The sequence below is a fragment of the Gadus chalcogrammus genome, chromosome 1 (assembly GCF_026213295.1).
Source record: "Gadus chalcogrammus isolate NIFS_2021 chromosome 1, NIFS_Gcha_1.0, whole genome shotgun sequence".
Taxonomy (NCBI): domain Eukaryota; kingdom Metazoa; phylum Chordata; class Actinopteri; order Gadiformes; family Gadidae; genus Gadus; species Gadus chalcogrammus.
The window spans coordinates 7,591,403-7,663,491 of NC_079412.1; the positions used below are offsets into that span (position 1 = coordinate 7,591,403).

General features: G+C 41.7%; 1 protein-coding gene across 1 annotated transcript; it reads left to right on the forward strand.

Moving 5' to 3' along the window:
- Positions 1 to 13,378: 13,378 nt before the first annotated feature.
- Positions 13,379 to 55,149, forward strand: LOC130392071 (integrin alpha-3-like). Its single transcript, XM_056602497.1, has 26 exons — positions 13,379 to 13,917; positions 14,890 to 14,981; positions 15,070 to 15,206; positions 15,961 to 16,067; positions 16,230 to 16,322; positions 19,204 to 19,263; positions 19,335 to 19,479; positions 19,683 to 19,870; positions 25,200 to 25,288; positions 32,009 to 32,142; positions 33,516 to 33,593; positions 33,847 to 33,908; positions 35,928 to 36,073; positions 37,892 to 37,993; positions 38,427 to 38,524; positions 40,275 to 40,443; positions 44,840 to 44,908; positions 44,989 to 45,230; positions 45,263 to 45,337; positions 45,426 to 45,528; positions 45,599 to 45,775; positions 48,728 to 49,063; positions 49,671 to 49,784; positions 53,940 to 54,041; positions 54,549 to 54,671; positions 54,974 to 55,149. Exons 1-26 carry the CDS (start codon positions 13,791 to 13,793, stop codon positions 55,061 to 55,063), a joined length of 3,258 nt encoding a protein of 1,085 aa, XP_056458472.1. The 5' UTR covers positions 13,379 to 13,790; the 3' UTR covers positions 55,064 to 55,149.
- Positions 55,150 to 72,089: the final 16,940 nt, after the last annotated feature.

Here is a 72,089-nt window from a genome sequence, read left to right on the forward strand (position 1 = left end):
GTGGGGTTCAACAAGCTCGTAAGACCTTAGATGTTCAATGTACCAGGATGAAAGTATTTTACTTTCATCACATCATTGGAGTTGACAAGACCAGTCACAATATCATGGAATTCTGGGAGGCCACTGCACTGCCCAGCAGGTGAAGTCATGCCCTCCGCACGCTGTGTTCCATGCAGTGGAAAATGTTTAGACAGAGACACGCTGTCTAGATGTGGGTACTTATTTTGTATTGTACACTTTAGTAATGGATCCAATTTGGAGACCCTGATGACTTTCACCTTTTCAACGTACAGTTTTGTCTTGAAAAAGTTCTCATTATCCAGATGGTAGGACATCATTTGCTGGTGCTTTGAGGAAAGAGTGAGCAGCACATTTTTCCAATTGTGAGTGTCATGGATGACTTTTTTAAAGAAGCTATGCTTAGCTTCGAACCTCATCGTCCCCAACTCCGTTAAAGGCCCATAGCAGCGAATGAGATGAGGGTAGTGGTCTATGAAGCCTCAATCTGAAGTCCGGAAAGGTAGTTGTGAGCAACTTGCGATGATCCAGTAGTTTACAAGATAAATAACACAATGGTTCCTCTGAGAGTCTGTTACACACAACAATGTCAACAATTTCCTTAAAGGGAAACTTCACCCATTTCACATAAGATTTGTATTTTTAGAAACCCACACATATTTTTGAATGGTCTAGCATCATTTCCTTATTTTCTGGAGGGACTGGAGAAATCTGTATCAATCTCCAACACTTCCTGTTTTCAATGACGCAATATGACGATTTTTGCGTCATTGAAAACAGGAAGTGTAAGAGGGGATGATTCTCGTAAGACTACAACCACTAGTCCCAACCCCCTCTAGGGGGTGGGACCCACTGACGCTACAGACCTATTAGAGCAGTGCCAGTGGGTGGGACTTCACCAGCAGAAACTAACATCCACGGCGTCTGAAGCTAAGATAACAGAGGCTGTTGATAAAACTGAAGTACATTGGCGGAGGGTACTGGATCTCATATAGAAGATGGCTCCATGCAAAAGTTCACCATTTCGAAAGAAATACAAACGAGGACTTTGTATTTCTCGTTTGTATTTGTATATATATGAAAACAGTTCATATAAACTAAATGTAAATGTAAATATAACAGCGCCCTATAATAGGGCGCACCGGATTATAAGGCGCATAGAATAGAAGATACTGCAGTCAAATGTTTGACTGGGGTTGCGTTATGCATCGACTAGACCGAGCTGTGCTAAAGGGAATGTCAACAAAACAGTCAGATAAAGTCAAACTTTATTAAGCGTTCTGACAACTCCGGTCACTCCCATAGTAACGATGTTCAAACATTAATGTGCATATTAACAATATCTCATCAATATCTGATCAATATCAATATCTCTTAACAATAAGATCACTTTTTCAGTTTATTCCCCGTCTACGAATCCCACGAATTATTGTGTGTCCGAATTGAACAGTTGGGCGAGTACGGCATCCAACATGCCCGGATCCCTCTCGTCATTATCCGAGTCAGTGTCGCTGCTGTTGCCTGGCAGTTCAGTGATTATTCCTGCCTTCGTGAAAGCTTGGACCACAGTTGAGACTGTTATATCAGCCCAGGCATCCACGATCCATTGGCAGATAGTGGCGTAAGTCGCCTGGCGCTTTCTCCCCGTCTTGGTGACGTGTGTTCGCCTTCTTGGCCCTGTCCACACAAAGCCGATTTTTTGGGTGAAACCGCATAGGCCACACCAAACGCGTGTAACGTGCCTAACTTGACGCTTGATCATTGTGTGTCACAAAAATGGTTCAACGCGCCAACGCGCCTGTGGCTGAGCTGGATTTAGGAGTCCGAGGTAGGAAACCCAAACGCCGCCGTGTTTGGGTGCATGATAGAGTTTAGATCGGGTTAGATTAAATAATCTCGGATATAAATAACAATAATCGGGTTAAATAACTTCACATGGTGTGTCTGGTGTGTTTCCAGCATTCGTAGTGTTGATCAGCAGATAGTCCGCCAAGACGTTGAGGTTGCTTAGCAACCAGAGACGCTGTCCATGCAAGTGAATGGAGCGTTCCCTCTTCGTCATAACTATCAAACCAAACATCCTTCACATTCAACGAGCGAACATTATGAAAGTAAAATGCACATTTCTCGCTAAAAATGTTTACATAAACGCATTTAATGGCGTAACTATGTTACTATTTCCACCCAGAATAAAGAAAGATGTCGGCCGTATCGTATGCTTCTGTGCAAGCGTCACTACTCTCTGCCAGTGACGTCGGGTCAAGCTCCACGCTGATTTGTTCCATTAGTAGATGGAACAAGGTGTCCGATAGGCGGAGATGATCAGCGGGAGTGGCCGCCAGCGAAGCTGTGCATCGTGGTGCATGGTGGGAGTTGTTGTCTTCAATCCACAAGCGCCAAAAAGTCACTTTCTGCCTTTTCTCGGTCAAGACGGCACCAAATTAGAATTTTATTTTATTATTCGACTACATATAGGACCCAATTTCAATACATATGCATGCCTCCACCGGTGAAATGCTCCTTTAAGGTCCATTAAAATCTCCCATGCAGGCTCCTGTTCTGGTATCTTACATCCAATTATAAAAGGAAGTAGGCGCATTAGTGTCCAATTTTCATGTCCTTTACCACCAACAGTTCCTTTAACAAAGCTCGCTTTTTGTGGTTGTGGTTTGTTAACTTTGTCTGAGTCCTTGTATGGGATTTATAGACAGACAGACAGGCACACAGACAGACAGGCACACAGGCAGACAGACAGGGACACAGGCAGACAAGTAGAAAGACAGAGAGTCCGAGAGACAGGTTCAGGTCACTGAGGGACACACAGGGAGACGCTGTAGAATATGAATGAGAAAAAGGAGCGAGGAGTGGGGAGAGAGAGGAGTGCAGAGAGAGAGAGAGAAAGGAGGGGCGAGAGAGTGATAAAGAGAGAGAGACAGAATGGCAGAGATATATAAGTGTGTATTGACATGCTGACCATAAAGTAGCATTTCACGATTTCTTGTCTCGCCAAACGTGTCTCCAGCGATAGTCTCCTTCCTGTGGATTCATCTCCTTCCTTCTCTCTCATGTCCTTCTCTCTTCTTCTTCTCTTGTGTCCTTTTCTTTCCCGTGTCCTTCCCTCTCTTTTCTAAGGACGCCATTGGACCAGAGCACATATTTTGTCTCCATGTTCTCTCGTCCTGCTGTGTTCGTCCTGCTCCGCTGGGCTCCGGGGTGGGGGGTGTGGTGGGTGGTGCTGTGGGGGCTCTTGCCCCAGGACCGGGCGGTGTACCTGGACACCCAGGCACCGCTGGTCAAGCACGGGGCTCCAGGCAGTCTGTTCGGCCTCTCCGTGGCGCTCCACCAGCAGACGCTCCACAGGACCCGATCTCTGTGAGTACACCTTGTTTTGAACAACTGTTGCCATGGAGAGTGTGGCAGCGTGTGTGTGTGTGTGTGTGTGTGTGTGTGTGTGTGTGTGTTTTTGTCCGTGTGCGCGCATGCATGCATGTCTTTGTATGTACTCAAGATCATTTTTGTTTGTGCACATGCGACCGTGTGTGTGTGTGTGTGTGTGTGTGTGTTTTTGTGTGTGTGTGTGTGTGTGTGGATCAGATAATTTAATCAGTAAAGACCTAATCTCCTCTGTAGGAAGAGGGAGGGGGAGGAGGGAGGCGGAGGAGAAAGGAGAGAGAAGGGAAGGAGGGAGAGGGAGGAGAGAGTTACAGAGGGCAGAGGGAGGACGGAGAGAGGAGAGAGAGGGGAGGGGGGAGGGAGGGAATAAGAGGACGGAGGGAGGACGAAGAGAGGAGGGGGAGGGAGGAGGGAGTGAGGGAGGGGGAGGGAGGAGAAAGACAGGGGGGTAAAGGAGAGGGACATATAGAGGACAGAGAGAGGAGGGAGTGACGTCCTTTCCAGTTAGTCATTCATCAGAGGCTTTTATCCAAGGTGACCTGTAGGTAACGAGACTGTAGACAGTCCGGACCAATGATGATTCCAGGTGAACAGGGAGGATGTGTTGGTGGAGGTCTCATCAGCATTGGGTGGAGGTCTCAGTATGTGGAGGTCTCATTAGGTTGACCGTGTGATTGGTCCTGTTATCTCCAGGGTGTTGTTGGGTGGTGTCATCATCTTATCTCCAGGGTGTTGGGTGGTGGTACTAGGGGAAGGGGAGGCAACATAATCCCAGGTATTTTTGGTGTAGTAAAGTTGTTAATTAACACAGACGTTGGTTAATCAAGCTAACACACACATACACACACACATACCATACACACAAACGGAGGAGGCAAAACTACAAAAGAAAAAGGGCCATTGGATGCTGTCCAAATTGAAGAAATTAATATAACCAAAGGAAGACTCCAAAATACACGGCTGCAATAGCACCCCTGCTCCTAGTGTCTCTAACAGTGGGAAACTGCGTATCTGTTTTCAAATATTATATCTTACCCTTGCCCAATCTCCAGGTAGCTAATAAGAGCCTAAGTTGCAAATCAAACTAGAAAATGCATTTCCTGTAGAAAATGTGGTGAGTGCTGTAGCTCAAGGTGACGTTGAAAATATATTTTAGTAAAGCCACATACTGTAGTTTAAGACCTAAAGAAATGTTAAATGGCTTAAATTAAGTGAAGGGACTTGACCAGAGTCTAAATGGAGTAAACATGCAAACCATTTAAACAAATTAAAATGGTGGGAAACAAATAAAGTGAAGAGTTAAACAAATAGCTAACGTGATCTGGGGAATACATTTGAGGGAAAATAAAGAATAGCTGAGCTTCTGTGTGTGTGTGTGTGTGTGTGTGTGTGTGTGTGTGTGTGTGTGTGTGTGTGTGTGTGTTTGTGTGTAATGAATTAGAAAGGTATGTTATTGAACTTATTCCTTCAGATCTAATTAATCTAAAGCTCACAAAAGGATGAGGCTTATACCCTTTGACTCCTTTGAGTCTCAGCTTTTATATGGCATATCATTTGTGTGATAGCATGTGTTGCCACATCGGATTGGGAATTTCCAGCACAACTACACCTAATTATTAGGTAACCCTTCCTTTTACAGTCCCCTAATTACTAGGTATTTACCCGGTACATACATGGTAAATTATAGTGTATTACTGGGTAATTACCACTGGTAATAAGAAGGTAAATACAGAGGTAGTTACCCGGTAAATACAGGGTAAATCATAGTGTATTACTGGGTAATTACCACTGGTAATAAGAAGGTAAATACAGAGGAATTATCCGGTAAATTATAGTGTATTACTGTGTATTTACCACTGGTAATAAGAAGGTAAATACTGAGGAATTACCGCTGATGTACCAAGTAAAACCTCCACTATTACCCATCAACTCAACCAAGTAGCGTGTAGTTGTAACTGTTTTAGGTTCGTAATAACTCCGACATTGTGTTCTTCCTAGGAAATTAGGCAACCAATTCTTAGAAACACCTATTATCCAAGGTTTATGTTGGTAACAGCCCAAATTTAATGATGTACTATCTAGAAATTAGCATAGTACTTCCCAATAAAATACTTTTTCTTAGTTATTATTCATAGCTACACCCATTTAGAAAGGGTTTATTCGATTTACCACTATGGAATTACTTACCTGGTAACAACATCTGCAGGAATCTGTTTTCCTCTAGTGTCATGGTACATCTTCTTAAATACTGGGTACGAAGCAGTTTGTTTCCATGGTATTACCAGGTTCTTACCATATCAATTATAATAGATATATTCCATTATCCATGCAGTCAACACAAACATGTACCATGTACGTTCTGCGACATTACCAAGTAAAACACGACAATTTACCCAGTAAGTAAGCTGAAATTGTACTGTAAAAGGAAGCCTCGTTTGTTTCCATGGTATTACCAGGTTCTTACCATATAATTTATAATAGATACATTCCATTGTCCATGCAGTCAACACAAACTTGTACCATGTACGTTCTGCGACGTTACCAAGTAAAACACGACAATTTACCCAGTAATTAAGCTGAAACTGTACTGTAAAAGGAAGCCTCGTTTGTTTCCATGGTATTACCATGTTCTTACCATATAATTTGTAATACGTTATTCACTTTTCCATCTAGTCAACACAAACTTTTACCATGTACGTTCTGCGACGTTACCAAGTAAAACACGACAATTTACCCAGTAATTAAGCTGAAACTGTACTGTAAAAGGAAGCCTCGTTTGTTTCCATGGTATTACCATGTTCTTACCATATAATTTGTAATACGATATTCCCTTTTCCATCTAGTCAACACAAACTTTTACCATGTACGTTCTGCGACGTTACCAAGTAAAACACGACAATTTACCCAGTAATTAAGCTGAAACTGTACTGTAAAAGGAAGCCTCGCTTGTTTCCATGGTATTACCAGGTTCTTACCATATAATTTATAATAGATACATTCCATTGTCCATGCAGTCAACACAAACTTGTACCATGTACGTTCTGCGACGTTACCAAGTAAAACACGACAATTTACCCAGTAATTAAGCTGAAACTGTACTGTAAAAGGAAGCCTCATTTGTTTCCATGGTATTACCATGTTCTTACCATATAATTTGTAATACGTTATTCACTTTTCCATCTAGTCAACACAAACTTGTACCATGTACGTTCTGCGACGTTACCAAGTAAAACACGACAATTTACCCAGTAATTAAGCTGAAACTGTACTGTAAAAGGAAGCCTCGCTTGTTTCCATGGTATTACCAGGTTCTTACCACATAATTTGTAATCCATTATTCCCTTTTCCATGCAGTCAACACAAACTTGTACCATGTACGTTCTGCGACGTTACCAAGTAAAACACGACAATTTACCCAGTAATTAAGCTGAAACTGTACTGTAAAAGGAAGCCTCATTTGTTTCCATGGTATTACCATGTTCTTACCATATAATTTGTAATACGTTATTCACTTTTCCATCTAGTCAACACAAACTTGTACCATGTACGTTCTGCGACGTTACCAAGTAAAACACGACAATTTACCCAGTAATTAAGCTGAAACTGTACTGTAAAAGGAAGCCTCGCTTGTTTCCATGGTATTACCAGGTTCTTACCACATAATTTGTAATCCATTATTCCCTTTTCCATGCAGTCAACACAAACTTGTACCATGTACGTTCTGCGACGTTACCAAGTAAAACACGACAATTTACCCAGTAATTAAGCTGAAACTGTACTGTAAAAGGAAGCCTCGTTTGTTTCCATGGTATTACCATGTTCTTACCATATAATTTGTAATACATTATTCCCTTTTCCATCTAGTCAACACAAACTTTTACCATGTACGTTCTGCAACGTTACCAAGTAAAACACGACAATTTACCCAGTAATTAAGCTGAAACTGTACTGTAAAAGGAAGCCTTGTTTGTTTCCATAGTATTACCAGGTTCTTACCATATAATTTGTAATACCTTATTCCCTTTTCCATGCAGTCAACACAAACTTGTACCATGTACGTTCTGCAACGTTACCAAGTAAAACACGACAATTTACCCAGTAATTAAGCTGAAACTGTACTGTAAAAGGAAGCCTTGTTTGTTTCCATGGTATTACCAGGTTCTTACCATATAATTTGTAATCCATTATTCCCTTTTCCATGCAATCAACACAAACCATATATGTTCTGCAACATCGTTCACCAGTAGTTAAGCACTTTAATTGTTGTTATAAAACCCCAAACCACTGTTGATGAAAGGCATATTAAAATTAAACAAAATCAAAGGCTTATCTTTAAAACAATGCATATCTCACAAACAGGCACTGAACACTGAAGAAATCGGACAAAAAAAAGAGCCGTCCACATCAACTCAATTTAAATGTTACTGATGGTGTTTTCATAAAACACATGACATTGTTATGGCAAGTGACCACAAGGAAGACTGCTTCAACCTCTTCAATTTGAATAAGCGGTGAATGCCATGCAGCAATCTGCCTATGGGAGCATCTTTGTGGTCATTAGCAAACCAATGAGTCCACTCGATGAATGAGAGATGACTCTTTAGTGTCTTCTCTGTGAGGTATCCCTGCAGTCTCCACATCTGGGATTTGAAGGCTCACCAAGACCTGACCAGGTACCTCCAAATCTCCCCTTCCATACTGTAATAAAGAATCAGAAGACAAGAAAATAAACATTAGGACTGTCAATTAATGAACATTTCTAGAACATGTAGAACTCAAAGATTATTTTGTTTATCAGTTAAAAAAGGATGCTGGTCCTCTGGCCATTGTGTTTGGTCATATTGAAAAGAGAAAAAGGCATAGCCATAAATACAGTTAATAGGACGGGAGGGGACAGGCTTGTTAGCTCCGGTTAGCACTTTAGCATCGAGCTAGCGGAGCTTCTGTCATTCAAATAACTCGGACATGTTGTTTAAAACCTATAAAACCCAATTTATTAAAATATCCGGATTTAATCGGGCTCTCTCCCATAAGTACAGTTAATAGGACGGGAAGAGACAGGCTCTGTTAGCCCCGGTTAGCGCGATGCTAAAGAGCAGCTCTACCGGAGCATGACACCTCAACAGGTGCAAGTTAGCCTCCGGTTTGATATTCGCCAGATATTCGGTTTACCACCCAATCGGTTTCATCAACATAAGTGCAATACATTACGGGCTTAGTATGTTGAGGAAGGTGCATCGAGAAAATCTTCTCAAACACATGTTGTCGCCATTGATGTCTGTGCAACAACGTCATTTACGTTCTGGCTGCCTGCTACCTGTTTTAGGGACCGTCAACAAGTTACACTCACCGACTGGTGGCAGAGACGTTACCATGGAATTGTTTCTGGAAATAAATCATATAAAATAATATAAACATCACTAAAAAAAACATTTTGTCACCTGATTGTAGTAGTAGTTGCCAATGGTGGGCTGCTACTTACTGCAGGTAACTTTGCTAATATATTGCATTATTGTTAAACGGGATGCAATTAATAATTTCAAATATAGTTTAGTCGATTTTTGTCGAATATTAAACTATTAACTTCATTATGATTAACTATATTGCAATATATTTGTGTGATTAATTTCCTGAAACAATTCCATGGTAACGTCTCTGCCACCAGTCGGTGAGTGTAATTTGTTGACGGTCCCTAAAACAGGTAGCAGCCAGAACGTAAATGACGTCGTTACACAGACATTGATGGCGCCAACATGTGTTTGTGATTTTCCCGATACGGTGTCCTAAACCGTCCTCAACATACTAAGCCCGTAATGTATTGCACTTATGTTGATGAATCCGATTGGGTGGTAAACCGAATATCAAACCGGAGGCTAACTTGCACCTGTTGAGGTGGCATGCTCCTGTAGAGCTGCTCTTTAGCATCGCGCTAACCGGGGCTAACAGAGCCTGTCTCTTCCCGTCCTATTAACTGTACGGGAGAGAGTCCCGATTAAATCCGGATGATTTAATAAATTGGGTGTTACAGGTTTTAAACAACATGTCCGAGTTATTTGAATGACAGAAGCTCCGCTAGCTCGATGCTAAAGGGCTAACCGGAGCTAACAGCCTGTCCCCTCCCGTCCTATTAACTGTATTTATGGGTATGCCTTTTTCTCTTTTCAATATGACCAAACACAATGGCCAGAGGACCAGCATCCTTTTTTAACTAATAAACAAAATAATCTTTGAGTTCTACATGTTCTAGAAATGTTCATTAATTGACAGTCCTAATGTTTATTTTCTTGTCTTCTGATTCTTTATTACAGTATGGAAGGGGAGATTTGGAGGTACCTGGTCAGGTCTTGGTGAGCCTTCAAATCCCAGATGTGGAGACTGCAGGGATACCTCACAGAGAAGACACTAAAGAGTCATCTCTCATTCATCGAGTGGACTCATTGGTTTGCGAATGACCACAAAGATGCTCCCATAGGCAGATTGCTGCATGGCATTCACCACTTATTCAAATTGTAGAGTTTGAAGCAGTCTTCCTTGTGGTCACTTGCAATAACACTGTCATGTGTTTTATGAAAACACCATCAGTAACATTTAAATTGAGTTGATGTGGACGGCTCTTTTTTTGTCCGATTTCTTAAGTGTTCAGTGCCTGAGATATGCATTGTTTGAAAGCTAAGCCTTTGATTTTGTTTAATTTTAATATGCCTTTCATCAACACTGGTTTGGGATTTTATAACGACAATTAAAGTGCTTCACTACTGGTGAACGATGTTGCAGAACATATATGGTTTGTGTTGATTGCATGGAAAAGGGAATAATGTATTACAAATGATATGGTAAGAACCTGGTAATACCATGGAAACAAACGAGGCTTCCTTTTACAGTACAGTTTCAGCTAACTTACTGGGTAAATTGTCGTGTTTTACTTGGTAACGTCGCAGAACGTACATGGTACAAGTTTGTGTTGACTGCATGGAAAAGGGAATAATGTATTACAAATTACATGGTAAGAACCTGGTAATACCATGGAAACAAACAAGGCTTCCTTTTACAGTACAGTTTCAGCTTAATTACTGGGTAAATTGTCGTGTTTTACTTGGTAACGTTGCAGAACGTACATGGTAAAAGTTTGTGTTGACTAGATGGAAAAGGGAATAATGGATTACAAATTATGTGGTAAGAACCTGGTAATACCATGGAAACAAGCGAGGCTTCCTTTTACAGTACAGTTTCAGCTTAATTACTGGGTAAATTGTCGTGTTTTACTTGGTAACGTCGCAGAACGTACATGGTAAAAGTTTGTGTTGACTAGATGGAAAAGGGAATATCGTATTACAAATTATATGGTAAGAACATGGTAATACCATGGAAACAAACAAGGCTTCCTTTTACAGTACAGTTTCAGCTTAATTACTGGGTAAATTGTCGTGTTTTACTTGGTAACGTTGCAGAACGTACATGGTACAAGTTTGTGTTGACTGCATGGAAAAGGGAATAATGGATTACAAATTATGTGGTAAGAACCTGGTAATACCATGGAAACAAGCGAGGCTTCCTTTTACAGTACAGTTTCAGCTTAATTACTGGGTAAATTGTCGTGTTTTACTTGGTAATGTCGCAGAACGTACATGGTACAAGTTTGTGTTGACTGCATGGACAATGGAATGTATCTATTATAAATTTTATGGTAAGAACCTGGTAATACCATGGAAACAAACGAGGCTTCCTTTTACAGTACAATTTCAGCTTACTTACTGGGTAAATTGTCGTGTTTTACTTGGTAATGTCGCAGAACGTACATGGTACATGTTTGTGTTGACTGCATGGATAATGGAATATATCTATTATAAATGATATGGTAAGAACCTGGTAATACCATGGAAACAAACTGCTTCGTACCCAGTATTTAAGAAGATGTACCATGACACTAGAGGAAAACAGATTCCTGCAGATGTTGTTACCAGGTAAGTAATTCCATAGTGGTAAATCGAATAAACCCTTTCTAAATGGGTGTAGCTATGAATAATAACTAAGAAAAAGTATTTTGTTGGGAAGTACTATGCTAATTTCTAGATAGTACATCATTAAATTTGGGCTGTTACCAACATAAACCTTGGATAATAGGTGTTTCTAAGAATTGGTTGCCTAATTTCCTAGGAAGAACACAATGTCGGAGTTATTACGAACCTAAAACAGTTACAACTACACGCTACTTAGTTGAGTTGATGGGTAATAGTGGAGGTTTTACTTGGTACATCAGCTGTAATTCCTCTGTATTTACCTTCTTATTACCAGTGGTAAATACACAGTAATACACTATAATTTACCGGATAATTCCTCTGTATTTACCTTCTTATTACCAGTGGTAATTACCCAGTAATACACTATGATTTACCCTGTATTTACCGGGTAACTACCTCTGTATTTACCTTCTTATTACCAGTGGTAATTACCCAGTAATACACTATAATTTACCATGTATGTACCGGGTAAATACCTAGTAATTAGGGGACTGTAAAAGGAAGGGTTACCAATTATTAACTATGACGTTATGTGGGAAACAAGGAACCTCTCATCTATCTCTCTCTCTCACACACACACACACACACACACACACACACACACACACACACACACACACACACACACACACACACACACACACACACACACACACACACACACACACACACACACACACACGGTCTGTGTAAAGAACACATTGACAACAGCAGAAAATGGTTCTTCAATGAGATTACATTAATAAATGTAAAAGACGGTGATGGTGATAACAATTATCACCTGAATGCGACCTAATTTATTTTTTTACTACTTTTACGTTACACACACGCACGCTTTGTGTGCATGGACACAGAAAATGTATGATTGGTACATGAGCTAAAATAAAAAAAACTCAAAATAGTCATGCATAAAATGTTCTTACATTTATGAGGAACTTCAACTGGAAATAATCTTACAAGAATTTAAAGAACATAAACCAGGGAAATATGGACAATCAACGCCAGCTCAACTTATACATCCTGCATCAAATCTCCTTACAACTGGCGTGGAGGTTTGAGTGACAAGTCTGATGGCCGTCCCTCGCCCCATATTACTATTGGACAGGTGCCCATCTCTCACCCCTTAATGCTAACATTATTGGGTGAAATCAACCTTACGTCTATTGGTATTGATTGATGTTTGTTAAAATAATTGTACAAATCCTGCGTTTTTTTCAAAACCAGCCCAAATTGTATTTACTCTACACTGCTATGTATTATATGTACAATGCAGATTTTCCAGCCTAATGTGACCAAATCCGCCCAATCTGGCAACACTCTACTTACTGTGAGTCTGAACAAAATGTATCCGTGATTGGTTGAGAGCACTTCAATATCAATAAACCTTACCAATATAGCTAGGACCTAGCCTGGTCCTACCAGACCATCGTACTTCATTTCATTTGTACAGAAGGTCTGGAACTGCCCAATTGACAAACCTTCAATCACTTGAAGGCGGGTGTCTGTTGAAGTTTTAAAATGATTGGATCTGCCCAGTGGCACTCTAGATCTGCCATACCCAATCGCATAGTGTTTGGTCGTGACGTATGTCATGCGACCGCTTCACCACTTACGGAGCCAGCTGGAAAATCAAACTTTTCCCGAACCCGGTGGGGAGAAGCGCCACAACATCATGGCCACCAACAAAACTCAGCAAAGCTTGTTCTTGCTCCGGCTTTAATTGATCGATATTCGGGAGCGATCCCACAACAGACCGAATAGCCTCTCTCGTATCCTTCTCCATTGTCTTCCTGGTCTTCCTCTGACTACAACTGAAACTGGCGCGCGACCTCGACGTCATCATTCTCGGCCACTCCCTCTGTTCGCTGATTGGACCGCCAAAAATCTGGCTTCCAAGGAATCCATGCATATGAAGCAGACCCAGATCTAGTACTGAAGTGAAATGAAAATTGAGCGGAAGTAGGTAGGTGGGCGGTGCCAGGCTATCTAGGACCCCCATTGATTGGTCAAACCTGCTGTTCCCAATCCCCAAAGTCGTGATATTTCTAATTTCTTCTGACTTTATTTTGCAGCGAGTAACAAAGGGGAAATGTATCGAAGCAAAAGTATAAATTTTATTTAGGAAAAGTAGCGAGGTAAAGTGAAAGTTGCTAGAATGTAAATACTCAAGTAAAGTACAAATCACGAAAAACAACTAACGTACAGTAACAAAGTATTTTTACTTCATTACTATACACCACTGGTAGTGTAATCACCTTATCTCGAGGGTGTTGTGGTTTAACCATCTCACCTCCATGATGTTGGTAGGGGTCATTATCTTAACTCAAGGATGTTGGAAGGTGTCACTATCTTATCTCCAGGATGTTGGTTGGTGCCCCGAAGGAGAAGGCGGAGCCTTATGTGAGAGCCAATCACACAGGAGGGGTGTACAGCTGTCCAATCACTGCTGACCAATCAGATTGCTCAAGAATCACCCTGCTTGGCTCAGGTAACAAGTCTCCTTATGTCAGACGTTTGGGGAGTGTCTAGTGATGTAGGGGAATGTTTAATGGCGTAGGGGGGTGTTAAGTGGTGTAGGGGAGTGTCTAGTGATGTCGGGGAGTGTATATTGGTAAGACGGAGCAGTAAGTGTGTTAGTGGAGTGTCTCTGGGTGAAGATGGTGTGGTTAGTGTTAGTAGAGTGTCTCTTGGTGAAGATGGTGTGGTTAGTGTGTTAGTGGAGTGTCTCTTGGTGAAGATGGTGTGGTTAGTGTGTTAGTGGAGTGTCTCTTGGTGAAGATGGTGTGGTTAGTGTGTTAGTGGAGTGTCTCTTGGTGAAGAAGGTGTGGTAAGTGTGTTAGTGTAGTGTCTCTTGGTGAATATTGAGTGGTTAGCGTGGTGAAGATGGTGAAATAACAAACTGCTATAATAGATCTAGAAGTTTGTTCCAGATCTGTGGAGCTTAAGACTGAATGCTGCTTCTGCATGCTTGGTTGGTAACCATCGAAAAATGGATGACCTGGGAGCTCTAGTGAGCTCATAACACAAAAGCATACCAGAGATTGATTTGGATCCTAAAATTGTTTTATACTTAACGCAACAAATTTGTGATACTTTTTTCCTGCAGTAATTTTAGCACTGGAGTAATGCTTTCTTAGTCTAGCAATGTATGTGGGTTGTCTTGGTATACTTAAGTTGAATACAGTAATGTTTGCTACAGTAAAGTTTGGTAGTTGTAAGTTTTATACGTTAAACTTTGATACATTAAAGTTTGATTGAGTAAAGTTTGATACACTAACGTTTGTTAAATGTAAGTTTCATACAGAAGTTTTGTATTGTAAATAGTATGTAGTTCAGTTTGATATAGGGAATTTTGATACAGTAAAATATGGTAAATGTAAGTTTGAGAAAGTTAAGTTTGATAAAGTAAACTGTGATACAGTAAAGTTTGTTAAAGTAAATGGTTGCTGTACTCCACCAGATACTGAGCTGGATGAGGCTGAGGACCTGATAGAGGACATGTGGCTTGGTGTGTCAGTAGCCAGTCAGAAACAGCCAGCTGGACCAATCCTAGTGAGTCTATCCAATCAAGGACCATCTCATAAATTGTCAAATCATGGGTCACAATTATCAAACCAATAATTCCTGATTCTGCCCTCAGATATGTGGACACCGCTTTGTCAAACTTTATGGGGCCTATAAATTAAGACATATGATTGGCAAGTGTTATCTCCGCGGCAACGACCTCCAACAATACCATGACAGCATGCACTGGCAGATCCCAAACCAAGTCTGCAGGTAACCTTTGGTTTTGAATATGGTATTCAAGGTTTTCATCTGGCTTTAACATCTGGTTTTACATGTGGTATTTAAGGTTTAAAGATTATTTGTTATTTCAGGTTTTAATCTGGTTCTATATGTGGTATTTAAGGTTGAATCTGGTTTGAAACTGGTTTTAGATTTGGTATTTAATTTTAACCTGGTTCTACATGTGGTATTGAAGGTTTTCATCAGGTTTTAATCGGATTGAACATGTGCTAGTTAAGGTTTGAACCTGGTTTTATTCTGGTTCTACATGTGTTAATATTGTTTGAATCTGGTTCTACATGTTGTATTTAAGGTTTTAATCTTGTTTTAACTGATTTGACCTGTGGTATTTAAGGTTTTAATATTATTTCAAGATGATTATACATTTGGTATTTAATGGGGTAATCTGGTTCTAATCTGATTAAATGTGGTAGGCTATTTAAGGTCTTAATCTGGTTTTGATAACATTTGACATGTGGCATTTAGGGTTTTAGTCTGGTTTTAATCTTATTTACATTGAGTATTTATTGTATTAATCTGGGTTTATAGATGGCACTTTGGGTTAGTGAAGGCTTTTTGCATTTTTGCATTTGCTGGTTGCATCAGGGTACTGATGTAAATTCCCGGGTGCAGGAGCATTAGCTCCACTACTCAGTTTACATAATGGCAACATGATTTTTTTACGCGTCTATATCTGGGTTGAAATATGTCAAAAGGCAATGAGTTGAGATTTTTTGTGTTCCAGCCATCGCGGCGACGTCTCTGGAGAGGTGATGTGTAACATGGGGATATCAGCTGACATCAGTCAGACGGCAGTTCTGGTTGGAGCTCCAGGAAGCTATGTGTGGCAAGGTCTGTTAAGTTCTGTTTCATCTCTTCTCATTTGATCTGTGGTCTTTTCTCATTCTATCTGAATTCCTCTCCTAATGATATTTGCTCCACCCGTGTGTGTTGCATGTTGATGTGTGTGTCTGTCTGTATGTGTGTTTGTGTGTGTCTATGTGTGATTACCAGGTAATGTCCATGTATCCTGGGAGAATCCAGAGATTCTCTACAATCCTGAACAAAGCTCCTTTCCAAACATGGACAAACGACACACCTACATCGGTACTAAACCTATAACATACTATAACCAATGCACCAGCTGCTGTTTATTCCTAACACTGGAATCCCAGAATCATTCAAATAGATAGTCGCCATCTTTGATATCCCTAGTGATAATGGCTTATGGGTAAAATACGGAACGGTACTTAAGATACCTTCTGAAATTCATCTAAAATTAATTTTGTCATGACTTTAAATAGTTTGGCTGTTTAAGCTGAGGGAATACTCACCCTGTACAGCTTACGCAAAACGTTTTTTTTTATATACTTACCATGTTTTAAAAATAATTTATATAAATTTACTTTTAGAGTGATTTCTTCCTGTAAGGCATGGATTTAAGTTTCGAGAAGTCTTAAATGAATATTCTTAATTGCTATTTTCAGATACTCATAGTCTCCATTGCTCAGATCTTTGCACATTTTGGAGACACGTGACACATGATTAATGTAAGCAGTGTTAGTTAGCGGTACTTTTACTGTTCAACTTTAGTATGTACACAGCCAACCACAACGATAACTATCACTAACATTAGTTGTTGCAGTGATTGCTGGTCAAAAGAGAATGTAGTGCTAGTGACCACAGTAAAGTTGTCAAATATCCAATATTTAACGTCACATAACTTTACATAACGTTAACTTACCTAACCCTAACCTGCGGTATGGTAGAGGATGGGGAGCGGACAGTTTTTAGATCCTGGAGCGTTATTGGTCACGAAAACTGTGACCAAAATCCATGAAACTAACAAAAACGGAACTCCCCTTACCTGTTGAACCCCTTTTGAACAATGGATAAAATAAATGAATGAATCAATTTTGACCTCATTCAGAGCGTCACCACGGTCTTTATCTTTTAAAGATGCCATCGATAACCTATCCTCAACACCTATTGTCAACAAAGTCATGTGACTGTACCTAGGAGGCTCGTCACCCATTAGGGCCCCTGGATGGTCACGCCTCCTCCTCTTTGCTTTATTAGCCTCACCCAAGGCCTGCAGGTGTGTTTGTATGTTTGGGACTCCACACTCCACAATCCATCACTGTAATGATTGCCTTTTGTCCCAGAGGATTGTGTGTGTTTTTTACACTTTCTATCTTCCGTTACTGCGATAACAATTTGCTTGTGAGCGTGTTTTTCATCTGCATTAAAATAACAGTTAATCTCTTCTTTATGTAGCAGGTAGCCTTAATGGTTGAACCTGCTGCTAAGCAATTATGCTGTATCTTGCGGCTTCAGGCACGCTAAGTGCTCTTTGTGTAAGCATACTGTTTGTTTCATACAGGTAAGAAAGGTTTTAGGGCGTGATTACTGAGTATCTCTTCCTATATTAATTTCAACTGGGTTCACTTATTCTCCCTGTAAAACTGCTGTACGCCGTTGGTTTGGATTTGTGGGATACCCCCCCTCATGCGTTTGAGAGGGGGAGGAGGTTAGTTTAGATGTACCCTATTTAATTTGCTATTGCCATCTTCCCTTTTGCCTCTGTGCGCAGTTAGTGGAATGATTTGCTTTCCTCTCCCTGTGTAGGAAATATATTGGTATTGTGGGCATCAGATTGCTTCCCCGTATGCCATGCTATGCAGTGGGTGTTTTCTTATGAGTTAAATATACATTATTTATTTCACCTTTTTTTATTGTAAGTGATTGGGACCAGCTGTTAGCGGCTTTATTATTGGTTCCCCTTTTCCAGCTATCAGTAGCTGTTTGTTTTTTACCGTTCAATTCTGTGCTCTTTGTTAATACATCTTTCAAATATTCACATGCACGATTGGCTTCAGCCATAGCAACGTTGTTGTTATTTTTTTTAGAAGCCATGGCATGCCGGTTACAATAAATTCTCGGGTGTTGGTAAACATTGCCTGAGCATCTTTCACTATCGCGTGAGGGTCGTTCAATATCGCGTGAACGATGCTCTTGCACACGTTCATGCACATCACTGATGGTCTCTGGGATAGGTAGATGATGGCATAATTCAAGGTAAAGACTGTGGTGACATTCATCCCTCTGTCTCATAGATCCATAGTAATAGTAATCACTTACGTTTTTCTCTCATCTGCTTCCATTGATTACGGGGAACTCAGTGAAATGCTTAAACTGTCGGATCGAGCACTGGGCTGGTAGAAAACATAATGGTACGGTGCTTCTCGTTTGACGATGAGTATGTGGAAAATAACTATTTCTGAAAAAAGTACTCCTTCAAGTTAATGACTTGTAAGAAAGCCTCACACAACTTATTTTATTAGATGAAAAGTGAGGTATTGGGTTACATAGTAGCGTAACTATGGATTGACCCTGACGTCTTAATGATGGTTTTCATATGTAACTGTTTTAATTTAAAACCATCCCTGAATCTGTTTCTTTTTAGATGCAAAGTGAAAGACAAAAGGTGATAAAAGGTTAAGTGAGCAACATACTAGGGCCATGCGTAGACCCTAGTCCAAATGTAATTCCATCGTTTTAAAAACATAGGATAAGATTAAGACAAAGACTTAAAATGAACTCTTTGGAAAATTTAGTTCTCAAAATTGGAACATAGTCGCCCCTAAATGATAACATGCCCCTAAACTATAGTATGGCTAAACCCTTAAATCATAACAACACAGCCCTGTCCCTTAATGATATCATAGCCCTGCCCCTAAATTATGACATCATGGTTTGATAGTGGGCGGTGCCAAGCTATAACAGGGTTTGGTTTCCCTGGTTTTCCCCAGTTAAGTCTTAAGCGACTTAACTGTTAAATAGGAATGCAAAGCCCACCCTAGTTTTATGTAGACTGAATATTCACTGTGTGTGTAATGTTTTTATGTGTGTGTGTGTGTGTGTGTGTGTGTGTGTGTGTGTGTGTGTGTGTGTGTGTGTGTGTGTGTGTGTGTGTGTGTGTGTGTAGGATACTCTGTGGCGCTTGCCACACATTTACTGAGCAAAGAAGCTGTAACCATCGTAACAGGTAATACAGTTAATCCCCATTGATCAGACAGACAGACACAGAGAGGTAGACAGACATGTGTGTTTGTTCAGGGGCTCCTCGTGATGATTTCAGAGGGTCAGTGTTTCTGGCTGACAGGAGAAACCGCATCCTGGTTGTCAACCAATCGCTGCACGGGGAGCAGATGGGAAGTTACTACGGAAACGCTCTGGCTGTTACTGATCTCAATAATGATGGGTGATAACTACACGCATGCAAACTCACTCACATTACTATTAATTACTATATATATATATATATATATATATATATATATATATATATATATATATATATATATATGTATGTGTATATATATATATATATATATATACACATCAATCTTCTCTGTCCCCACCTCCCATTTCATCATCTCCTATCTCCTCACCTCTCCTCCCTAGATGGAGTGACCTCCTGGTGGGAGCTCCATTTTATTTCCAACCTGACCAGAAGCAGGGTGGAGCGGTGTACGTGTACATGAACCAGGGGGGTTGGCTAAGGCTCCGGCGGGTCCTGCACGGCCCCTGGGACTCAGCCTTCGGGATGTCTCTGGCCAGTGCTGGAGACCTCAACCAGGATGGCTACCAGGGTACTAGTATAAATATATTCATAGAGATGTACGTATGTTCCATTGGTCTCCAAGTGCAAGTCAAGCGCTTGTTCTAGCTTCAATCCAAACAATGTGTATTTTGCATCTGAAATGTGGTTGGCATTACATTACAAATGTCTGAGAAGCTTCATCATCTCATGGACACGGCCATTAACCGCTGCCCAGACGAAGCCTCGTACATCCACACAATGTGGAGTTTCAACAGGAATTTTCGACCTTGCAAAAATAATGGGCCCTGAGTTTGGAGTAGAGTGGATAATAACAAAAACTGGTTGCTACAGACAGGGAAAAATATATCATTTGATTCCAGACTTTTCGGAATAACAATATTTGGGTAAAAGCAACAACAAGAGTACTGTGTTGAAAACCATAAAACTGCCCATGGAATAAAACGCGTTGGGCTATCCTCCTTACTGGAAAACATATCCCACTTTAGGTCCATTATTACTCTAGTTATACCATGGTTATCAACCATGATTTGCTATAAGTTACTTTCATCAAGGCAACAGTGTTTTAGGGTAAATTATAACGTTGGTTAAATTATTTAGGAAAGAACAGCTGATACAGCAGTAATAAGTGTTACAAAGTGGTCTTAAGAGACTTGACTGTTAAATAGGACTGCGGAAAGTGGTTTTCCAGCGTCGACTTCCACCTGTGGTCCAACACGCAGTTGCACGGAGTGCAAAATAATTTGCCCCCACTGTCGTGTAACAATCCGGGAAACTGCTTTGCACGGTCTTTTGCACTTATCTTTGTTGGCAAATGAAACCGCTTCATCTTATTCTTGCCTTCGTTGTGGGTTTGCGATGAAGTACACGTCGCTTAATTACGTTACTCCATAACGTTCCCATGGCAACAGGGGGAAATGGCTGCTTTTTTTCGCGGAAATGGTCAATTTATGCGGTGAAAGTGCGGCATATTTGAAAAAAATGCAGCCCCCGCATGAATATGCGGATTTAGGCTGATTATGCGTTGAATTATACAATCGCATAATCACGTTTTTCTGGAGGGACTGTACAATACGTAACTATCATTTGTTAATGTATTGCGTATATCATTAAATAGAACCACAGTTACCGTATATCTAAGGTTGCCAACCGTCCCGTAAAATACGGAATCGTCCCTTATTTGGCAATTAAATGTTGCGTCCCGTATTGAACCAATACGGGACGCAATTTGTTCCGTATTTCCATAAATGTCCAATACACATGTCTGTCACACACACAAAGACTAAATCTAACAATAATGATCAAAACAAAACACAGGGAATACTACGGTCAGCAAAATTGTCGCGGAGGGATCTACGCAAGACCCGCTCCGGTCATCTGTGTGTCTGCGCATGCGTGTGGTGGTCACGGTTGCCTAGCGACAGACACCACACACCGGCGCTGCTCACAAAACCCGCGCCTTTTAAAAATGCCCACTACACCCGGTACTCCACCACGTCCTCAAAAGCGTAAACGCTTGCAGAAGTACGGACGTGAGTGGGAAGACGCACATCCTTGGCTGGACAGCGTCAATGGAGATGTTTACAAGGCAAGTTGTAAAATATGTCGACGAGTGTTTTCAGTGGCGCACGGTGGGCTGTCTGACATCAGACAGCATGCAACAGGAGAGCAACACTGCAGACACGAAAGATCGAGAAGACCCAAGCGTCAGTGTCACAGTTCTTCATACCCCAATCATCTCCTGAGGTTGATACGGTATGGGACATTATGTTGTGATTGATTTCCTATCTGGTTGTGCTTTTGCCAGAACATCGCAGTGCATGGGCAGAGCCTATTTTAGTAAACTGTTGTGGTTTGATTGATTGTTTAGGATGTTGAGTTTTAAAAGTCGAATGAACGACCATTTATTTAATATACAGAAGTATATAAATATTATGTATGGCCATTTAAAGAACAAATCATACTAATGGATTAACAGTTAATAAATAAAAAAAATGCATTTGTTAAAAGAAAACCTTTATTCTTTAATATACATACATTTCCTAGATTAAAAATGTTTGTAGAGCTTTCTGTGTATTCTGTGTCACAATTTTTATATTTTTGAGGAATGCAGTGTTCACTGATCATTACATCAATTATATTATTAGTGTGGTTTAACTGTTTGGATGACCTGACTTCTTTTCGAGTGACAAGACAGGCAGCAGACAAATGTTCAATTTAATCAACAATATGTCATCCCACTCTTCCTCTCTATATTACCGCAGCTGAGGTGACACAGGTGTACCACACAGTCAGACACAACCTCAGCTACAACAGTGTTGACTGTGCACATAAACTGAATCAAAAGATTCTCCTGGATTCAAAAATTGTAAAAAAAAAATTATAGGGAGAACAAAGGCAGAGGCAGTGGTTAAAGATGTCCTTGCTCCAAAGGCAGTGGCTGATGTTCTTAAGGCCCTAACATCAGATAAACCCCTCCCATTTTCCATTCAGACAGATGCATCAAATAAAGGCAACAGGAAGATGTTCCCCCTTGCTGTTCAATACTTCAGTCCAGAATGCGGGGTCACCAACAAAATGCTGGATTTCATTGAAAATGCAGATGAGTCCGCTGCTGGGATTGTAGCTCTCATTGAGCAGTCGCTTGACAAATTTGGCTTATCGTTGGATCATGTGACAGCATTTAGTGCACTGCAGACAACACAAATGTGAATTATGGAATTCAAGACTCTGTCTTCACCAACTGGAAGAAGTAATAAAAAGATCTGCTGCAAGGAAACTGCCATGCCAATATTTTGCACAAAGTGAAGCATGCTCTTGACCAGCTCACTGTAGATGTGGAAAATGTTGTGCTGAAGGTCTATGCCTTCTTTTCCACATCTGCCAAACGAAGAGAATCACTCAAAGAGTTTTGTAGGTTTTGTGATGTTGCGTTCCAGGAAATTCTGCGACATGTCACAACCAGGTGGCTCTCCCTTAATCCAGCCATCACCCGGCTAATGCAAACCTGGATTGCACTGAAATCGTACTTCATCAGCCTGGGGGGAGGAGTGTCCCAAACAACTTCGAGCATTGTTAAATTTCAGTGAGGACTCAACTGAGGAAGATGGAGACATTGTGGAGGTTTACCTTCTTTTCTGCAATAATATCCTCTCTCTCTTTGAGGAACTTGTAAAGAAGCTGGAGAGTGATGAAACCACCTGTGTTGAGTTATATTCCATCATGGAAAACTTCAAGCAAAAGCTCACACAGAGACGAGATTAACAGTTCTATGGCTACTTAACTAAATTGAAGCTGCAGCGTCTCCGTCCACTTGATGCTGACATGGCAAGGGCAGATTTTACTGTATTCCTCAACACAGCACTCTCATATGTTGAGAAATGGTTCAACTTTTCGGAAGACTACTGGTTGTTCTCACTGCAACCTCTCTCTCTGCACCATGGCACCATGACCTTTACTGACATTGAGAGGGTGACCACCAAGCTCAACGTCATCCATAAAGTCAACATGGATGAACTTTATGATGAATGCTCCACAGCAAAACCCATTCTGAAGAGGCTCAAAGAAGATGCTGAAGATGAATGGAAGTCCAAAGGTGTGGCTGCCAGGTTGGTGGCTCTCTTTCGAGTAGCTGACCTGCCAAACATGCTGTCTATCACCAGACACATCCTGAGCATCCCAGCATCCACTGGATGTGTGGAAAGGATCTTCTCCAGAATGGCCAACAAATGGAGTGACTGCAGGAATAGGTGCTCCACAGAGCTCATGAGAAGTGAGCTGCTGATCACTCTCAACTTTGAGCAGTCCTGTTCAGAGTTTTACAACAGCGCTTTGAAAGACAAAGAGTTACTCATTGCGTTAAGGAGTAACAAGAAGTACACCTGGAAAAAGAAGTAACAGTTTTGAGGGGAGGAGTAATGTTGAGGGAAGGAGTAATGTTTTGCACTTTCTTTTTTTACATAAGTTTATAAGTGTTTTTGTTGTTTATTTGTACTGTTTTTTTTTGTAAAAATGTTCAAAGAGAGTCCCTATAGTTATGCACTTAAAAAGTAACATGAAGTTCTCAGTTTATTTAGTTTATATTTTAAAAGTTCATTGCTGCACACGCCACCCAAAGAGATTTCATTCAAGATTTAATTGACTGCACTTTATAAGAGAATTTTATGTGATAATAAAGCATTTCAAGCTTTAAGTATGACTAATTCCTTTCTTGATCAACCCTTTACTAAAAACACCAGCACAAAATAAAACATACCACTGCTGCGGGCGCCCCGCCCCACAGGAGTCGGGCCCGTGGTGAGCGTCCCTTATTTTAATTTCTGAAAGTTGGCAACCCTACGTATATCATATGTGTACGTTTTCTTTGCCAACATTTATTTGAGGACTCAGTATTTCTGATGTTGTGGAAGAAAACACTATACCATGTGTGAAATAGGCCATATTATTTGGCCATAAACTGAGCCATTTGGAGTTGGAAATTCAGGTTGTCATGCATCTGTCTCATCGGAGACTGCAAACACGCTGTCAAAATATCAACTCGTCAGATTCAAATGTGCTCATGGATCATAAAGGGGATGGGAGATTAAGATATAACATTCAACAATTCGATTCAGGATTAAGATTTAAATATAATATTTAGCTGCCAATTTACCATTAATATTTAGGATTTAGATTAAAGTATAAGATTTTGATTATGATATAAAATGTAGATTTTGATTTAGGATGTACTAATTTGTACTAACTACTAACTAATTTGTACTAACTACATAAATATGCTACTTTACCACATTAAGTATCTAACTACAATGAGTGCAATTACATATTCAATTAAGTATCCAACTACATTAAGTATATTTACTAGTGCTGTCAGTTAAACGCGTTATTAACGGCGTTAACGCAAACCAATTTTAACGGCGTTAATTTTTTTATCGCGCGATTAACGCAAATTATTATTTATTTTTTTCTTTGGCTCAAAACAAAGAAGCAGTAGCCTGACTGCTATGTTCAAGGCAGTATGTTTGTATGTTCATCTTTTAATTGCACTATAGGCTTTATTTTGTATCGTCTTGTTTGATCAGTAAATGCCAATGTTGTTATCAATAAAAAAACATTTGCACAAGGCAAGCCGATGCACTTCTCCATGTTGATAAGAGCATTAAAATCTGGTTATTAGCCTACACATACTGTGTATGTGCATACATTTAGAATATGCTACATTTAGTATCTTACTACATTAAATATACTACCTTACTACATTAGTTATACTAGCATCTGAGAGTTAAGTAGTGAGTGTGTGTGTGTGTGTGTGTGTGTGTGTGTGTGTGTGTGTGTGTGTGTGTGTGTGTGTGTGTGTGTGTCAGACTTTGCTGTCGGAGCACCTTTTTTTCAAACAGGAAGTGTTTATATCTGGACAGGAAGTTCCACCGGTATCTCCCAAGAACCAAGCCAGGTAACACACACACACACACACACACACACACACACACACACACACACACACACACACACACACACACACACACACACACACACACACACACACACACACACACACACACACACACACACACACACACATATTACAATGACTTTTAGAGACCCAAAAATCCCCCCCTTATTTCCGAAAGGACCATAACAGTCTGGTAATCATATAATTTTCACTGGGACACTACCGGACTAGCGATCCTACCATCAGAACTGTGAAAATACCAGTGTGCTCATACTATCGTCTGTGGGACATTGCAAGTGTGATCATTCCATCTTCACCAGGTAAATGCCGGTCTCTGATCATAACATCTGAACCGGGACAATACCTTACTGTTAATCAATCCGGTAACACGCAATTTCGTTTTCATGCTCCCGACAATGAATTTATTAAATCGTCTGCCCAGAGCATGAAATGTAGTATAAATTGGTCCAAAGTGGAAACATAGTAGTTTTACAATGACGACTCTAAACATGTGACACGCCTACGTGTTTTTGGCCTATTTTTTTCAAAGGGCCTTTATCCAAGTCACGTGACCGTCAAGGTTCCTATTTTGGTTGCTATGGAAGATGCTATCGCTGAAAACTAAACATGGTGCATTTGATTATCAGTTGGAAATGCAATCTTAACATTGTTCTGCATTAAAATGCGTTTTGATAAGAGTTCTAGTTAGAAATTTGTATAGACAAAATATATACTACGGCAGCTCAGCTGCAATACACAACATCGTTATGGAAACAGGTGCGCTGTGGTTGGGAGCCGAGCTGTTGAATGGAGTAAAAAGTCGGCTGAATCATTTATCTTTAAATTAGTAAATTACAGAAGTGCACCATTAAGGTAATACATCAAATGTCTTTCCGGTTATTTCTTCAACAGAATAAAGCCGATTCTAGTCCCTCACAAAACCCAAATAACCATGAAAAACGCCATGAGTGGTTTAAATGACCAACAAACTATACAATAAATTCTACACTGAATGAAGATTATGACAATAAAAGGCACATTTCTAACTAGAACATTGTAACAGAAACAATGTTAATTGGACGCAGGCCTATGAAAAGAATAAGCCCAAATGTCACAATTAGAAACATTATTGTAAACCTACTGCGTTGTCCACTGTTGACCAACTTATTTATACAACATTCTGGTGTAAGACTGGGTTTAACGGACGTGGTTAGTTTCAGTTTTTAGGAGGTCTGCTGCAAAAATCTGAAATTTGATTCATGTTTTTACTTGTACTTAACTATAGGATTATACATTGGTATAAATGTTGAGAAACGCTCCCATTCAAAATGCATTGATTTATATTTTTTCTGTGTAGCACGAAAAAAAGTCGCACAATCGTGCTCTGGGACAGGATTCAATAGATTTACGTTATACTGGGTTGGTTAATAATACTATCTTCACCATGACAATAGTGGCCTGCTGTTATACCATTTGAACTTCGACAATGCCATTCTGTTTATTATACCATCGTGAATGGTACTTAAGAACAGGTGGGATTAATCAAGATTCATTACTTTGGTTGTGAGGGCCGCTGTAACCCAGTGTCTGTCCTCACGGGAAGGGGGGGTCTACATTACTACTAAGACTACATCACTTGTACTGAAACTTTGCTCATCTCTCTTTCAGTGTAGCAAAGCGGTCAATGACTTTCTCATTGAAATCACGCATGTTGAGGACTAGTTCCCTCTCCATGGAGAGCATGGCCAGTGCATTCAGATGTTCCTGGCCCATTGAATTTCGCAGGAATGTCTTCATTCTTTTCAAGTTGAGAAACATCTCTCAGCTTCAGCTCTTCAACAAACTCAGTCTCAGAGAATGTCTCCTGGAGGTTGTAGCTCATGATAACCTGGTACAGTGCCAGTGCACCACAGCAAGCCTTGAATTCAGGATTCTCATAGATCAGAGACAGTTCCGTCTTGAGCTTTGCCTTGTTCAGCGTGGGATATGCCTTCACAGTGGCATTCAAAGCATCAGCAGGAAATGAATGGCAGTACCTTTCAAACATATTACCTTGTACTAAGGTAGAACTCACAAGGTGGCCAGTTAAAGAGGCCCTCGCTTTAGTGTGAGCCAGGATGGTGTCGCAGACCTCTTCAGACAGCCTCTGCTTCGCCTCTTCTGTCAAAGCCGTCCTTGGTCTGTCGGTTACTGATGGCTCTTGCAGCTAGTCAGTCTCTGATTGCAAACAAACCAATAATGTGTTTGTTCGGCTGTGTACAGTACTGTAGTCTACGTGATGCACATGTTCACACTTTATCCAGTGCAAAGATGCCAGTATATCCACTTAAAATGGGCAGGGATGCATAATATTAGTGTTAAACACAGTTTTTTATCTATTGTGTTGGTAACTTCACTCATAAATCTATTAACAGTCAAGTATGCATTTAGACAAATACGATAAAATATCAATACAATATGGGCAACCTTTTATGTGTGGTTGTTCAAGACACAGTGAAGGCATGATGAGTATACCCACTTAAAATGGGCAGGGATGCATAATGTTAAAAACTTTTTTTTATCCATTGTGCCTCGCCTAACCAGGATGTCAAGCACAGAGTAAAGCAAGCTAGATTACACCACTGGCAATATATTATAAAAAAGAACATATTGTAGCGGGCCAGTGGGTGTGGGGTTTCCATGCCACCAAGTTGAATAGATAATACGACACAACACACAGAGAGCAGTTCAAAGGGATGGTTTATTTACAGGGTAAATCGGTATCACCAGAGGAGAAGGGTAATTTGAAGTCCGTAGTCCGTGTACGGGTCTCTCACTCTCTTACGCCGGGATTCCACCGCACGCGTTACGGCCGCGTTACGGCTGCGGCACGGAACGGCTATGACTCTGCCCTGCTTGCATTTCCACCGGGCGCGTTACGGTAGCGCAACGCTGCCTTGCGAGCCAGCCGTATTCACGCGAAATCACGAGATCACACAATATTCCTAAACCTAATGTACTCAACTTCCACTCCCAAAACGACTGCAATTAAATGCCACGCTTTGTCCTTCTGGCCATTGTCCTTTAAAAATTGTCCATAAAAAGGATGATTTGGTACATAAATGACTTCATGTTGCTGAACTTCGACAATGAGTCTCATGTCGTCCTTGTTGCCGACCCTCTGAGACCCTTTGATCGATTGACTGCTGACCTGGTGCCACCGGTCATGACGTAATAATGTTGATGTGAAGTTGTGATAGGCTACATGAGCTGAGTATTGCGTTTTATTTTGAAAATTGACCGGATGGTCTATGGCTTTTACTTTTTCACTTCCTGCCCTGCTCGATCTGCTCTGTTGAAATTGACGCGGTTCAGCAACGGCTTGCGGCAAAAATAGAAATGCTATGGAATGATAGCGCTGCGGCACGGCGAGCCGCTCCTGGGACGCTGCTGAGACGTTCCGCAGCCGCGCCCGGTGGAAATGGTCTCATTGATTAGAGTGGAACCTATCTGCTGCAGTGACCGCGGCCAAGACGTGCCGCAGCCGTAACGCTGCCGTAACGCGTCCGGTGGAATCAGGCCTCTAGCCGTACCGAGCTTCCAGGCGATCACACAGATCCTGCCTGCTCGCTAGCCCTAGCCCTAACTCTGGCTTGTGGTAGCCTGCTCCTCTTAACAGCAAGCACTCTAGCTTAATGGCCTTCAGGCCTGCCTCGTTACCTGGAGGAATTCCATATATGGCCTGGGGGTGGAGCCAGCTGGTTGCCAGGCCTACCACTCCACTCACTCCTCCCTGGCGTCTGCCACAATATATTATAAAAAAGAACACAAATACATTCTCCTTTCATACAAATGTTCTCATAACAAAGCTTTGCTATGAGAAGGATCAAATAATATGAATGTTATCTTATCTAATGGTCTGCACACTGCTTGTGAAGCTCTCGAGGGCCCTTTGATGAAGACTGCATCAATGTCCTTCTTCTGGAGCTTCTGGTACAGAATGACGACATGGGGCATGATGTTGTGAAGAAAACACAGAAAAAAAATAAAATCATCGTCCTGTAGCATCCTCACGTAGCCAGATGCCTCTCTCACGCTGAGCTGGTCAAATGGACCATGTGAACCCTTCTTGATGGCGTGAAAACATTCAAGGAAGTCGTCTCGGTTCTCGTACACAGTGTTGACGATCCTGCTGTTGAAATTCCAGTTTGTAGATGAAGCTCTTTGTTGGCAGTCTTCGTAAAACCATCTTGTTTAGAACGCTGCACCGTTTCGGTGACCGGGAAAATAATGACTCAGTATTGCAAATCGCTATCGTTCAAATCATCTGAACTTGTTGCTTTGTGCCTCTAGCCCTGCGTTCACACCAAAAGATGCAAAAAGTTGCCGCGCAGCACGATCCCATTCAAAGTGAATGTAGAGACGCGTTGCGGGTTTGCTCGAGTTGGAATACTTCAACTTTTCGGCAGCAAACGCGTGATGACAGCCAATCAGCGTTCAACAGCGTTGCCACTGAGTGACATGCCGTAACAGCCAATCAGTGTTACTCCCTTGGAGTGACCTAGAGTTCACTACCGTTACATTTATTTAGTAACTCGAAAAAATCCACAAATCAGCATTCTGTAGTGTAGTTGTGTTTACAGTTAAACTAAACTATGAGTATGCTAAAGGGCTAGAATAACAACCCCAAACAAAACCCAGTTGGGTGCCAGGCAGCACCAGCCTTCCAGGCTCCAAATGGTCTAATGAACCCATAAACGACGGGCATTCCGACATCTCTCCCTCTTCCACAACAGGTAAAGACATGCAATGCTCGTAATGTCAGCCATGGTTGTGAATGAATTCAGAAGCACCGCGGGCAAAACTTGCCGTGCCGCAAAACTTCCCGCGCTGCAAAACTGCGGCACGGCACGGCAGCCCTCCAGCCTATTCGTGAATAGATTTTGGCGCAATTCAGCCCCCTTAGCTAGTCACCACCACTCAGTGGAGCAATTTCCTCCTCTCTTGCATTAAATCCCATGTTATTCACCGGCCGCCAACAATGCCGGGGAAAGGAATGGGCGTCAGAAGGAGGCTGAGGGAGAAACGTCCTCAAGCAGTAATTTTCAATAGGCGATACGGGGTGCTAATGTCCCTTTACCCAAGGAAACAAACATTACACATTCAAAGGCATCAAACTAGTCATATTTAAGGGCACTAATTCATTACAGTAGTCTGGGCAATCTACATTTTTTATTCTCAACAATGTTAAGGAGGATCTTCCTCCCTCTCCTCACTGGAGAAGCCTCCACTGGTGTACATTCTGTGTATATTATGTGTATGCATTTTATATTATATGCATGTTGTGTATATTATGTGTATGTATTGTATATTATATGCATGTTGTGTATATAATGTGCATTATGTAGTCAGGAAGATTTATTTTAGGACCAATAAACAAAATATATTTTAAAAACATAGTATAGATTGAGAGGGTGCCCGTTAAGATAAAGAAAAAGATAAAGTAAGATAATCAAGATTAAATGAGGAACAGATCTTGGCTAAATTAAACTGATCTTAATTTAAAATGGACTCAATATCCAAGTGTTGTCCATTTATTCAGCGGCCACAAGGACAGAGTCTTGAGTTAAACTAAGCTAAGGGGCTATGGAAGAGTTCCTAAGATGAAATGCTGTTGCTTAGTTCCCCGGACACTTTTCAGTCTACAGTTCTAAGAGCAGAAAAGCAGAAGAAAGTGGATCACACGGCCCCGCCTAAGAAGATGGTTAGCTAACTAACCCAAGAAGCCCTCTCCCTCTCTGTCCCCCTACATCTGACTCCAAACCTCTGAATCACTATCTCCTAAAGCAGAAGCCCGCGTTTGTCTACGCCCAAATGAGGTGGGGGCCCGATGTGATCTAACAGTCTGAGTTTCCTTGCATTTTCTCCACAAATGTTCATTTGTTATACATCTCTGGGTACTGTTCCCATTTCGCACGCAGGGCGGTCCATGATGCCTGAGTTGATGCAACAGCCATCATAGGTTTACAATATGTTTGTGTTCTCCTTAGGATCACACGCCATAGTCAACATATGTTGGTCACATCATGGGGCCTACAGAGACACACGTTCTTTGTATTCCTCACAGTAGCTCCCTTACCTAATAATATATTGGGTAAAAACATCTAATTTGCCGAAATTGAGTGAAAGGTTGTACAATTAAGAAAAAACAACGGTGGGCCTCTTCAGAACTAATTTATATATTTTTTTAATTCAATAATGTAATACTTTTTTTACAAACCTTCATTTTTGGTGCCCCCCCAGGTACTTGGTGACCTACGCACTCTGCATACTCTGCGTATAGGGAGCGGCGGGTCTGATTGTGTGTATTTCTTGTGCATTGTGTGTATATTTTGGGTATTATGTGTAGATATTGGGTATTGAGTTTATATCTTGTGTATTGTGTGTATATTTTGTGTATTTGGTATCTATTTAATGCATTGTGTGTATATATTGGGTATGTGTGTATATCTTGTATATTGTATGTATATCTTGTGTATTTTGTGTCTATCTTGTGTATTGTATGCATATCTTTTGTATGGTGTGCATATATTGTGTATTGTATGCATATCTTGTCTATGGTGTGTATATATAGGGCATTGTGTGTATATTTTGTGCATTGTGTGTGTATATTTGGTATTGTGTGTATATCTTGTGTAATATGTGTATATACTGTGTATTGTGTGTATTTCTTGGTACCAGGTGATCCAGGGTAGTCAGGTGTCCCCAGGCTTCAGGACATTTGGTTTCTCTCTGTCGGGAGGTTTGGACGTGGACCACAACTTCTTCCCTGACCTGCTCGTCGGCTCCTTGGACGACACTGTTGCTTTATTAAGGTCCTTAATGTATATTATATTCCTCATATGTATCTGTTCATCTAGACTCTATGTTAAGGTGCCCAGACATTTTGGTCGGTTGGTCGATTGGTTGGTCCATATGATCTTTTCCTAACCGATTGTCATTGGTCGGGCAATCGCTGGTGTTCATTTCATATGGAGAAAAGTTTTCTTTAATCTATTATTGGACTACATTTAACAACAGAAAGTGAAACAAAAATATTCACCTATCAAGAATGCCTTCTTGAGTAGCAGCCTACATTTATCAGGCCATTCACATAAAGCAAGGTTACATGTTAACAACAAAGCTAGTATCAATCGGGTTCATTGGCAAGTAGAAACAAAACACTCGTTGTCCTTTGACCATTAGGGGCTGCTGTACCCTTCATCCATGACTTCTAATGGGTCATTTTGGTTCATCATTGGCTTAGGAACATCAGGTCATCCTCCCCTCTCTGCCTTGAGTAAGGTGTGATGGGTGCTAATGAGTGGAACAGCTTCTTCTGTTCTTTCCACTATTTAACCCTCCACCCCTTCCTTCACAGAGCAAAAGCTTGAAAAAGCTTTCACCAAACGATCTGACTGAACAATTGAGAATGAAACATGACTGTAGTTTTGTCTTCCTTTGTCACACGTTTACAGTGACAAAGTAACTTGGTGAAGGAAGTTGTGGTGGAGGGATGGGTCAAACATAGGAGGTTGTGTCCTGTGTTATTTTTTACTAACTGCTCTTATTCTTTTCAGTTTCTAACTATCTGGTTAGGGTTCAGCAGAAAACCCATTCTGGCTGAAGGATTTATAGAGGAAATACCCAATTCTAAACGTTAGGCTTTATTTTAATTTTATATTCTTCTTGCGGTAGTCTGTTTTTAGATGCTCTTTCGACTTGCTTGTGTAACACTTGAAAGGCCTAAAATGTCAACATGTCAGAATTGACCCCTTGGCATGCATTGCAGCATCCATTGGGATCCACTTTAATAAACACAGACCAAGACCTTAAAGTTTATCTTCCGATTTTGTTGTCTATCAGCCACGCGACTTTGCCCGATGTGGTGCGCCCCTAGGGGCTCATCTGGTGTAAGATCCGCTTCACATTGAAGCTCTGTCAGAAAACGTGTAGAGCTTTTATTTCCTGTGATAACTAATTGATTTGTCAATAAATAGGTTGCATATCAATTTGCCAAGATTGGCTACATGTTAATCTGACCTTTTGTTTATATAGACTCCATGCTGAGCTATAATCAACGTTTATCTAGAATCCCATTTTTCAACCAATGAAAGCTGACAAGACCACATTTTTTCTCTTCTGAGAATAGATGCCATACGATTGACGCGTACATGATGACAGATGATTGACATATTGTTGGTTTCAGGGCGCGGACGATCGTTCAACTGAACCAAACTCTCACAGTGACTCCCGAAGTCCTTGACCCCGCCTCCTGGGATGAGGGGTACCTTTCTGTCTGTCTGTCTGCCTGCTAATCCGTCTGATGACGACTTCTCTCCGTCGACCTGTCCGTCTGTCTGTCTGCCTGCCAATCCATCTGTTTGATCATTTATGTCTGTTTACCTGTCGGTCTGTTTGATTACTTGACCTGTCTGTCTGTACGTCTGATGGACGGTTGCCTGCCTTCCTTCTGTCTGCCTAACTTTCTGATGATCTGCCATCTGATGTACATTCTGTCTACCTGTCTGTTTTTCCAGATTACAGATCAAGGTGTGTTTTTCCATTGTAAGTCGAGGCATCATGAAAGTGAAAAATATCAGTAAGTAAAGTCATGTCATTATAGTCATATCCGGTAGCCATATTAGTATCATTTTTGCTAAACTTTATTTATTTTAAATATTTCTAACCTCCTTGAGCAACCCGCAATGTCTTGCGATATTGATGTACCCTCTGCCCCTTCCGACTGTTTTAACGGCCCCGCCGTTGAAAAAAAACAGGTAAGACGTTTTGTCTATACACTGTAGATATTGTGATAAAAGAAGTGACGAGACAATTTCTCACGTCGTCAACGCAATGGCATGGTTGTTTATTTTTATCATATGAAGTATGTTGAATTCAAACATCGTGCCGACCGGCATATCAACAAACCAGTCGCACGATCTTAAAGAGACAGCGTCCCTATAACACAAAACGAAAAAATGTCAATAACACAATATGGTGAATTATGTCTATAGAGTCCACCACAGGAGTACACTATGTTGCTAAAATGTAATTTAACTCTCCTCCTTGAGCCTCCGGAAATGTCTTTACACTTTGTGGCTCAAACTTAATATTACTCTTCTCCTTGAGCGTCCCGAAATATCTTGCGATATTGATATTCCCCCTGCCAACTGTTTTAGTTGTTATACCTATTTTTCTAGTGTTTTATCACTTGAAAAGTAGATGTTGAATCTCAATGACGTATTCTTCTGGTAAAAAACACCACATCTTAAACTCTCACGTCAGGTAGCGAGTGTACAATCCACAATCTTGAAAAAAACAACAACTGTTAAACATTTTTCAATGAACTAAGTTTCATTGCTCACTGAAGAAGATTGTTTGGACATGTTTCCTTGCCCACTTCAATCAATGATGTTGCCGACCGGCGCTACAAAGCCTGGTCCAAATAACCAATTGCATCTGGTGAAGGAACTTACCTTCAGATTGACCAAATCAGCAGCTGGGGTCAGTAGTTCACCTCCATGGTTATCTGGTAGTTCATATATAATATATATAGCCTATGGTGTAATACAGTTTTCAAAGTGTGAGAGAGTGAGCCCCCCCTCAGAGAAAAAAATTCAGCTGAGCCCCCCCCCCCCATTTTTTTTTTCTAAATACCTGTGTTTTGAAAGCTATTTTAATTATTTTACACATTTCAAACATCTCCGATCATAATTTTAAAACATTTGGAACATATTTTTGAAACATTTGAAACAAATTTTTTAACATATTTCTGAAACATTAAATCTTTTTGCGTTTTTAAACAACAAAATTTAACAACTTTATCTAAGCATGTTTTAGCTTAACCTTTTTTAAATACATTTGAACATCTTAATCTGTCTAAACTGCCAGTTTACAGATTCATTCAGGGTCCCCGACTCAATTGACCTCAATTATTATAACCAACTGAAAACAACGCCGGTTTGAAACTAAAACTCTGATTCTGAAAAAAGTATAAATGCTATCAAAATTCCGTTTAGATAGTATTGAAGATACAAGTGTGTAGATTTGTTTAATGGTTTGAACGATGGTAAACGGTTGAAAAAGGAATGAGTTACGATGTCTAGAAGTAGGTGTATCAGAATGGGCTGACTTCTTCAATGAAAACAGCTGAAAACGAAGCAGTATGAAACTAAAACTGTGATTCTGAAGACATTTTAAATGATATCGAAATTCTGTTTAGATATTATTGAAGATACAAGTGTGTAGTTTTGTTAAATGGTTTGCACGAAGATAAACGGTTGAAAATTGATTTAGTTATGTTACTTCTACAGTTGAAGTACGACTGATGATTTGAATCATCGTCTTTCAGGGTTTTCTTCGGGTTTATTTTTTTCTCACGTCGCGCCCCCCCTGAAGAACTCTGGCGCCCCCCAGGGGGGGCGCGCCCCACAGTTTGAAAACCACTGGTGTAATATATATATAGCCTATAGTGTAATATATATATATATATATATATATATATATATATATATATATATATATATATATATATATATATATATATATATGGGATAATATACATGAATATATGTATGAGTTAATATATATGTGTGTGTGTTGTGTGAATGTTTTCCAGCACTTAATTTCACTGTGATTGCTGACATCACACAGCACGAACCCCGCCTGCATTTCCATGAGAACGGACATCATGTATACTCAGGGGTCCTGACCCTAGCAACGCATCCTAGCTACCGCTGTCAGGACTATACAATGGGAGTAGTGGTAAGAAACACACACACACACACACAGCAACACAAACACACTCACTAGACTACAGTACACACTTATTAAACACATGCTCAACTTACTATTATATAATAGCAGGTATCGGACACTTTACTCCACACTTGGTGAAATGCCCATTGGCAAAGCAGCCCGCAGCTCTCACTCACACACACACAGAACGCACTCAAGCACTCACCACACGCACGCACTCACACACACCGCATAAACACATGCCGCACAGACATGCACACACGCATGCACAAACATGCACACGCAGACACACGACGCACACATGCACGTGCAAACGCAGACGTTTGCACGTGTCCTCAAATAAATTTCGGCAATGAAAACGTATATGATATAATAAATGGTATGCGGTAACTGTGGATCTATTTAATGATACACGCAATACATTATAAACATTGTTTCTTATCAGTATTGTATGCATTATCGTTATCGACTTGTGTTAAACAGATGGACGCACACACGCGCACCCGCATTCATTCATTCTTTTTAACACAAAAAAAAAGTTATGGACATGTACACAATGTCTTTGTCAAGAAAATATGTGTTTGCTGTACGGTGTTTGTAGATGCATTGACTTAAAAGTACAACTTATTTAGTTGTACTTGCGCCACAAACCAGGTGTTTCCTGGTTTGTGGCGCAAGTGGTTTCTGAAACATCAAAATAGCACCAGGGAATGTTTGCGCCAGAAGTCACCTCCTCCTTTCGCCGAGCCGCCCCTTGGGGCGCAAGATCATTCCCTAATTTACCGACGTGTGGCGCAGGAGGGAAAAGAACGCTATGCGCCAGTTGCAAACTAGCAACGACACATGCGCCAGTGATTAAGTAAATTGCGCCGGATGCAAGATAGGGCCAAAAGTCAGTTTTTCTCACACCACTTGAGTGGGCGTGTTGATGACGTTACGGTCTGCATTTCTATGTCATTGAGTGGCCCCCTAAATGATAATCAGTCTGGTACCTTTTGTTCGCTGAATGGTTTAAAATGTTTAAATTAGTCATTCATTGTGAACGCTAAAAGATAGGTCTTATCATAACCCTAAAAGTACACATCACACAATAACTTACAATACATGAGTTAGCAGCTGCACGCTTAGAATTTTTTTTTTTTTTATTATTATCACAGAACAGTTAGCTACTCATTAAAGGGTCCTCTTTTTTCGGTGGCACAGTCGTTTGCAACGCCTTTCTTCTTCGTCGTTTCTTCCTCGTCGTTTCTTCTTTTTGTCTCTAACTCATGCTCCAATCTTTCATCGATCGATGCTTCGGATGTGGTGGATGCAACGGAATATATGATGCTTCGTTGCAGTAACATTTAAGATGATCGCGATGAGTTCTGCCCGTTCTGCCTCGATGCTGTCTGTGTTCAAACCAAAACGAACTACAGTGAAAACGGCTGCACTAATCCCGCCTCTTGCGAAATTAGACACTACTTCATATCCCATTCCTTGCAAGCTCAGCCCCCTAAACTCCCCGTTGAAATTATTGATGTCCGAACGACATGTAGGATCTGCATATCAGACCTACAGAACCTCAGGCGTTACCAGGGAAACTGAATTATGGCTTGTGAAAAACTTTATATTTTGATTGTAAAACGCATGAAAATATAAACGAATGGTAATCAGGACACATTAATTCCTGATTATGGTGTCCATAATCAGGAATTAATGTATCTAATATTGAATTGAATGTACTTATAGAATCCTATCCAGGAGCATGTGGTCTGTTGGTATCTATCGGGGAATGATTCCATAATGTACACCAATGTATATAAAATGTGTATTTATATGTAGAGGCCCATCCAGGAGCATGTGTCTCCGGTGGTCCTCAGCCTCAACGCCTCTTTAGTGGACCCTGGTCTCCTGCTGGAGAGCCCTCCGCACACCCACAGAAAGGTCTGTCTCTACATGCCTGTCTCTCTCAACCCGCTGTATCTCTCTACCCGTCTGTGTTTCAACATGTTTGTTTCTCAACCCGCTGGTCTCTCTCTACCTGTCTGTCTGTCTGTCTCTCTCAACCTGCTGTAACTCTCTACCTCTCTGTCTGTTTCTAGATGTCTGTCTCACTCAACCTACTAGTGTCTCTTTACCTGTCCGTCTGTTTCCACATGTTTTCTCTCTCAACCTGCTAGTCACACTCTACCTGACTCTGTTTCTCTCTTGCTCTCTCTTCCCTTCTGTCACTCTCTATCTTTCGATCTGTCTCTAGCTCTGTCCATCTTTTTGTTCCTCTCTACCCATTGGTCTATCTCTTTCTCTTTATATCTCTGCTTGTCTTTCTCTCTGTCCCTGTTTGTCGGTCTCTCTCTACCTGTCTGTCTCTTGGCAGGTCCACATCTTGAAGTCTTGCGGCTCAGATCACCGTTGCCAAAGCAACCTCCAAATGAGCGCTCAGTTCACCAATCAGGAACTACTTCCTCTCCGAAAGTAACTATTCCTGTTCACAAATATGTATATAAACTGTAGCATGCTCGTTGGATTGGGGTTTCTACGCCACTGAGTCCAATAACAACCACACATGCAGTACTGTTATTTACATCCGGGAGGAGAAGCCAATACCTTATCCAAAGCAGAATCCTTAATCAGTCAGTTGGTCCAGTATCTAAGGGCCTTCATAAGATGGGTTCTCATCCAGAGCGTTGGTACTGGGTGAGGTCAATAAAAGGCTAATCGGCCGCTCCTATTGTCGGCGGTAAAGTACTTCCAGAAGATCATATAATATGCTGTCTGTAGTTTGCTAGCCGCCCTATGGGCAACTTGCTCTCCCTTTTAACCCCGAGCACTACCTACACAACCATCATCAACCTGGCCTCTTGGAGGAAGTCCATTTAAGGCTTGGGTGAAGCCAGCTGGCTGCAAGTTATCTCATTTCAGGAACTATTCCCCTCACCCTCCCTGCTGTCTGCCACAAAACATAAATAGATAAACACACACATATATATATACACACAAATATACACACCTATCAATAATATATTATATATACTCATATAAACACACACACATACAGATATATACAATTCTTTTTTTATTCAAATATTCGATAATTCGAAATGACTTGGGTATTCACCTTTTATTTTTATTTTTTATAAAGTAAATTAAATATATTCATTAGCTATATTAATACATATTGTTCATTAAACGTGTATACTAATGCCATTTAATACTTGGAATACTTGGCTATACCGGCAACCTCCGTTCCAGCAGAGAGTCTTTTCCACGGCGTGCTTGATTGTAAACCGCCTCCGCACCCGCCTATCCCCCGAGCACGTAGATATGCTCATTTTTTTGAACAAGAACTAGTGATTGTAGTAGGTAGCAGTAGGTGGGCTTATGTGTTGTTAACTGGAAATGTTTTAGACATACTGTGTTTCCGTCTTACACATAATATATTTTTGTTGATGTCCTGTTATATGTGCATCATGCGTAATGCGAGGCAGGCCCATGCGCTGTTGATATCCAAGCCCACCAATACTTTTTGCTGTTTTGCTTCAGTAACTTGAATCTATTCAGTTTGTGCCTTAAATTTACTTTAATCAAATTTATTGCCTTAAGTATGCAATACTGTTCATTCATATTCTCGTCAAAAATGATCGTTTCGTTTAAACTCGTTTCGATTCAGCATACTCATTTTGAGTGTTTTTTTGCTTCTAAAATGCTCAATAAATTGAACAAATTGGTTTTGATTTCCTTATTTGACTAATAGATGGAAAATTAATGCATTTGATTAGTGAAGGCCAGATCACGGAAGAACTTCAGGCTACATTATGAATGCGCAACACTTTTTTTTATTTTTTTCGTAGTTCGGTTACTCGATTCTTTTTTTATTCGAATATTGATATGCCTTCAAATGCCCATCCCTAATGTATACACAAAATATACATATATGAAGGCGCGCCTACATATATACACACACAAATAAACATATAGACACATATATCAATTATATATATATATATATATATATATATATATATATATATATATATATATATATATATATATATATATATATATATATATATATATATATATATATATATATATAATTGATATATGTATATGTATAAACACATATATAAATATATTAATATATTTAAAAATAAATATGTAGACAGCCGTAGTGTTTTTTTATACGTGTGTGTCTGTTTGTTTGTGTGTATGTGTGTGTGTGAAGTCATTCAGGTTTCCAGGTCTTCCGTTACAACAGCAGCAATAGGAGGGTGTTTCTTGTTGTCAAGGTAACCAACTGCCCCTCTCCAAGGCAGTTAGCAGAGGATGCTTACTTGACAACGCTTAACATCAACATCCCTCCGTCACTCAGATACGCTGGAGTCCGTAGCAAGGTGAGAGGTCAACCTCACTTAGTTAGTTGGGGTAAGGTGTTTGAGAGATAGGGTTAGAGAGTATGGTTTAGGATTAGGTATAAGATAGTTAGAGTTGATGGTTGAGAGTTAGGGTGATGGCTGGTTCAGACTAGGCAAGGCAAGGCAACTTTATTTATATAGCACTTTTCATACACAAGGCAGACTCAAAGTGCTTCACATATAAACATTGTCATACAATAAAATAAAAGAATAGATAAGTAAAAGAAAACATATGCAAAGAAATTAGTAAAATAGAAAGTTAAAAAGGCTTTTTAGTAAGTAAAATTGAAAGTGCAATGTATTTAAGAAAGTGAGAAAATTAAATTGAAAGTTATTTAAGATCAGATCAACAGACTCTCTGGAACCCAAGTCGGGACTACAACCCGACCTACAACCAGACTACACGATTCTCATATATTCCTCAAAGATTTAACATTTCAAACTATGCAATCACAGAGCCAGGAAATCAGGCCTTGTCTCGTCGGAAGACTGGCCACACTACAAGATTCGAGGGTGCGATAAAAACGCACATTCGCAATGAAAACGATCTCTGTCCACGCTATCGTTTTCATATCGTTTTCCGATTGTTTTGCATCGACGTTCCACATTCAAATGATTTTGACAAACAGTTGTTGTCATGGTTACGTGACTACCGCCACGCCTCTCTGTTTATATTACAGGCGCACGATCAGGTGATAGTTGCAGTTGATCAGCTGGCTAATCATTTTCACTCACAAGCAAATATATGGCTCAAGCCAAAAGTACAAAGTCAAGTATGGTTTGAACTGGCGTCTTTGCGTTTTTTCCCCCATCGCTTAAGCACAGAATGTACAGCGCTCGCCTTTGGCGTTGGAGTAACGAATATGTATAATAATTATTTATTTTATTTATAACTCACTTTACATCAACTCAATGACCTCAAAGTGATCCAATGCACCTTAAAAGATATATACAACATAAAAGACTAACTAGATTAAAAAGAAAAAGAAAACTGAGAAAAAAGAATCAATTAAAATAGCAGTTTAGCCAAAGGCTTTTCTAAAAAATTATGAGACATTATGTCGAGTTGTAACTGAAGATACATTAGTACATTGCACGGAGAAATCATATTTTCCATTTCACATCGCCATTTTTTGATGAGCGTCTCGCTCTTGAGCGCAAGCTTGTGGCAGCATCATGACAGTAACATGGCAACCGAACGTCATCGTGTCTGATCACACCTCAACACGAACCCAGCGTTTTCACATTTATCCACCTCAGCGATCGTTTTTGAAAAGCATTGTTATTGTCGGAATTAGCCGTTTTTATGGGGATGGAAGGGCTAAACAGATAAATATTTATGCGTTGGTAGATTTACCCGGGTTAGTGTGGACAGGGCCTTACTTTGTATCGTTCACAATACACGCAGCATCAATGAAGCAACAAAGTGTGAATAACAATGGATCCCAAGTTCCTATAATAGGCTTTATGATGGAGGTCCTCTGCGTAGTGCAGTGAAGTCTAGTTAGGAGAGCTGCAGGGATGAGCTGTAATGTTATCCCGATTTTGAGTTGCGTGTTCCGCGTCCCGACAAAAGCCTGTTGGCTTGCTGAAATGTCCAACCACTATGAAATGTCCCTGTTGTCAGCGAACATAGCCAACGTGGTGTATTATAGCCCGATCATTAACTAAAAGCCACATAGAAAGAATAAAGCATGCAGCATATGATTTCAACAATGTATGAGGGCATACGCAGCAGGGATGATTGCACAGTGCTTATGGAAAACCAGCGGACGAGCGCTGGGCGGAGATTTCAGAAGCAGGGAGATTATAGAAAAATTTAATTTGTCAGTTTGCCGTTTGTCTAGTCAATATGTTAACCTACTTATTAGGGTTCCAAGCCAACAGTGGGGTATACCACGAAGCTCGCTGAACATACCCAGGCTTTCTTGGGAAAACCTGGCTCGACAGAGCCGCAACTCGCAATCTGAGTTAAATGGTACCACGAAGCTCACTCTAGATTCAATTAGTTGAACCAGGTGTTCCGCTTTAGGTTCAGTGCGCGTTCACGTGAAAGGGGCGTTTTTTGCGTCATTTTTCTCACCTTTACGATAGATCAAGCAGTCTATATGCGTATAAGTGAAAAGATTCTGCATATTGTCTGTAAAATAACTGCCAAATGCAGAATTGTTCGCCATTAATCAAAATAGAATGATGATGATTTAAAAATGCATAAGCAACGTCCATCCTGCCTTATTCTATCATTTAGGGAATTCACTTTAAATACACCTTTTAAGAAATGTATGGCATGTTTTCGACCGCTGAGAGGTAGCGGCTGTAGCGTAGTGGATTAGTATAAGACCCGAACGCCAGCGACCGGCGTTCAAATTCGCCGGTCTATCATCATGCATTTTACCCCCATAGATGTGGCCAGCACGGCCTAGAAAATATGGGTTCAAGTTTGAAATGAGCACAAAAATATAATTCCATAAGCTTTAGCGAATAAGTATTCCATATGCATGAGAATTAGGACTTTTTAAGCTTCACATAAATTCGCGTCACTTGGGAGTCGAACCCCCCGCGCAGAAATTCAAGACTGACGCGCTACCTCCACTCTAGCACTCTGTCACGGAGACACAATGCGCAACAGTAATTTTTGTCTACATAAGGTCCAAAAGGACGATCAAATAACGAACACCCTCTGATGAGAATCTGTATCTCAGGAAGAACCCCAATTTCGTTGTTTGCACAATGACAATAAAGTCAGAAATCTGAATATCGTCAGACAAAGCCAAGGGATCGGTTCTGTCCCGTAAAACCCTCTGTCTCCGGAGAGACGCCTGTATGAGAAGTGCGCCGGGGTCCACGGGAAAGCCCACAAATGGTGACGCCATTGTCAGAGGAGGGGCTAGGAAGCTGCGCACGCCGATTTAAGTAGCCGATCTCCGGCTAGACTAATGGTGCGTTCGAGTATTCTCTGCGAACCGACTCGGATCTCGGATCTGATGCCACGCCCACACTTCAAGCGTTTTATTATTTCGCTCAGTCGTCGGAGGAAAACATGGACGCCACCCGGAAAGCTGTTTTCGCGGTAGCATTGGCAGAGGACCAGGCGATCCAATATAAGTAGGCTAGTCAAGTCAAGTTTATTTATATAGCACATTTAAAACAACAGTAGTTGACCAAAGTGCTGTACACAAATACAATATATTTGTGTACATAGGCAGAGATACGGACGCAGTAAGGTATTGCAGTAATACGAGTGATTGAAATTACCATTTAAACCACCAAAGTGGTCCAAGCACAATGAAAACAGTTCATACTTCAAGTCACAATGTGCGCAGCCATCTTGAATTCTGTCTCGGAATTTCGCTCGGTCACCACTGAGTTCAACCGAGATGGCGAGATGGCCGTCCGAGGAAAAGGGGCGTGTTTGTGCGTGTCGCTAGGCAACGTCCTCGGACCTCCGAGACGGATGGATATTAAAACGCACCATAAGCCGAAAAACTGCTCCCGACCAGGTTTGGTTGCGAGCATAAGTCACCATGGTGATACAGCGACGCTAAAAGAGATCGACTTTCGTGGTACAACTAACCCAGGCTTGGAGCTCAACATACCTCGCTAACCCTCTAAGCGAGCTTCGTGGTACAGGGCCCAGGTTGGATCCCTATTGTTTTTGTAGCGATTTATCTTCTTCTTATTTATTTTTTTTCATCCGCGACCCACCCGCAGTTCCTCCAAGTATTACATTTTTTCACGCAATCCACCCAACCCGTGGATTGTCCACGGTGTCCGCGGGTATGACCGCGAACCGCGCATCTCTACTAGTCTTTACTTTACTAGTTAGTTCTTTACTAGTTAGGATACACTGCCCGTGAGCTCCAGCTGTTCGCGGGATTCCCTCAAAGTCAACAATGGATAATGGAAAAAATCGCAGACTGCAAGCATGTCACATTCCAACACCGTCTCGTGGCCGACTTTTCAAAATCGCAAATTTGTCTGCGACGAACGAATCGGGGCAAAAATCTGGGTTGAAATCGTGTAGTCTGAACCAGCCATTAGAGTTATGGTTAGGATTAGGTATAAAAGTGTTAGGATTAGGTTTTAGAGAGTTAGGGTTCGGTGTTTTAGAGTTAGGGTTAGAATTAGGTATAAGAGTGTTAGGGTTAGGATAAGGTGTTAGAGAGTGAAGGTTAGGTGTTTGAGTGTTAGGGTTAGCATTCAGTGTTGAAAAATTAGGGTTAGGATTAGGTGTTAGAGAGTTAAGGCCAAAGTATACTACTCTGACTCCTTAACCCGTAATCTGACTCCGTAACTACAGAGACCCCTTGAGCATTCAAAGTACTCTGTCGGGATGTCTGACACGAAATGCAATTCACCGCCCGGTGTGTTACAGGGTGTAGTGTGTACTGATGGAGGTGGGCTGCGGTGTGAACTAGGAGATCCATTCATCAGCTCCCAGGAGGTGAGCAACATGTGATAGATCATCGCCTGACATGGAACAGCCATTATTGATTATTGATTTCTGATCTCTCTGCTCAACAGACTGAGATTGTGTTGCTGTTGGAGACACAAGACGAGTATTTGGACAAAAGAGAATCACACACACACCTGCAACTCACTACGTACGAAGCACAGATACACACACACAAACACCTACACCTCACAACTTACTACTCACACAAACACACACAGCCACACACTCATACCTGTAGCTCACTGCATATGAAACACACACACAAACACACTATTATATCATCAACACTCGCCTGTGTGTCTCTCAACCTGTCTTTCTGCCTGTCTGTCTGTCCCCCTGCAGACTGAGTGACCAGACTCCAGTGTCCGTCTCTCTTGCTCTTCTGATGGAGTTTATACTGGAGACCAACTTCTTCCTGTATGAACATGCACGCGAACACGCATGCAAGACACTCAAACAGAGAAATTAAAGTGTGTGTGTGATTGTGGACTGGTTGATTCAATAGAAGCAGCCAGCCTATCAGCAGCCAGTTTGGTGGTCATGTGACCGGGGAGTCGGCTGTGAGGAGGACCAGGGACATCAGTAGCCCTCTGATCTTCACCCTGCAGGTGGTCAAGGAAAAAGCCAATTTCTCATGGAAAACCCTGGTCAGGTTGTGTAGTAACTGTGTTGTCATAGGTCGACGTCATCGGCAAGCCACTCGGCCCCCTGGGACACCTACAGCTGGAGGTCAGTTGGCCGCTGGAGTCCACCGGTGGGAAATGGCTGCTCTACCTGACGGAGATCAACCTGGACGGAAGCCCGGAACACCACTGTGCCACGCCCAGAAACATTGTCAACCCCCTCAACCTCACAGTAACTATAGAAACCACACCTAAACAACAACAACAAAATCAACTGACCCTAGACCTAGCCCCAACTCCAGATAGAGAACGAGATAATGAGATAAAGCATTATTGCGCATTTCCACTGCAGGGTGCGGTACGGTTCAGTTCGCAAAGGTGCGGTTCGGATTGCGTTTCCACCGCCAAAAGTGGGCGTGACTCGGACTGAGCCGTACTCGTTTGTCCCTCGTCTTCAGTACTCCTCCGTTGGGGCACTGAGACGCCTGAAAGGGTGCTGGAAAATTCGAGCTACACACCCCCTCCGTTGACTGGTTGACAGAATCGTCACTTCCGGGCGACGTGGGGATAAAAACAAACAAACAGTAGCCTCGAGGTATTATTCTTTACAATGAAAATGTAGCGTAAAACGCTTGCTTGGGCAAACAAGGAGGTGGAGAGGTTCCTCTGCATTCTTGGGGAGGAAGACGTGCAGAGGGAGCTTGATGGAGCAGTGAGGAACGAGAAGGTCTTCCAGCTGGTTGCTGGTCGAATGACGATTGCGGGTTACGAGAAGAACACTGAGCAGTGTCGGCAGAAATGCAAAAAGCTCCGGGCCGAGTATCGGAAGTTGAAAGACCACAACAACCACAGTGGCGTCGCCACCTCTCTGCTCGAGGTCATGTTGGAGCCTACCGGTAAGATTTGCTAGATAGCTTATGCTAATGTGAGCTCTGTGCTCTGTTGGTAATACTTAACAGTGACTTGATAATTGCTAGATATGCACATTAAGGTTTTTAGAAAGTGGGATATATTCACAGCATTATTTCGAATTGTTTGCTGTGTTGGGTTGCTAGCCAGTAAGCTGGCAGCCCTTTGTTAGAAATTACTTACCATTCCGGTGATTAAGTCTTTTGTTTAAAGTAATTTGTTAAGTAAGCTATTGTTGCAGTTGGCCAACTGAGACTTTAATTTGTGCAACTTTCAGGTGAGGAACCTCGCTACCAGGAAGTGCCTGACTCGGCCTTCCCAGAGGACGAAGACATGGGGTCAAGCCGTTGTATGAGCCCAATGCCACCATCAAGGACATCTACACCAGTCCCAGTGGAGACTGATGCTCTTTGCAACACCACCAACCCCACCTATCCACGGTCTTTTGCCTTTGGTAAATCCTAACAATCACGTTGCTAAACATGTTTACAAAATTACGTTGTTTTACGGCTTTATATGATGAAAGTTGAGCTTCATCTCACCACACCTAAATAACCACATTTTAGTAATCGGAATTGGAGTGAAATGATGCATTGTGTGTACCTGCGTATCAGTACAATGAGAAGTTGATCAAACAATTTGTATGATGTCCACTATTCCTTTCTGTTACAGCCAAAGTAGGGCCAGTGATGTTGCAGCGAGCATCAGGGATATGCAGGCATCTGATGAGAGGCGGCAGGAGCAGGAAGAGGAGCGGCTGGACCGTAGACACCGGGTCGCTCGAGAGGAGGCCCTACAGGATGCCATCGATGCTCGACTGCATGAGGATCAACGAGCAATGCAGCAGATGGCGCAAGTTGCAGCGTTCAACACAGCCTTCCTCCAAACCTTCAGCCAGATGGTGCAGGCGTTTGGACACCGCGACCCTGTGCCGTGATCCAGCCATTCAGGGCCTGACCCTCTGAACCTTTTTTTTGTGTGAAGACTTTTTTTATGTTTTAAAGGGGACTTATTATACCACCAGGTGTGAGTGTGATTAGCCTTACAAGCCGTTTCGAAAATCGGCCAAATATGACATCACTAGTGGGTGTGTCCACCTAGATCTGTGCTGGATAGATGAGCAATGTTTACTTCAGTCCACTGGGTAGGCTGGTAGATAGATCTATCCAGCACAGATCTAGGTGGACACACCCACTAGTGATGTCATATTAGGCAGATTTTCGAAACGGCTTGTAAGGCTAATCACACTCACACCTGGTGGTATAAAAAGTCCCCTTTAATGTGTAAATAAATATTCCTGTATTTTTACTGTTGAATAAAAAATATATACTAAAGCAGGAGTTGGTTTCTACACATTTTCCATATACACATTTGATGGTCACCTTGAAATTGAGTTTACACACCCACAGTTCACCCACACCCATGGCTCACATTTCACACATGGGGAAACACCATTGCTTAACTTTTCAATTAAAATATGGGAAACCAGTAAGATGCCTGGCGTATTATATAGGACAATTATTGGTTCTGCGCTGTAAAATCGATACTTAATTTGAAGTTAAAGTTAATATTTAGTTTGAACATCAAAACACCATATTGCAGTGTTATTTTTAATGCAGTGGCACTTGTCAAACAAAGCTTTCATTCGGAAGTTGATTAACTGCCATATGAAAAGCATAAAGGCCAGGAACTGTTGCTTGGCGACTTCTATGGTAGCTCTTGGTTTAATGTGTCGCGTTCAACTTTTCATTGAGCAGGCTAGACCGTGTCGTCCTGCTATGATGTCACGATGTTTACGTAGCTGCCGCGGCGATCGACATCCGGCCTACCATAAAGGGTACTGTCGGCGGTGGAATCGGAACTGAGCTGGGCTATACCGCCCCCTTCCTACCGGACTGAGGCGAACCGAACCGCACCGCACCCTGCAGTGGAAACGCGGCATTACTGACTTTACTGACTAAAGGAAGAGAAGAACCACCTTTCTTCTCTGTGTGAAAAAGCCAAAAGCAGTCCTTTATCCCGCATATGGTCATTTTATGATTCAACCTGAGCCCAGAGAGGAGGGGCTATTAACAGATGGTCTGCATTCAGTGCTGTTTTCGAGGGAGCAAAAATGAATCAATGTTTTAACGTAGCTCAATTACAATTAATGCTTAATGTTGATGGTGGTGGAGAGGTCCAGCAGCTGTACGATGCCCATTTGTGACTTTAAGGAGGAGAAATATTTCTTTAAAACAAACTGTCAATCTCCTGTCCATCTCTCTGTCTGTCTTAGAGCGAGGGAGTGAGGAAGAGGAGTGTTGATCATGAAAGAGAAGAAAATTTGAACCCGACGAAGAAATCCTACACACTGGTAACTAGTAATGTGTGTGTGTGTTTGTGTAGGAATTTAACAAATGCAGTGCACAGTGAACATACATATATATCTGACAAACTATTAACTTCGCAACAAAGTCTATATGCACAGAGGGGAGTAAATGAGCGGCCCCTCCCCAAGTGGCAAAGCACAGGTGGGCCTTTTACATTTAAATTTAGGGCATTTAGCAGACCTACAATAAGTACATTTGTCATAAGAAGTGCAACAATATATCGCTGTCGGTACAGTAAGGATGTTCATCAAACCAAGTGCAAGTACAACAATCGCTAGGCTAACCAATTCCACGTGTTACAGCAGTGATAGCAGCTACTGCAGTTGCTACACAGTTAAGTACTATAATACAATACAACACAATACAATACAATGTACAATGGTGGCCAGAAGGGGGAGGGTGGCTATGCAGAGTCGAGGTGGACTCTGAACAGGTGAGTCTTGAGTCTTTTTCGGAAGATAGTGAGCGACTCTGCGGTCCTGAGAATGGCAGGGAGCTCGTTCCACCACAGAGGTCACAAAACCGAGAAAAGTTGTGACTTTGCTGATCGACCTTTGCTAGCTCTTAGCGATGGCGGTACCAGACGTCCAGCTCAAGGTATCCGTCAACAAAATACCCTGAAACAACTTGAGTCTCACAAACTTATGTCACCATATGCCACCAACAGTGCAAGCAGACCAATGGCAACAAAGCGTGCTTCCTCCCTCACTTTAAAAACAACCAGACGGTGTGCATATATACGTGTGTGTGTGTGTGTGTGTGTGTGTGTGTGTGTGTGTGTGTGTGTGTGTGTGTGTGTGTGTGTGTGTGTGTGTGTGTGTGTGTGTGTGTGTGTGTGTGTGTGTGTAGGATTGTGAGGACGGTAGTGCTCGCTGTGTGGTCTTCACCTGTCGTCTCCCCAACATGAAGACGACTTCCTCTCTCAGCCTCACAGCCAACATCTGGAGCCCTACACTACTGGAGGTAACACACAAACACACGGACACACTCACACTGCACACTATACACAATATATATATATACATATACAGTGGTGGTGGGTCAATGGAGGGTGCTGAGGCGCCATAATGGTTTATGAATCCACCTTTACAAATCAACAAAAACACATAGCATTTATCCCTCTTTAATTGTGTGATAGACCGTATTTGCCACTGCGCCAGCAACCATTTAAATGCGTCTGAACGTCTGAAATTATTTGAGCTAGGCTTGTTATTTGTAATTCGAGAGAAAGCCTTCCTTCACGTCAAGGGCACCGGTAACCATGAAGTCTATGTGAGCTCGCAAACTTTTTGCTGTCTTTCAAGCAGAGACAGATTTTCATTGGTGCAAGAAAATTCAACTCTAGTTTGCACCAATGGCGTTTTTTTTCATATTTTTATCACAATTTGATTCGATTATTCAGTGGAACTATCAAATAGGCTACCTATCTCAGCAGCATTCGCGCACCTAAACTACTTGTAGAAAATAGATTTTCTTTTTGAAAAGCATTTCCACCCTTTTCAGTGGAGGAATTGGACTCCCAAAGCACTGTTATATGTACAATATACTGTTATATAAAAAAAAAATGATGTACATTATAGCCATAATTTGTGCATTAGTGAGGTAAGTATTGATGAAGGGTTAACGTTTATATTTTCATCTAGATCAATTAGACAGTCTAATCTGAAGTCTGAACTGGAAAGTATAGATTCACACTGTATATATACGTGCATCATATCTATAATTTTTCAAAAAGTGCCTCTTTAGGAACAAACCTGTATGGACCTATAGTACTGCAGCTGGTTGTACCAGCAGTCCCACCTAAACGTTGCCCAAATGTTTGACTTTACACTCTACTAAAAAAATAGCAGTTGCACCAAGCAGCTAGTGTTAGGTTGAAACTAAGTTATTATATTTTACACCTCCCCTCTAGCTGGTGTAAGTTCCATTCTAACGATTAAGTCCGGTAAATACGTTAAAATATTAAATACAAAAGATGGCTATTCGTTTTGAGCAATGGGGAGAGGAGTTTCAACGCGGTTTGTGTCGGGAAAGGATTGTCCGTGACCGTATCGATCCATTTCATCAGTATGATGATGTAGATTTATATACGCGATTTCAGTTTTGCCGGGCGGAATTACTTAGAATAACCGGCATTCTTGACAATGACCTGCAACACAACACGAAATTTGGCTCTAAGTCCAGCGATGCAAGTGTGTTTGGCTCCGACATATTTTGCCTCTGGGCCTATCAAAACCTAGTTGGTGACTCGGTCCATGTGTAAAAGTCTACTGCCTACAGAGCGGTTCGAGCTGTGGCAGCGTCTCTGTGCAGGCATCTGAACACATATGTTCGCTTCCCTGTACATCCTGCGGAACTAAACCATGTCCGTCATAAATTGTATCAGATCGCTGGTTTCCCAAATGTGACGGAACGCCGACTGTATCAAGACCCCAACGGACCACAAACCTGTTAATGTTAACAGGAAAGGATGCCATTCCATAAATGCACAGATAGTCTGTGATGCCGACCTTAAGGTAACGAATTGTGTTATCAAATGGCCAGGATCTAAACATGACAGTTACATACTACGGCACTCACAGTTCGGGGAAGACTTTGAGGCTCCCTGGAAGGCTCCTCGGCGACTCTGGGTACCCCATTAGGGATTGGCCTATGACCCAATATTTGTCACCTGCCAGTCGCCCGCAGGAGCGCTACAATGTTGCCCACATTCGCACAAGAAATCTGGTCGAACGCTGCATAGGAGTGCTGAAGAAGCGAAGGGCCTGTTTGCACAGAGGTGACTAAGAAATGATTGCTGAATTCTAATTCTAAATTAGTTACAGTCTTTATGAAGTCATATTGTCAAAGACTTTTCTGTTATTCAAAAGCCCTAAATCTGTATTAAGATGTAAGTCTTTCCAAAAACTGTACATGTTAGCAGTTATAAGTAGGTCTGTAAGGAGAATGTTTTGAACACGAAACCAAGGTAAGTCTCGGCTGCCGCTTGAAAAAACCCATATTACCGTAAAATACTCGATACTTACGAAATAATAATTGTATGTATGGCAAACAGCTATTTCGGAGATATATCGAGTATATTTGATATATCGCACAGCCCTACCTTCTTCACGTGAAAATAGTTTCAAAACAACTGTCTTACCTCCTCGAGACAACTCCAGCCCACGTACAAACCAATACTCTAGAGCCTCGGTTCTCAAAGTGGGGTCCCCAGACCCCAGGGGGTCCGCGGCACGTTGCCAGGGGGTCCGTGAAGAGCTTGTTGTTACAACATAAACATACCGGTATTTATGGAAACAATTTTGGGCCGGCCGGTCATTACTCCCGTCGGCGTAACGTTAAACCAATGAACACTCTGCTTTTACATTACGTCAAACTCCCTCAGGCTTTACCTTCACATCTCGCACCTAAATAACTAAATAAAAGCCAATTAAACAGGCGCATTGTGTTCAGCCCTACCCCTGCTCTAATTTTCAGCCAATAGTAACTCTGTTAACATTGCGTCAACCTCTCAACGCATGCTCGAGTCTGCCCTGCGTTCACACCAAAAGATGCAAAAAGATGCCGCGCAGCACGATCCCATTCAAAGTGAATGTAGAGACGCGTTGCGGGTTTGCTGCCGGACCACTTGCTGCCGAGAAAATCGGCAGCAAAATTTGATTTGCGGCGCGGCAAGATATGATTTGCAGCGCAGCACGCCCGTGCCCGCGCTGCAGGTACGTTCACGTATTTTGCGGCGCGTCAAATGCTGCTCGAGTTGAAATATTTCAACTTTTCGGCAGTAAACGCATGATGACAGCCAATCAGCGTTCAACAGCGTTGCCAAAGCTGTGTTTTGCGTCCCCTTCAAAGCTTCATCCATATATGCATGGCATGCCGAGCAGGCGATTTGTTACGATGGACCATTGGTAACAGTAGGTAACGTGTTTACGTGGGTGAACAATTTAACTGTTTTTCACCACTTTACTATCTCTCTTGTAAACCAATCCTTGCAGACATTTGGAAATAAACATGTCCTCTGCCGTTGTCCCATGTCCATTGTGACAACATTGGGCAATGTTGCCATGTCATGTTTTTGCTGGTTTTGTTTGGGTTGGGTATTGTATGTTTGTGTGTGCGAAATTTTTATACACACTTATAAAAAAGTAAAATCTATTAACATATTGTGAAGTTATGCCAAAATGCAATAACATGCTTATTTAACACTATTGTGGTATTAGCACTGAATGATTGAAGCATAAAAGAGTTCAAAAGCATCTAACAGAAAAAATAGACATGAGCCTATATGATTACATTTGTGTTGCGGTTATGAGGGGGTCCTTGAAATAATTTCTGCCCAATGGGGGGGTCCCCGGCCCCATATAGTTTGAGAACCCCTGCTCTAGAGCTATTCCATACAATGTATAGCTAGGTAGAGGCTAACTCAGACAAAAACTCACGACACTCACATACAATGAATAGCATACAAAGCAGCAATGAGCTGCAATTTATTATAAAATCCGCTATAAATAGCTTAACCTCACACCTATACCGCCCAAGTCAATTTTAGAGAATAAATTACTGTCAAGCTGTTTTCTTTGCCCTCTCATTTGTGTGCTAAAGCGTCTTCACTCGGATAAGGTGGAACTTGCCGTTTTCCTGTTTAGATTGTTGGCGGTCGAGGATTGGCTTGAAATTATCAAAACGTCATTAAATATGACACTGGTACAATTTACGCACTACTAGTAACCTTAAAACTTAAGTTATGGTGGTGCAACCAAAATTTAGAATACCTTTAGTTTGAAACTAGCTACGTCGAGCGTAGGGTTAAGGCAAACTTTACACCCGAACTTCTGATCAGCTTTACGTTCTGCTGGTGCAAACGACTGCTGGTATAGACCTATAGTACTGGTATGGACCTATAGAACTGGTATAGTCATATAGAACTGGTAAAGACCTAGGGTTAGCATATTAGTTCAGCAAGATCAGACCATAATAAGAGTTGGAGTTTCATAACTTGTTTGTGTGTGTGTGTGTGTGTGTGTGTGTGTGTGTGTGTGTGTGTGTGTGTGTGTGTGTGTGTGTGTGTGTGTGTGTGTGTGTGTGTGTGTGTGTGTGCGCGTGCGTGCGTGAACGTAGGACTACAGTGATGCACAGAGTGTAAAGGTCAAAGGTCGGGCAACTTTGAAGCTTCAGACAGAAGAACCATCAGCCATCAGGATGAGCCCCCAGACGCTGCAGGTGATCCCTTAAAGAGCCAGGACACTCAAACCCCTTTGTCTTCTTTACATGTGGTCATTTGTCTTATATGATCGTCATCACAGTAATCGATGCCATTTTATCACTAAAGTCCACAATTTAGAGAGAGAAGGGGTAAAATCTTGTTTTTCTCCCCATAAAACTATGTGAAAGTATGTATTACAAATTTAATGTCCGAATGATCATAATAGTAATGCAACAACGGTACATAAAAAGGCCCAATCACATTTTTTTAAATCACATTGTAGTCCAATTCCATCTGAAACAGTGGCTCTTTTAACCCTGCAGGTGACCCCTAACCTTAGACCCTCAAGGTGACCATTAACTCTCTAGGTGACCCCTGACCTTTAACCCTCCAGGTGACCCATGATTTTTTACCCTCCATGTGACCTCTAACCCTCCACTTGATGCCTGACCTTTGACCTTGGTGGTCACCGCTGACCCTACAGGTCAAACATTGACAGGTGACCCCTGTATGTGTGTGGGTAGCTGTGTGTTCTTCTCCTCCCAGAGGTGGGTGGGGGGAGAGGCGGCCCTCCCTTGTGGATCTTCATCTGCTCCATCCTGACTGGACTCTTCCTGCTGTCAATAATTTGTCTGGTGCTGAGGAGGGTACGCGGAAACACACACACACTCACACGCCAACACCTTGGCTAGCATTAACAATTAAGCTAGCATTAGCAACGTAAGCTAGCATTAGCAACTCGTGCTAGCTTTATCAAAAGATGCCCACATTAGCATTCTAAAAGAGCATTACTTAATTAGCTAAAACATAGCAACATAAACAAGCATTAAGCTACTCAAGCTAGCATCAGCAACTTTCCCTATGCATGGGAACTATATGCATGTTGTCCAAGACAAAATCACAATATAACATACCTATGAACTGTGTGTGTGTCTGTGTGTGTCTTCAGTGGGGTTTCTTCATGCCGAAGGCAGAGCCGTGGAGGGGTGTATCCCTCCACCAGGGGAGGCTGAGGATGACAGAGGTGGGGGAGGATTAAACTATAGTGACAACCCGGTAACCTGAACAGCCGGTCACCCGACCAACTAAAAAACCCGGTCACCCGACCACCCGGTCACCTGACCAACTGACCACCCGGTCACCTGAACAACTGACCACCTACTACTTTGTGTTTCAATAGTATGGTCACGTGTGTTTTGGAGTTTGTTTGTAGGGTTGGGCTTTGTGTGTTGTGTTTAGTGTTGTGCTGCAAATGTTACTGTGCGTGTGTGTTTAGAATTGTGCTGTTTGTGTGTCATTATGTGTGTGTATGTGTGTGGGTGTGTGTGTGTGTAGTGTGGTGCTGTGTGTGTAGAGACCAAATAAATGTTATACAAATGTTTCCCCAACCACTTAAACCCAAGCCCTCCTTCGTCAATATGTTTTCTCTTATGTTCATCCTCATCATCCTCATCGTCATCCGCTTATCCGGGGTCGGGTCGCGGGGGGAGCAGCTCAAGCAGGGGGCCCCAGACTTCCCTTTCCCGGGCCACATTGACCAGCTCTGACGGGGGGATCCCGAGGCGTTCCCAGGCCAGTGTTGAGATATAATCTCTCCACCTAGTCCTGGGTCTTCCCCGAGGTCTCCTCCCCACTGGACGTGCCTGAAACACCTCCCAAGGAAGGCGCCCAGTGGGCATCCTTACCAGATGCCCGAACCACCTCAGCTGACTCCTTTCTAAGTAAAGGAGCAGCGGCTCTAATCCGAGTTCCTCACGGATGGCTGAGCTTCTCACCCTATCCCTAAGGGAGACGCCAGCCACCCTTCTGAGAAAACTCATCTCGGCCGCTTGTACCCGCGATCTCGTCCTTTCGGTCATCACCCAGCCCTCATGACCATAGGTGAGGATAGGAACGAAGATCGACCGGTAGATCGAGAGCTTTGCCTTGCGGCTCAGCTCTCTTTTCGTTACAACGGTGCGGTAAAGCGAACGCAATACCGCCCCCGCTGCTCCGATTCTCCGGCCAATCTCACGCTCCATAGTACCCTCACTCGCGAACAAGACCCCGAGGTACTTGAACTCCTTCACTTGGGCTAAGGACTCATTTCCTACCCGGAGTAAGCAATCCACCGGTTTCCTGCTAAGAGTCATGGCCTCAGATTTAGCGGTGCTGATCCTCATCCCAGCCGCTTCACACTCGGCCGCCAGCCGATCCAGTGAGTGCTGAAGGTCACAGGCCGATGATCCAATGAGGACCACATCATCTGCAAAAAGCAGTGACGAGATCCTCAGACCACCGAACTGCAACCCCTCCCCACCACGACTACGCCTCGATATCCTGTCCATGTATATCACAAACAGGATTGGTGACAAGGCGCAGCCCTGGCGGAGACCAGCACCCACTGAGAACGAAACTGACTGGCTGCCGAGAACACGAACACAGCTCTCGCTTTGGGAGTACAAAGATTGGATGGCCCTGAGGATAGACCCCCTTACCCCATACTCCCGCAGCACCTCCCACAGTTTCTCCCGGGGGACCCGGTCATACGCCTTCTCCAGATCCACAAAACACATGTAGACCGGATGGGCATACTCCCAGGCCCCCTCCAGGATCCTTGCGAGAGTGAAGAGCTGGTCCGTAGTTCCACGTCCGGGGCGAAAACCGCATTGTTCCTCTTCAATCTGAGGTTCGACGATCGGCCGAACCCTCCTTTCCAGCACCTTGGAGTAGACTTTACCAGGGAGGCTGAGAAGTGTGATACCCCGGTAATTGGCACACACTCTCTGGTCCCCCTTTTTGAACAGGGGAACCACCACCCCGGTTTGCCACTCCTTTGGCACTGTACCCGACTCCCACGCGATGTTGAATAGGCGTGTCAACCATGACAGCCCCTCAACACCCAGAGCCTTTAGCATTTCTTATGTTCATTTGATTCCCTATTATTTTCGTTGTGATTTGCATTTCAGGGTAAAAAAAATCCCTCAATTTTACTCCTTGTCTTTTTATGTGCCTGCACTGTCTGTGCAGAGTCCTGCAGTTACAACCCAGTCTCACGCGTGTTTGTGCTCAAGGTCACGAAAAACGATCTATTGAATCGTGTCCCCCATCGATTGTCGACTTTCGTGCTACACAGAACGACATTTAAAGGGGACATATTATGCCACCAGGTGCCCCATATGACATCATTACTGGGCGTGTCCACCTAGATCTGTGCTGGATAGATGGCGAACACAGAGCTTGCGTGTTGTTGACGGATGGCACAATCTCTGTGTTCGTCAGTCTACTTATCGAGTCTTAAAAACAAGATGGCGTTGACGGGTGAACTACTGATGGTATTGTGTGTATAAAATGTCCTCTTTAATAAACAATCTGTACACTTACAAAGTTGTCAATGCCTCGTTTTATATGTTAATAATAATAATAGATTCAATTTATATAGCGCTTTTCTCACACTCAAAGCGCTCATGTTAAGACCCTTATTATACTACCAAAGAAATGTCGGTCCACTTCTAGCCTTTTAAGTGGTTTAAAATAGCGATTTAGTTTTTACCATAACACATGCCCCTATCGTTCCAAATTTATAGTGTTTTGATAGAATCGGCTAAAAACAGACAACTGAAGAGTGCGTCTAAATGCGCTTTCTTTGCTCCAAAACGAACATTCCAACTCGTTATCATACCAAACATAACCCAAATCCATTTTACACCGGATTTGTCCATTAACACTATTGTGAAGATGGCCACCCCCACTCAAGAATCGATCAAGATCCTCCAAGGTGGGGGTCCCAGGTCGCGTGCGGCAGAACGAACTATGAAAGAACTAAACTGATTGACGAGACATTCAAATATTCTATTAAGCTGGCATGACACAGAAAATACAAAGACAACATGCATTTACCATTACATTGATATTTAATCGTATTATCGTACGGTCGCTCACTAAGCCCATTTGTTTTTCCCCTAAGTCTCTAATTGGCTAAAATTAGACGAGAGCGTCCTTGACACAGTATTAGAACAGCATGCAATTGGCTGGCTCTCGTGAGTCGTGACGCCTCTCAGTCGCTCCCTCTTCACCACTCAGTGAGTGAAACAACTGTCAGTGAGTCAGCGACTAGTGGGTCTTGGAGGAGTCAAGTCTAACGCGAAGATTCCACCGGACGCGTTACGGCGTCGGCACGGAACGGCTGCGACTCTGCAGCCGTTAAAAGTATAGATGGTAAAATGCGAGACTATAGCGATGGTGCACAGTTTGCTACTCATCCTCTGTACAGTAGATATCCAGATGCATTACAGATACAACTTTATTTTGACGATGTAGAGACCACTAATCCGTTAGGTTCTAAAACCAAAATACACAAAATGGGAGATGTGTATTTTTCCTTGAGGAACTTGCCTGCAGAGTACAACTCATCTCTGGCAAACATTCATTTGTGTCTCCTTTTTAACTCTATAGACAAAGAAACCTATGGGTTTACAAAAATACTACAGCCATTGTTAGACGACATTAAATATCTGGAAAGTCATGGTATTGCAGTTGACATCAAAGGTCAAACGCATTTGCTTTATGGTACCATTTGCCTTTTGACAGCTGACAACCTTGCGTGTCATTCCCTTTGTGGGTATTTGGAGAGTTTTTCAGCTAATGTGTCACTTCTGCTTAGCTGACAAAGAAAAAGTTCAACCTGTTTTTGAAGAAGATGAGTTTGAAAAGCGTACTAAAGACAATTATCAACAACATGTTATGCTGAACAATTCCACTATCACAGGCATCAAGCCGGACTCTTGTTTGAATACACTTAAATACTTCCATGTAACAGAGGGTGTTTTTTAGACATAATGCATGATGTATTAGAAGGTGTTGCTCCTTTGGAAGTAAAGTTGTTGCTGCGACAGTTAATATATGAAGATAATCTGTTTACATTGGAGCAGCTAAACGATAGAATATCAAGCTTTGATTATGGTTACATGAATGAAAAGAACAAGCCATCTGTGATTTTGAATCTTAGAACAAATGAAAATGCTGTCAGGCAAACAGCCAGCCAAATGTGGTGTCTCTTACTCTTTTTGCCACTAATGATAGGAGACCTAGTAAGTAGGCAGAGTTCACATTGGAAACTGTTCCTTCTTCTGAGAGAAATATGCAGTATAATATTTGCACCTGTAGTCACAAACGGACTGGGTGTGTTTTTGAAGCAGTTGGTTATAGACCATCACAACATGTTTAAGACACTCTACCCAGACAGGCGATCCCCAAGCACCATTTCATGATTCACCATGGTAGAATGATTGTAATGTTTGGACCGCTTGTTAAGTTATGGTGCATGAGGTTTGAAAGTAAACACTGTCCAATGAAACGTCAGGCTCATGTAGTCTGTAACTTTAAAAACATATCCAAAACACTGGCTTACAAGAACCAAATACAGAGTATGTACAGCTGGAAATTTGGGAAGCCACTTGAGAAATATCAGTTCCAAATGCTTTTCCTGTCATTGTAGGCTCTTTAGGACTCAGTGAGGCACTCCTTGAAAAACTGCATATAAAAGGATGAAAATCTTGACATTTTAAGCACGGTTCATGTTGCACACACAGTTAGTGTGTTCAGTCAGACATATAGAACAGGCAGTGTAGTGCCCCTTAAATATGATTTAAGAGGTGAATGCCAGTTTGGTGAAATAATTCACATCCTTCCAGAATGTGACAAAGAGTTGTTTATGTTTGTCCAAATTTTATCAGTTCAGTTTTTTGACCATCATTACTATCCTTATGTGGTGGAAAAAAAAGATATGTTTGAACTGGTGAGCATTAAAGACCTCGCAGATGTCAGACCATTGACGTCAAGTTTTAGGGGAGATAGAGTTTACTTAAATCCCAGGTACAAAATTGTGTAAGTTTTTAAATAAATGTTTTTAAATAAATAAAATAGTTTTTAAATAAATAAATATTCTTAAAAACTATTGATTGATTGTATATGAAATGTTATGTTCTTAAAAACTATTGATTGTATTGTATGAAATGTTATATTCATAAAAACTATTGATTGATTGATTGTATTGTATGAAATGTTATATCCTTAAAAACTATTGATTGATTGTATTGTATGAAATGTTTTATTCTTAAAAACGATTGATTGTATTGTATGAAATTATTGACTGTATTGTATGCAATGTTTATCCTTAAAAACGATTGATTGATTGTATTGTATGAAATGTATCGATTGTATGGAAATATCTTTATTCTCATGATTGTAAAATAAATTAACATTTTTCTACATTGGGTGTGCTCATTTAAATGCAAATTATTATGAACATTTATTAACACACTAATGTGTCTATATAGGGACCACACATATTGTGTTATATTTGACACAATTACTGTGTGAAAATCTTTTTTAACACAGTAGGTGTGTTAAAAGTAACACAATATGTGTGGTCCCTATATAGACACATTAGTGTGTTGGGAATTGACACAACTTGTGTTGATATTAACACATCTGTTTTAAGAGTGCAAATGTTTCTCCACACATCTTTCCTGTTATTTTAATACATTAATAAAATATATTTTGCTATCCAAGAGGAAGCTTATTTCTCCCTTTACTACAATGCATATGATAGGACTATAGGAAGTTTACAATTATAAATATAAGAAAACTGATTTCACAAGTTAGAATGTAACCTTGTTGATCAAGGGGATGCAATAATAAAAACATAGCCTATTATTGTAGAGATGCCATGAATTTGATAGGCTAGGGTCTATGATATGTTGCAAATTGCAATCAGGCTATACATGATACAAACAGCATTCAAATGTCCCAGACCATTTGTAATGGAATTTTGAGGGCATAATTTATTTAGGTCTCATGGAGCTTATTGGATAGGCAAATTGCATTGTAGGATACAGAGTACTTAATTGATGAATGTTGTGGATGCAGGAGTCAATGAGCTTTAAACTTCCTGTGTTTTTATTAATTTATTGCTTGGTCATAGACCACTATGGTTTGACTTAAACACATTAGTCTTGTTGTTTTGAGGTGCAGACATGGTCGCATATGCCTTTTTCTCTCTCTCTTATGGTCGCGTATGTCACGTGACTTGTACGTCTGCACGTGACATATCTTGCATATTATTTCAGTTAGTTTTAATTCGGAACGCAGGGACAGTTTACAAATGAAGTGTATTCTAAATACAAGTTCAACCGTTTTCATTTAAAATGCAAAGACATAATTTCTTTCCAAATACCTTTAAATAGTAGGGATTAACTAACACAAGTGCAAACACGTATAACTATTTGTATCTGGAGGGTAATTTATATAAACATCACAAAACATAATTTAATCCTTCTGTGTGCATTTATTATTGAGACTGATCTGACCCAATTATATCAACTACAAATAATGATTGCTATTTTTGGAAGTAGGCTACATAATGCAGTGCTGGGTGCAAGGTGCAAACTAGTGAAAAACATTTCCTTGCAGCGACTTTTTCTGTGAAGAAAAAATTGTCATTATTACATCAAACCACTAGACACATAGCTTCATAACAATGCAGTAAAACGAGACACACATAGCAGTATTTATATATAAAAAAGAACATTTACAGGAAGTAAAACAGTACTCTATTTTAATTTTATCTTAACCAAATAAAACATTATACAAACCAAAAAAAGTACAAGAAATAGAAGAACAATTCCAGGACAACAAAAGTCATTAAAGTAAGAACACCTTTACAAATTGTACTGCTCCTTTTAATGTACAGAGAAAAAAAACTAAAACACAAAAGGGTTAGTAAATTAAGTTGTCAAAAATGGCCTGTTTATCGTCTATCCATTTATTTCACCCCACCCTTCCCAAAGATGGAAGGACATTACTTGGAAACAAAGGCCATGTACAGTGGCTTGCAAAAGTATTCATACCCCTTGAAATGTTCTACATTTTGTCACGTTACAACCACATCCGTACATTTATTTTATTGGGATTTTATGTGATACACCAACACAAAGTGGTGCATTGTCAATAAAGCTTGAAAAATAGGTGGTTCTACAAAGCATTGACTCAGGGGGCTGAATACTTTTGCACGCCACACTTTTCAGTTTTTTATTTATAAAAAAAAATTAAAACCACGTTTCATTTTCATTCCACTTCACAATGCCACTTTGTGTTGGTGTATCACATACAATCCCAATCAAATAAATGTACGTATGTGGTTGTAACGTGACAAAATGTGGAACATTTCAAGGGGTATGAATGCTTTTGCAAGCCACTGTATCTACTATGAAAATAGAGTTAAAAACAAATATTTTGGCCCATACTTGCATGTCTCACATGTGATTACACCAAGTCCCTGTTTCCTGTTGGTATCTATTGTAGTATAAGTAAGCCAAAGAGTGTTGTTGAGTACCTGGATAATTTGTATATTAATTTTGTCCTTTTCTGTTTTTCTTTCAGGTTCCAACACCTGCCACTAATTAGGACAAGAGAAATTACAGCAAAGTAAATACGAAAAACTTTACAATTTTTTCCACTCCTTATATTGTACAGAAAAAAATAGGTGGATTGTCAAAATATAGTGTAGCGTTTTTAACTAAAATACAAAAGTGTACACAGCACTTCCATTACCAATTAGAGAATGGCATCATATTGGGCTAGAAGACGTAAGGTTCGCAAATTACTGAGGGACACAGAGCAGGATATTCTCAGTGAATATGGTTCAATTGCTGCTAGTTCAAGTGGAAACCTTCACTCTATTGAGAGCACAACTCCTCTCATTACAAATTTTTCTGAGTCCTTTCTAGATGCTCTACCATCTACATCTGGGTTGTTGCCACCAACACCGGAAATTGGGACTGACAAAAGTGAATGTGGGGACGACTCTGACAACGACATTGGGACTGACAAAAGTGAATGTGGGGACGACTCTGACAACGACATTGGGACTGACAAAAGTGAATGTGGGGACGGACCAAACGAAGGCTTGCTCACAAGGAGTTTAAAATATTGGGCTACTACATATTCCGTTTCCCTGGTTGCCCCGTCAGCTCTGCTGACCATTTTAAGGTTATTTCACCCCACCCTTCCCAAGGATGGAAGGACTTTACTGAGAACAAAAGCCCATGTAGCTACAGTCAAAATAGACGGGGGAGACTACTCCCATTTTGGATTAATAAAAGGAGTTTTATCACGGTTGGCCTGTTTAAAATGACCAAGAACTCTAAGTACCCTGACTTTGCAATTCAATATAGACGGTTTACCCCTATTCAGGAGTTCTAAATTACAATTTTGGCCCATCCTTGCATGCATCACATGCGACTACACAAAGACCCCATTTCCAATTGGGATCTTTTGTGGTTTAAGCAAGCCAAAGAGTGTTTTTCAGTACCTGCAAAAATTCGTACAAGATCTCCAAAATGTACTGGCAAATGGCATAACATATAAGGGCAAGCAATTTAAGGTTTTGGTTTCCTCTTTTATTTGTGATGCTCCCGCAAGAGCTTACATTCAACGGCTATTCCGGGTGTGACAAATGTTTTCAGGAGGGTGTGTGGAAAAACAAAATGACATATCCTGAAACCAATGTGAGACTAAGGACTGACTCAAGCTTCACTGATATGATTGATGAGGAACATCACCTTGGGAGCTCACCTTTAGCTGAGGTGGTTCAAATGGTTTCCATGTTCCCTATTGATTATATGCATCTTTGTTGTCTGGGGGTAACAAGGAAGCTACTTAATATCTGGTTAAAGGGCAAAAATAAGGCAACAAGGCTTCCCTCACAAACGGTTGCTACAATTTCAAAGCAGTTGCTAATGATTAATGTGCTCACGCCATGTGAATTTAACTGCAAGCCAAGGGAACTGTCAGAAATCGATCGTTGGAAAGCAACCGAGCTTAGATCCTTCATGTTGTATTGGGGTCCTATTGTTTTGAAGGATTCTCTTCCTAGTGAGATCTATGATCATTTTATGTTGTTTTCTTTTGGTATGTACCTGTTGCTGTCCCCTGGTGTTTGTGTTAAGATGTTGGCCTTTGCAGAGAAGCTGATGGTTTCTTTTGTTGACTATTATGGAAAGTTGTATGGTAGGGAGGAGATTGTTTATAATGTGCATCAATTAATCCATTTGGCAGAGGAATACAAAAAGTTTGGGCCCCTAGACAACATATCAGCTTTCCCCTATGAAAACTGTCTGGGGAAAATAAAACATCTTCAACGCAAGCCACATCAGCCTCTACAGCAGGTAGTGAAAAGGCTGTCTGAAATGCCACCTGGAAGGACACAAAAGCCAAGCAGTGACCCGATATTGCAACACATGCATACTGATGTCCCTGTTCCCCCACAGTTCATTCAAGACACACAATACAGGAAGGTTTCGACAGATCAATTTACCTTGTCAACGAAGAAGGGGGACAATTGCATTATGGTGGGAGATGGCTTTGCTTTAGTTGTAAATGTCATTAAATCAGAGGAAAATGTCTACATCATTTACAGAACATTCCAAAAAAAAGAGCCTTACTTCACTTATCCCTGTGACTCATCGTACATTGGAACGTATATAGTCAGTGGACTGAATGACGCCTTAGGGATAAGTAAGCTTTGCCACATAAAACGAAAATGCCATCTATTCGAAAAGGGAAACAAGGTCATAACAACACCACTGCTACATTGTCCGGTGTAGTTGAGCTAGAGCCAGTAACTATGACAACCCGCTTGCCCGATCCCACCCAGTCAGAGAACTACACACATTACGTTGGTGTGACAGAAATTAACTTGTATGTTAATGTAAACAGACTACTATACATTTGTTTGTGCCTTGACATGTTTCGACTACTTCCTGCAGTCTTCTTCAGAAGCGTCAGCTGTTGCTATGACGTTAGCTCTGCTGCTAGTAGCCTTTGTTATTTTGTGTTCTATGATTTAGTAAATGGAGGGGCTGTAGTTTAGTGTTTTCTTTATTTTCGTTATAGATAGAGGGATCGGGGCATAGGTTGAGGGGGGGAAGTCCTGGGCCCAAGTGGTCCAACTGTGGCTGCTCCAGGCTTCCTCCACGTTTGCTCTTTGTTTTCAGAGCCCTCCATGGAAGTTTGTTTTGAGATAACTTTAATAAACAGAGGAACATATTTAAAATAAAAAAAAATTGACGACTAATAAAAAAAAAATGCATAGGGGCCAGTAAAAATTAAGACTTTGATTTGCATCTAAGGCCAATATGGATAGCGAGGCAGGGCGCAGTTGGTCAGTGGTGCAGTTTATCATGGCCCCCAAAAACTATAAAGTTGGGAGAGGAGCTGACACCGTCCGAAGACTGGAAACGTTATCAAGACATCCGTCTGCTCAATGTTTGTGGTGAGTAATCAGTGCAACTCACATGTACATACAAGTTAATCCTCTATGGTACAATTTTGTCTCTATGTAACATAACCTTTTTGTCCTTTTAAAGTGTATCTTGCAGGTTATTTTTTTTCTCTCTAAATGTATCCCTAACTTATTCTTAAAATAGCCATTTCAAAGTATATGCAGGATTTAATGTCTTTTAAAACATGCAAATTGAAATTCAGAGCCAAAAGTGGCCTTTGGATCCTTGTTCCATGAACATTCTTTTGTAACCCCACGGGCTGTGATGTCACGTGGGAAAGTCCTCTGAAGGCTGTTACATGCTCCGCGAGAAGAAAGAACAAAGTTCTCGTGACAGAGCTGCAAGAAGAAAATTACGTCATTTTTCTTAACCAGAAAGAACTTCTCGCCGCTCTGTCACCGAGAACTTTGTTCTTTCTTCTCGCGGAGTAGGCCTATGTAACAGCCTTTACTGTGGCCATATCAGAAAGCAGGAGCTGTTCCTGAATTTACCTTCTCATTTAGTGTTAAAGAATTCTCAAAAAACTGCCTCTAGGAAGTCACTATGGGGTTTATTTAAAAAAATTATAACGGAACCTAGAACCTTTATCATTTCCCCTTAAATTGTTAAGTGTGTGTCGAACATGCAAGTTACAATTTAAACCCACAAAATACATACTAAATTATGATGTTATACCACATGAGTCGTTTGAGGCAGTATTGAATACCTGTTTTGTAGCCTTCATCTCAGGTTTCATACATAATATTCCACTGTAAATTCTAAAATGTTGTTTGACTTAGCTGGTGTTATTAATACCACTTACCTGCCCCATTTTCTCCCTCTCTCTCTCTCCCTCCCTCTCCATCTCAGGTACCCATGATGAAGCCAAACGCCGCGAGAACAAATATACAACAACAATGTGTGCCACCTCCGCTCTGGAGTCTGAGGAGGAAGAAGACATACGGAGGATGAAGAGAAGATCAAGGTAAACTTCTTGTCAATATCTTACGCTTTACTTAGTACTCATGATCCGTCGCTTTCTGACTGAATGGTCTCATGGAATTAACATTTTACAATATAATAAAAATAAATGAAGGAGTCACGTGGGTACGTTGAGCAAGATCGCGGTGCAGTGAAACAGCTCCGCTAGCCCACCAATATATTTACTTAAATATCATACATTATAGTCCACTCATTTTTGTAAAACAGCTTCCAAAGTAACCCTGAGTTCACCTATATGTAATACAGCTCTCACTCCTTTGCTGCCTCTCTCTCGGTCGTCCATGCCCTCTTTTCCTAGTGTTACCGGTCTCAGGTTTATATCCCATAAACAGATGAGATTTCCTATAAAAACCTTTCCTTAAGTCTATATGCCTGATTGTATAGCCTAAATGCAAAATTCCTTGGCTTGAGGCTGAAGACGAGGTTGTGTTGGCGTAGTTGCAGTTCAATAATACCTGCAACATGTTTGAAGTAATTAATGCATTGATGTTTATTTTATTTTATAGACTTCACCGGGAATAGAGGACCACTTTTGAAAGGTAAGTCTGTTTCACATGATGTATTCATAATTAAATAAATAATAAAAATAATTAATAATATAATACATTATTAATAAATAATACATTCACAAACCATTTTCTTTTTCTTTAGCACTCACCATTGAAAAGATGCTGGCAGAGGTCTTGGTGACTGTGAAAGAGCTGTCCAGGGAGGTTAATTTTTTTTTAAAATGAGCTAGCCGACATTAAAACCACCCTGGGCGAGAGTCAGGGCCAACCCGATTTGGCCCCAGCAAATAAACTGCCAATGCAGTCAATGGAAGACTTCAATGAGGTTCAAACTTCATTGAAGTCAGACGTTTCGGTCCGGCAAAAGATGGTAATTTATTTTACAAAACCAATTGTAAAATTTAGAGAAAACCTAACAGTCTGCATGTATCATATATATATTAAAACAATTACATATAAAGTCAATAACAGCTTTTTGTATAACAGCAAAGTATCAGCCATTGCTTCTCCTCACTCTTTGGAAATAGTTAGCCTACTTACTTGTGGCGTAGTGGATAAGGGCACGCACCATATTGGCCCCGACCTTTACTCATCCCCCCTCTCTGACTGTGCGTGGAGGTAAGCCCCACCAGATCTAACTGATAGCGCTCCACCTCCCTCACAAGCTCCGGTTCCTTTCCCCACAGCGAGGTGACGTTCCACGTCCCGAGAGCCAGCTTCTGCCGCCCGGGTCTGGTCCGTCGAGACCCCTGACCTTCGCTGCCACCCATGTGGCTCCGCACCCGACCCCAACGGGTCTTCCCACAGGTGGTGGGCCCATGGGATGAAGAGAGGGGGGGTGCCACGTAGTTTGTTCGGGCTGTGCCCGACCGGACTCCGTGGCAAACCCGGACACCAGGCGCTCGCCATCGAGCCCTCCGTCTGGGCCTGGCTCCAGACGGGGGCCCCGGGCTTCCTCCGGGCCGGGTCACATCTCCTCTTTTTTCGTTCTTCATTGGAGTTTTTTGAACCATTCTTAGTCTGGCCCCTCACCCGAGACCACTCTGCCATGAGAGACCCTACCAGGAGCACAAGGCTCCAGACAACACAGCTCTCAGGTTCACAGGGACACGCAAACCTCTCCACCACGATAAGGTGACGGTTCCAGGAGAGGCAAACTCGAGTTTGCATATACACACAAACAAAGTTTTCTGAAACAAATGTATCAATTTTCTGTGCTGCGCCACTAACGCATGCCGTGGGCACAAAGCAAATGAAATGTATCATTTCTGTGTGGCGCGTGCCTTGCCAGCACGCCAGAATTAAAAAAGTTAAGAGATGGCGGTTAAAGCAAAGCGCAGCGAAGAATTTAAATACTTTAAATAAATAGGAGATCATAAGGTGAAATATAAAATCTGCCAAGCGAAATCGAGCTACCAGAGTAGCCTACTATAAGTACTATGCGGCAACATATGCTCCTGAAACACAACGGGGAGTTTGGGAAAGCAGACCCGCAGCAACCAAGTGTGTCGGCTATTTTCACCGCCGCAAGACGCGCTTGTAATCCCGGCCGTGTAGAGAAGGTCACAACGCTGAGTATTTCCACAGTCCATTTGCTGCCGTTTTATTTGCAGCTTTAAATTATTTGCAATGGTTAGGCTACTTGTTTTTTTTAAACCGTTACAGGTGTTTTGAAACATTGCAACGTTACATTCTAAACATTGATTCGATTGATCCTCGAGGAATTCCGTCGATCACTCGAGTTTGGAATTTACTACTCGTGCCCATCCCTTATATCCACGACTACTGTACCTTGTTGAATTTTTTGCAAAACACTACCTTACATGTGAAGGCAATTAGGCCTGCTTTTCTACTTCCATAAGTGGAAATAGAAGTAGGACTTTTTACTTTTAGGAGTATTTAACCATGTGTATTTCTACTTTCACTGTCAATACCAACACTGTCATCAGCTAATGAATGTTACTTTCTCTCTGCTTTTTACAAGGCAAGGCTCGATGGCCATAGATGCGAAAGGCTCCAGAAAAGACTTTGTGTGGATCCAGTGCAGACCGACCTCGACATGAAGAGGAAGATTGTCGATATGGAGAAGGCTGAGAGAAGCAACAGTGAGAGGCTGGACACAATTGCAGAGGCTCATGTTAGAATGAGCAACAGTTTTGATGTCCTTGTTAGACACTTGTGTCAACCTCAACCAAACCGTGCCCCACCTAAGCAGTACTACACAGCCCCAGCACATTCATACACACCACCACCCATGGCCCCAGCACATTCATACACACCACCACCCATGGCCCCAGCACATTCATACACACCACCACCCATGGGCTCCGCACATTCATACACACCACCACCCATGGGCTCCGCACATTCATACACACCACCACCCATGGGCTCCGCACATTCATACACACCACCACCCATGGGCTCCGCACATTCACACACTATGGGCTCCACACATTCACACACTATGGGCTCCACACATTCACACACTATGGGCTCCGCACATTCACACACTATGGGCTCCGCACATTCACACACTATGGGCTCCGCACATTCACACACTATGGGCTCCGCACATTCACACACTATGGGCTCCGCACATTCACACACTATGGGCTCCGCACATTCACACACTATGGGCTCCGCACATTCACACACTATGGGCTCTGCACAAGGATTTAATGTTTACAATATCATTTAGATGCATAACCTTTGTTAACCATATATTAAAGTTTAATTTAATTTGTATATTTATCTGTTCTGTAAGTATGTTTGCCCTGAAGTAAAAAAATATTTGAGACTGTTTGGTTAAAATGGCACTTTATTATTCATTGCCTCGTTTGGTTTTTAATTTGACTATTGCAATAAAAATCAAAGTAAATGACAAGTTTGCAGTCTGAACAAGTTGATGTTGCAACACACCTGAGCTTAAACATTTTGATCATGAGGATCAACTCCAAATTAACATATAAGGGAACATAGTGCTTGTTCGTTTAACTGAAAGTCCTAATGTAAATAATGCTATGCTGTATTTTAATATAAAGTAGGTATACTGATCTATACAATGTAAGTGCAACGTACACTGTGCACAGTCTAGTTCAAATGCCATTAGGGGTCAAGATATTTGGTGAGGATTCTCCTCACTCTCTTTCCTCTCAACTCATTACAGTCAGTCAGATAGGTGTTTGTCTGGGTGGGAGGCTGCAGATCCCTGTCATACTGTATGGCCTCCTGCTCAACACGGGGATCTACAGTGTCGTTCCAGGCCTCACAGTAATTGTGGAGGACGAAGCAAGCGTAGATGACACTTGGCAGGTCGGCGAGATTTATGTCCATGGGCCGTCTCAGGGCTGAAAACCTGCCCTTGAGCCGACCAAATGAACATTCAATGACCATACGGGCCCTACACAAACAAAGTCCAAAGTACTGCTCTGATGGGGTAGAGCCGCCACCAGAATATTCTTTCATGAGGTAGGGGAGAAGGGGGTAGGCAGGGGCTCCTTAGAGAAAGACAGGTATGGGCTCCTCTTCATCCACTATCTGCTTTTCCAGTGAAGGTATCTTCCCAGTCTTCAAGTAGGTGTTCACCTTGGAATTGGCAAAGACACGTGCATCATGGACACTTCCAGGCCATTGTATGGCCACATCCATGAATCTGTGAGGCAAACCAATAGCATATTTTAAATGTGTACAAATACAGAGTGCTTTACTTGTATACAATAACAATATAGTGAAACCTATATTGGCTATAGAAAAAGCAGAAAACCTTTAGCCTACCTATATTTGTGGTCGCAGACCGCTTGGACATTCAGGGAATACCTGCTCTTCCTGTTAATGTAGTCCATGGCATTGACGGCTGGCTGTTTAATTTCGATATGAGTCCCATCTACTGCCCCCAAACATTGGGGCATTCCATGGTCCTTCTGGAATCCGGAAACGAGCTTCTCTACTTCGGGCACAGTATATGGCAACCGGAGGTACTTTGGACCAAGGTAGTCAGTTATGGCCTTGCAAGTTTGTCGGATGAGAATTGACACAGTTGATCGGGATAAACCGAAAGCGTTGGCAGTTTTCCTTAGGCGCCCCTCGTCGCTCAAATAATATAATGTGCAAGTTACCTTCTTCAAGACTCCGACAGGTGCCCTCATGTTGGTGGTTTCAACCTCTATGTAAGGTCGAAGTTCTTCACTTAAAGCGATAAGAGCATCTTTGGACATGCGGAAGTTTTCACGCCACGCATTTTCATCAGCTACTCCTTCCACAAAGTTATCCCACCATCGACTAGATCTCCCAGGTCTCGTCCAAAGCCGTCTGTCTCGCCTCCGACGATTTGGTGCATCCAAATGTTGACAGAGGTAATTACAGATCCTTCTCTGTTCACTGATACTATCCGTACACATCCTGTACATTACGCTGAAAGCCTCCTGTACGCTTGTTAGAGCTGCCAGAGCAGCTTGAAGGTCCGACGCATGGATATAATCGGACATGTCTGTTTATTTTTCTGTACTGGCACGTGTATGTGACGTAAACGCGTACGATGCGTGAACAGGTCTGAACAGTGTTTTGCGTCTTGGCCGTTTAGACGGATACGCTACGGCGGAGCGTATTCAACTTTTCCACCCTGGAGGGTGTGTGACGGTTCCCTGTATGTTGTGCCTTCCATTTGTTTCTAGGACTGGGGAGCAGAGACCTACTTAATTGGTCATTAGGAGTGATTGGTGTGCACCTGGGCCCGGGTGCCAACGCCCTATAAGAGTCTGCTTCCCCAGTCCTTCCCTCTCTGTTCTTTTCAGCTCCATAGCCATGCACACCTTTCAACACTTATGTTAAAACAACACACACACCTATAATCCACTCATGCATACACACTCCACACTACGGACTTACTGACTTCCACATCCCATACTTTTATTATAAGTTGAGCACTTGGATTGGTTTGGTTTGATTAAATACTTATTTTGATTGGGAAACTGTTGTCTCCTGTCTTTTTGTTGTGTAGCCTGGCGCCCCTAGGCCAGGTGCGTAACAGGTGGTTTCAGATTTATGCGTTTTCATGCCCCGAAAACGCCGTCACCGTCTAAACGAAAGGCACATCCGATAAAATATTTTGTCGTTTTCACCCGCAAGCGTCCTCGTGTAAACGGGGCCTTAGAGTATACCCACTTCTCCAGGGACCACTACCCCACTGATTACACACGTTACCTATCAGAACTATTTCACTGTTTTTTTCCAATCAGCGAGTGCCAGTCGC

Coding starts and splice junctions, on each gene's coding strand:
- LOC130392071 (XM_056602497.1), top strand. CDS start 13,791: ATGTTGGTTGGTGCCCCGAAGGAGAAGGCGGAGCCTTATGTGAGAGCC. Junction 15,207..15,960: donor ATCCCAAACCAAGTCTGCAG/GTAACCTTTGGT, acceptor TTTGTGTTCCAG/CCATCGCGGCGACGTCTCTG. Junction 44,909..44,988: donor CATTCATCAGCTCCCAGGAG/GTGAGCAACATG, acceptor TCTGCTCAACAG/ACTGAGATTGTGTTGCTGTT.